The sequence below is a fragment of the Arachis stenosperma genome, chromosome 10, assembly GCF_014773155.1.
Source record: "Arachis stenosperma cultivar V10309 chromosome 10, arast.V10309.gnm1.PFL2, whole genome shotgun sequence".
Lineage (NCBI taxonomy): Eukaryota > Viridiplantae > Streptophyta > Magnoliopsida > Fabales > Fabaceae > Arachis > Arachis stenosperma.
In genome coordinates, this window is record NC_080386.1 from 38,867,170 (window position 1) to 38,939,258 (window position 72,089).

Consider the following 72,089-nt stretch of genomic DNA (forward strand, 5'->3'; position numbering starts at 1 on the left):
CCAGCGTTTAACGCTGGGATTTCTTGAGGTGACTTTGAACGCCGGTTTGGGCCATCAAATCTTGGGCAAAGTATGGACTATCATATATTGCTGGAAAGCCCAGGATGTCTACTTTCCAACGCCGTTGAGAGCGCGCCAATTGGGCTTCTGTAGCTCCAGAAAATCCGCTTCGAGTGCAGGGAGGTCAGAATCCAACAGCATCTGCAGTCCTTTTTGGTCTCTGGATCAGATTTTTGCTCAGGTCCCTCAATTTCAGCCAGAAAATACCTGAAATCACAGAAAAATACACAAACTCATAGTAAAGTCCAGAAAAGTGAATTTTAACTAAAAACTAATAAAAATATACTAAAAACTAACTAGATCATATCAAAAACATACTAAAAACAATGCCAAAAAGTATACAAATCATCCGCTCATCACAACACCAAACTTAAATTGTTGCTTGTCCCCAAGCAACTGAAAATCAAATAAGATAAAAGGAAGAGAATATGCAATGAATTCCAAAAACATCTGTGAAGATCAGTATTAATTAGATGAGCGGGGCTTTTAACTTTTTGCCTCTGAACAGTTTTGGCATCTCAATCTATCCCTTGAAATTCAGAATGGTTGGCTTCTTTAGGAACTTAGAATCCAGATAGTGTTAATGATTCTCCTAGTAAAGTATGATGATTCTTGAACATAGCTATTTATTGAGTCTTGGCTGTGGCCCAAAGCACTCTGTCTTTCCAGTATTACCACCGGATACATACATGCCACAGACACATAATTGGGTGAACCTTTTCAGATTGTGACTTAGCTTTGCTAAAGTCCCCAATTAGAGGTGTCCAGGGTTCTTAAGCACACTCTTATTTGCCTTGGATCACAACTCTTATTATTATTTTTTTCGTTTTCTTTTTTTTTTTCTTTTTGAATAGCAATGCTTTTTCTTGCTTCAAGAATCATTTTATTGATTTTTCAGATCCTCAATAACATGTCTCCTTTTTCATCATTCTTTCAAGAGCCAACATTCATGAACCACAAATTCAAAATACATATGCACTGTTTAAGCATACATTCAGAGAACAAAAATATTGCCACCACATCAAAATAATTAAACTATTATAAAATTCAAAATTCATGCAATTCTCCCTTTTTCAATTAAGCACGTTTTTATTCAAGAAAGGTGATGGATTCATAGGACATTCATAACTTTAAGGCATAGACACTAAGACACTAATGATCATAAGACACAAGCATGGATAACATAAAGCACTAAAATTCGAAAAACAAAGGAATAAAGAACAAGGAAATCAAGGAATGGGTCCACCTCAGTGATGGCGGCTCTTCCTTGCTTTTGAAGGTCCTATGGAGTGCTTGAGCTCCTCAATGTCTCTTCCTTGCCTTTGTTGCTCCTCTCTCATGATTCTTTGTTCTTCTCTAATTTCATGGAGGAGAATGGAGTGTTCTTGGTGCTCCACCCTTAGTTGTCCCATATTGGAACTCAACTCTCCTAGGGAGGTGTTTAGTTGCCCCCAATAGTCTTGTGGAGGAAAATTCATCCCTTGAGGAATCTCAGGGATCTCATGATGAGTGGGATCTCTTGTGTACTCCATCCTTTTCGTAGTGATGGGCTTGTCCTCATCAATGGTGATGTCTCCCTCTATGTCAACTCCCACTGAATAACAGAGGTGACAAATGAGGTGAGGAAAGGCTAACCTTGCCAAGGTAGAGGTCTTGTCCGCCACCCTATAGAGTTCTTGGGCTATAACCTCATGAACCTCTATTTCTTCTCCAATCATGATGCTATGGATCATGATAGCCCGGTCTATGGTAACTTCGGACCGGTTGCTAGTGGGAATGATTGAGCGTTGTATGAACTCTAACCATCCTCTAGCCACGGGTTTGACGTCATGCCTTCTCAATTGAACCGGCTTTCCTCTTGAATCTTGCTTCCATTGTGCGCCCTCTTCACATATGGTTGTGAGGACTTGGTCCAACCTTTGATCAAAGTTGACCCTTCTAGTGTAAGGGTGCTCATCTCCTTGCATCATAGGCAAGTTGAACGCCACCCTCACACTTTCCGGACTAAAATCCAAGTATTTCCCCCGAACCATAGTAAGATAATTCTTTGGATCCGGGTTCACACTTTGGTCATGGTTCTTGGTGATCCATGCATTGGCATAGAACTCTTGAACCATCAAGATTCCGACTTGTTGAATGGGGTTGGTAAGTACTTCCCAACCTCTTCTTCGGATCTCATGGTGGATCTCCGGATATTCACCCTTTTTGAGTGAAAAGGGGACTTCGGGGATCACCTTCTTCAAGGCCACAACTTCATAGAAGTGGTCTTGATGCACCCTTGAGAGGAATCTATCCATCTCCCATGACTCGGAGGTGGAAGCCTTTGCCTTCCCTTTCCTCTTTCTAGAGGTTTCTCCGGCCTTGGATGCCATAAATGGTTATGGAAAAACGAAAAAGTAACGCTTTCACCACACCAAACTTAAAATGTTTGCTCGTCCTCGAGCAAAAGAAGAAAGAAGGGAGTAGAAGAAGAAGAAATGAGGAAGAGGGAGATGGTGGTGGATTCGGCCAAGGAGGGTGAGAAGTGGTGTTTAGGTAGTGGGAAAATGAAGGGGTAAAGAGGGGTTTATATAGGAAAGAGGGGGATGAGGGTTCGGCCATTTGAGGGTGGGTTTGGGAGGGAAAGTGGTTTGAATTTGAAGGGTGAGGTTGGTGGGGTTTTATGAAGGATGGATGTGAGTGGTGAAGAGAAAGATGGGATTTGATAGGTGAGGGGTTTTTGGGGAAGAGGTGTTGAGGTGATTGGTGAATGGGGGAAGAAGAGAGAGAGTGATGGTAGGGTCCTGTGGGGTCCACAGATCCTGTAGTGTCAAGGAAAAGGCATCCTTGCACCAAATGGCATCAAAATCCACGTTTTGAGCCTTTTCTGGCGTTAAACGCCGGGCTGGTGCCCATTCCTGGCGTTTAACGCCAGGTTGTTGCCCTTTACTGGCGTTTAACGCCAGTCTGGTGCCCCTTTCTGGCGTTAAACGCCCAGAATGGTGCCAGACTGGGCGTTAAACGCCCAACAGCTAGTATTACTGGCGTTTGAACGCCAGTTTCTTCTTCTCCAGGGTGTGCTGTTTTTCTTCCTGTTTTTCATTTTGTTTTTGCTTTTTTCATTATTTTTGTGACTTCTTATGATCATCAACCTACAAAAAAGATAAAATAACAAAAGAAAATAATTAATTATAAAACATTGGGTTGCCTCCCAACAAGCGCTTCTTTACTGTCATTAGCTTGACAGAGGACTCTCATGGAGCCTCAGAGATGCTCAGAACCGTGTTGGAACTTCCCAACACCAAACTTAGAGTTTGATTGTGGCCTCCCAACACCAAACTTAGAGTCTGACTGTGGGGGCTCTGTTTGGCTCTGTTTTGAGAGAAGCTCTTCATGCTTCTTCTCCATGATGACAGAGGGATATCCTTGGGCCTTAAACACCAAGGATTCTTCATTCACTTGAATGATCAACTCTCCTCTATCAACATCAATCACAGCCTTTGCTGTGGCTAGGAAGGGTCTGCCAAGGATGATGGATTCATCCATGCACTTCCCAGTCTCTAGGACTATGAAATCAGTAGGAATGTAATGGTCTTCAACCTTAACCAGAACATCCTCTACAAGTCCATAGGCTTGTTTTCTTGAGTTGTCTGCCATCTCTAGTGAGATTTTTGCAGCTTGCACCTCAAAGATCCCTAATTTCTCCATTACAGAGAGGGGCATGAGGTTTACACTTGACCCCAAGTCACACAAGGCCCTCTTGAAGGTCATGGTGCCTATGGTACAAGGTATAGAAAACTTCCCAGGATCCTGCCTCTTTTGAGGCAATTGCTGCCTAGACAAGTTATCCAGTTCTTTGGTGAGCAAAGGGGGTTCATCCTCCCAAGTCTCATTTCCAAATAACCTGTCATTTAGCTTCATGATTGCTCCAAGGTATTTAGCAACTTGCTCTTCAATGACATACTCATCCTCTTCAGAGGAAGAATACTCATCAGAGCTCATGAAAGGCAGTAGTAAGTCCAAGGGAATCTCTATGGTCTCAGTTTGAGCCTCAGATTCCCAAGGTTCCTCATTGGGGAACTCATTGGAGACCAGTGGACGTCCAGTGAGGCCTTCCTCAGTGGCGTTCACTGCCTCTTCTTCCTCCCAGAATTCGGCCATATTTATGGCTTTGCACTCTCCTTTTGGATTTTCTTCAGTGTTACTTGGGAGAGTGCTTGGGGGAAGTTCAGTAATTTTCTTGCTCAGCTGACCCACTTGTCCTTCCAAATTCCTAATGGAGGATCTAGTTTCAGTCATGAAACTTTGAGTGGTTTTGATTAGATCAGAGACCATGGTTGCTAAGTCAGAGGTATTCTGCTTAGAGCTCTCTGTCTGTTGCTGAGAAGATGATGGAAAAGGCTTGCCATTGTTAAACCTGTTTCTTCCACCATTATTATTGAAACCTTGTTGAGGTCTCTCTTGATTCTTCCATGAGAAATTGGGGTGATTTCTCCATGAAGAATTGTAGGTGTTTCCATAGGGTTCTCCTAGGTAATTCACCTCTTCCATTGAAGGGTTCTCAGGATCATAGGCTTCTTCCTCAGATGAAGCATCCTTAGTACTGTTTGGTGCATTTTGCATTCCAGACAGACTTTGAGAAATCAGATTGACTTGTTGAGTCAATATTTTATTCTGAGCCAAAATGGCATTCAGAGTGTCAATTTCAAGAACTCCTTTCTTCTGGCTAGTCCCATTGTTCACAGGATTTCTTTCAGAAGTGTACATGAATTGGTTATTTGCAACCATTTCAATCAATTCTTGAGCTTCTGCAGGCGTCTTCTTCAGATGAAGAGATCCTCCAGCAGAGCTATCTAAAGACATCTTGGATAGTTCAGAGAGACCATCATAGAAAATACCTATGATGCTCCATTCAGAAAGCATGTCTGAAGGACATCTTCTGATTAATTGTTTGTATCTTTCCCAAGCTTCATAGAGGGATTCTCCATCCTTCTGTATGAAGGTTTGGACTTCCACTCTAAGCTTACTCCATCTTTGTGGTGGAAAGAACTTTGCCAAGAAGGCATTGACTAGCTTTTCCCAAGAGTCCAGGCTTTCTTTAGGTTGGGAGTCCAACCATATTCTAGCTCTGTCTCTCACAGCAAAAGGGAATAGCATCAGTCTATAGACCTCAGGGTTAACCCCATTAGTCTTGACTGTGTCACAGATTTGCAAGAATTCAGCTAAGAACTGATGAGGATCTTCCATTGGAAGTCCATGGAACTTGCAATTCTGTTGCATTAGAGAAACTAATTGAGGCTTAAGCTCAAAGTTTTTTGCTCCAATGGCAGGGATAGAGATGCTTCTCCCATAGAAATCAGGAGTAGGTGCAGTAAAGTCACCAAGCACCTTCCTTGCATTGTTGGCATTGTTGTTGTTTTCGGCTGCCATTTGTTCTTCTTCCTTGAAGAATTCGGTCAGGTGCTCTAAAGAGAGTTGTGTTTTGGCTTCTCTTAGCTTTCTCTTCAAGGTCCTTTCAGGTTCAGGATCAGCCTCAACAAGAATGCCTTTGTCTCTGCTCCTGCTCATATGAAAGAGAAGAGAAACAGAAAGTGTGGAATCCTCTATGTCACAGTATAGAGATTCCTTGAAATGTCAGAGGAAAAGAGAAATAGAAAGAAGAAGGAGAAGAAGAATTCGAACTTTAGTTAGATAAGGTTCGAATTGTGCATTCAGAAGGAGTGGTACTCCATAAATAGAAGGATGTGGGAAGGAGGGAAGAGAATTTTCGAAAATTCAATTAAAAGATTTTGAAAACATTTTGAAAATTTGATTGATAATTTTCGAAAATTAAAAGTGAAAAAGAAATCAAGTGATTTTTGAAAAAGATTTTGAAATTAGAAATTAAAAAGATTTGATTGAAAACTAATTTGAAAAAGATGTGGTTAAAAAAAGATTTAATTGAAAAGTTATGGTTTTAAAAAGATGTGATTGAGAAGATATGATTTGAAAACAATTTTAGAAGATATGATTTGAAAACATTTTGAAAAGATATGATTTTAAAAATTAATGACTTGCCTAACAAGAAAAGATATGATTGAAACATAAAACCGTTCTTAATAGAAAAGGCAAAAAATGTTCAATCAAATCATTAATTGTTAGTAAGTATCTTTGAAAAAGGAAAGAAATTGATTGTGAAAACATTTGATTGAAAAGATATGATTTGAAAAAGATTTGATTTTGAAAAGCTAAAAAAAATTGATTTGAAAACAAAATCTTCCCCCTAGCACCATCCTGGCGTTAAACGCCCAGAATGGTATACATTCTGGCGTTTAACGCCCAAAATGCTACCTCTTTGGGCGTTAAACGCCCAACCAGGTACCCTGGCTGGCGTTTAAACGCCAGTCTGCCTTCTTCACTGGGCATTTTTGAATGCTCAGCTTTTTCTGTATAATTCCTCCGCAGTATGTTCTGAATCTTCAATTCTTTGTATCATTGACTTGAAAAGACACAAATTAAAAATATTTTTGGATTTTTTAATAATCAAAATGCAAAAGGAATCAATTAACAATGCATGCAAGACACCAAACTTAGCAATTTGTATACTACTGACACTAACAATATGAGAATGCATATGAGACACACAAAATGCTTCAAGTCAATAGAATTCAAAGATTAGAACACAAAAGTCATCAAGAATTACTTGAGGATCCTTAAGACACATGAATGAATGCATGCAATTGACACCAAACTTAAGATGAGACACTAGACTTAAGCAGGAAACATCAAATATTTTTGGGTTTTTTATGATTTTGCAAATTTTTTTGTGTTTTTCGAAAATTAAGTGGGAAAAGGTATCAAAATTCTTAATGAGAATTCCAGGAATCAGTGCAATGCTAGTCTAAGACTCCGGTCCAGGAATTAGACATGGCTTCACAGCCAGCCAAGCTTTCAAGGAAAGCTTCGGTCCAAAACACTAGACATGACCAAAGGTCAGCCAAATCTTAGCAGATCACTGCTCCAAGAGCAAAATTGATGAGAATCAACAAGCTCTTGTGGTGATAAGTTGAAACCTCGGTCCAATCAGATTAGACATGGCTTCTCAGCCAGCCAGATTTCAACAAATCATCATGAAACTCTAGAATTCATCTTCAAGAATTTCGAAAAAAAAAATAATACCTAATCTAAGCAACAAGATGAACCGTCAGTTGTCCAGCCTAAACAATCCCGGGCAATAACACCAAAAACTTGATGTTGTTGCCGGATCTTGGCACTGATGTTACCAAAAGCTTGCTCAAAACTTGAACAATCCCCGGCAACGGCGCCAAAAACTTGGTGCGCGAAATTGTGAACAATACTTTTCACAACTCAAATAATCCCCGGTAATGGCTCCAAGAACTTGGTGGCTCAATACCGTGGCATTACACAACTTCGCACAACTAACCAGCAAGTGCACTGGGTCGTCCAAGTAATAAACCTTACGTGAGTAAGGGTCGATCCCACGGAGATTGTTAGCATTGAAGCAAGCTATGGTCATCTTGTAAATCTTAGTCAGGCAAACTCAAATATATATGATGATGAACGAAAATAACATAGAAGATAAGGATAGTGATACTTATGTATATCATTGGTGTAAGAGCTTCAGACAAGTGTATGAAGATGCCTTCCCTTCCGTCTCTCTGCTTTCCCACTGTCTTCATCCAATCCTTTCTTACTCATTTCCATGGCAAGCTCGTGTAAGGTTTCACTGTTGTCAGCAGCTACCTCCCATCCGCGCAGTGAAAGCTAATGCACACACTCTGTCACAGTGCTGCCAATCACCGGTTTGGTTCCCTCCCCTACCGGAATAGAATAACTCTTTTGCGTCTGTCACTAACGCCCAGTAGGTTACAGGTTTGAAGCACGTCACAGTCATTCAATCATTGAATCCTACTCAGAATACCACAGACAAGGTTAGACCTTCCGGATTCTCTTGAATGCTGCCATCAGTTCTTGCCTATACCACGAAGACTCTGATCTCACGGAATGGCTGGCTCGTTTGTCAGGCGAGCACTCGGTTGTCAGGCGATCAACCATGCATCATGCAATCAGAAATCCAAGAGATATTCACTAAGCCTCGAATGCTTGTAGAACAAGAATGGTTGTCAGTCACCTTGTTCATAGGTGAGAATGATGATGAGTGTCAATCATCACCTTCATCATGTTGAAGAACAAGTGATATCTTGGATAAAGAACAAGCGGAATTGAATGGAAGAACAATAGTAATTGCATTAATACTCGAGGTACAGTAGAGCTCCACACCTTAATCTATGGTGTGTAGAAACTCCACCGTTGAAAATACATAAGAACAAGGTCTAGGCATGGCCGAATGGCCAGCCTCCCAAATGATCTAAGAACTAGATGTCCAAAGATGATCAAGGATCAAAACAATCCAAAGATGATCAAAGGATCAAAAATAATCCAAAGATTTCTAATACAATAGTAAAAGGTCCTACTTATAAGAAACTAGTAGCCTAAGGTGTACAGAAATGAGTAAATGACATAAAAATCCTCTTCCGGGCCCACTTGGTGTGTGCTTGGGCTGAGCAATGAAGCAAATTTCGTGTAGAGACTCTTCTTGGAGTTAAACGCCAGCCTTGGTGCCAGTTTGGGCGTTTAACTCCCATTTGGGTGCCAGTTCCAGCGTTTAACGCTGGGATTTCTTGAGGTGACTTTGAACGCCGGTTTGGGCCATCAAATATTGGGCAAAGTATGGACTATCATATATTGCTGGAAAGCCCAGGATGTCTACTTTCCAACTCCGTTGAGAGCGCGCCAATTGGGCTTCTGTAGCTCCAGAAAATCCGCTTCGAGTGCAGGGAGGTCAGAATCCAACAGCATCTGCAGTCCTTTTTGGTCTCTGGATCAGATTTTTGCTCAGGTCCCTCAATTTCAGCCAGAAAATACCTGAAATCACAGAAAAACACACAAACTCATAGTAAAGTCCAGAAAAGTGAATTTTAACTAAAAACTAATAAAAATATACTAAAAACTAACTAGATCATATCAAAAACATACTAAAAACAATGCCAAAAAGTATACAAATCATCCGCTCATCAGCAAGTCACGCGAACGCGTACTCCACGCGGCCACGTCGCTTGCGCCGCACAGCTCAATCCTAATTTGCCAAATATCTTATCTTTTCTTCCCCCAATCCTAACTTTTTCCCTCCCTCCTTTCTTACTCACTTCTTTCCCTTCTCATTCTTCTTATCTTTCATTTTATTTATTTGTATATTCCATTCATTGCATTTTAATTTAGTGTATATTCTTCCTTCTTTTCTAAATTCATTATTTTTTCTTTGATGTTGAATTTTCTTATTTAACTGTTGTGTCTTTTCTGGTATTATTTTGGTACTCAATGACTTGCTTTACACTGTTGGGTAATATTGTTTAAGTCAATGCTAATATTTTATGATATTTGTATTAATTTTGCATTGACATGAATTTATATTATCTTGCACTCTCTTTTCCATTGTTGCAAATTTTGCACTTTTGCTTTGCCATGTACTTCTACTGTTTTCTCACTTGCATGTTGTAGCTACCATGTAATTGAGACCCTTATTATATGGCATTAACACCCATATTTTATTTATTTTCTATCTTTATTTTTGGGTTACTTTTCTTCTTTTCCCTCTTCTTTCAGGATGGCCACCACGAAGGGAGAGGAAAAGCTTCTTAATGGGAAGACAAACAAGTCCACCTGCACAATCTTTGGAGAAAGGCATCAGTTGGAGCAGCCCATCCACTTGTACATCTTAGCATGCACCAAGGACGGTGCAATCTTTAAGTGTGGGGAGGTCGATACCGATCTCCATGGGTTAGTACTTTCTTGTCTCAACACCAATGTTTAAATTTTCTTTGTAGCTAGTGGTGGACGAAATTGTGATCCTTATTCTTTAAGTTGCACTCCTTGTAAAATTATGGAATTTGAAATTGGCACGAGTGAACACAACTCCGTTCAACTAACCAGCAAGTGTACTGGGTCGTCCAAGTAATAAACCTTACGTGAGTAAGGGTCGATCCCACAGAGATTGTTGGTATGAAGCAAGCTATGGTCACCTTGTAAATCTCAGTTAGGCAGATTAAATTGGTTTATGGTTTCGAAAATAGAAATAAGAAAATAGAAGAAATAATAAAAGGTATAGAATACTTATGCAGATTCATTGGTGGGAATTTCAGATAAGCGAATGGAGATACTGTATGGCTCAAGAACGCCTACTTTCCTACTGCTTCAACTCAATCCTTCTTACTCCTTTCCATGGCAAGCTGTGTATAGGGGTTCACCGTTCGACGATGGCTACTTTAAATCCTCTCGGGAAAATGGTCCTCTGCGGCTGTCACTCGCATGGCTAATCGTCTGGAGGCATCACCTGGCCGAAGGCTACATCCCATCCTCGCAGTGAAAACTACGCTCACGCGCTCTGTTACAGCACGGCTAATCACTGGTTGGTTCCCGCGCCTACTGGAATAGAATCCCTTGATTCTTTTGCGTCTGTCACTAACGCCCAGCACTTGCGAGTCTGAAGCACGTCACAGTCATTCATTACCGAAATCCTACTCGGAATACCACAGACAAGGTTAGACTTTCCGGATTCCCAGGATCCTACTCGGAATACCACAGACAAGGTGAGACTTTCCGGGTCCTCATAAATGCCGCCATCTATCTAGCTTATACCACGAAGATTCTGTTGGGGAATCTAAGAGATACACATTCAAGCTCGGTTGCATGTAGAACGAAGGTGGTTGTCAATCACGCGCGTTCATAGGTGAGAATGATGATGAGCGTCACATAATCATCACATTCATCATGTTCTTGGGTGCGAATGAATATCTTGGAATAAGAATAAGATAGAATTGAATAAAAAGTAATAGTAATTGCATTGAAACTTGAGGTACAGCAGAGCTCCACACCCTTAATCTATGGTGTGCAGAAACTCCACCGTTGAAAATACATAAGTAAAAGGTTCAGGCATGGCCGAATGGCCAGCCCCTCCCATAACGTGATCAATAGCCTCTTAGGATGAAGAATAAAACAAAGCTGAGACCAAAGATGTCTAATACAATAGTTAAATGTTATATTTATAATAAACTAGCTCCTAGGGTTTACATGAGTAAGTAATTGATGCATAAATCCACTTCCGGGGCCCACTTGGTGTATGCTTGGGCTGAGATTGATCAATCCACGAGTTGAGGCTTCTCTTGGAGTTGAACTCCAAGTTATGACGTGTTTTGGGTGTTCAACTCCGGATCATGACGTTTTTCTGGCGTTTAACTCCAGACTGCAGTATGTACTTGGCGTTCAACGCCAAGTTACGTCGTCAATTTCCAAATAAAGTATGGACTATTATATATTGCTGGAAAGCTCTGGATGTCTACTTTCCAACGCCGTTGAGAGCGCGCCAATTGGAGTTCTGTAGCTCCAGAAAATCCATTTCGAGTGTAGGGAGGTCAGATTCCAACAGCATCAGCAGTCCTTTTGTCAGCCTTTTTCAGAGTTTTGCTCAAGTCCCTCAATTTCAGCCAGAAATTACCTGAAATCACAGAAAAACACACAAACTCATAGTAAAGTCCAGAAATGTGAATTTAACATAAAAACTAATGAAAACATCCCTAAAAGTAGCTTGAACTTACTAAAAACTATCTAAAAACAATGCCAAAAAGCGTATAAATTATCCGCTCATCAGCTAGTTGTTGCATTTGCATATTTATTTGATTTTGTGCATATTTTACCACTTGGTTGAAGAAATATTTTCTTATTCAAGAAATTTTTATAGTATTTCACTAATTTAAATTGAAAATTTTGTGTTAAACTTGTTTTGAAGTTGTATTTGGAATATGATTTTTGAGCCAAAGAACACACAATCTGTGAGATTTTGAGCTTATTTATATGGTTACATTATTTAACCATAAATTTTTACTCTTGTGCGTTTTCTTCTCTATAATTGTAATCTTTGCTTTGTTCCATTCTATATGTCCAATATTTAATATATTTACATGCTTGCATATGATTGAGGCCATTGTTTGATTTTAGCTCACTTATCCCAAATAAGCCTACCCCTTAAATCACCCTTGTCAGCCACTTTGAGCCTTTTAATCCCCATTTGTTCTGTATTTTACCACATCACTAGCCTTAAGCAGAAAAACAAAAGTAATATCCCAATTGAATCTTTGGTTAGCTTAAGATAGAGATTGTGCATCAACTAAGTGTGGGGAAAACTGTGGGAACATGGGTTAATAAGGGAATGTATCATGTCTCTAATCTATTTGAATATTGGGAATTTGGGAACCTACTCATGAAAAACCAAATAGAAAAATAATGGAGAATCCATGTGCATTGATAAGTTATGTTTGCTTTTATGATTCAAAAAAAAAAGAGAAAAAGAAAAAAAATTAATATATATAATATAAATAAATAAATAAGGGGACAAAATTACCCCAATGTTAAGTTAATGAAAAATCAATGCACATGTGATAAATTAAAAAGAAAAAGTTGATACATGAGTATGTGATGTAAAAGTGCGAATTTTGGGTAGCTAGGCATGAACTAGAGTTATATAGAGTATATGTATGTTAGATGGAAGCCTAGGATAATTAAAGATTCAATTTATAAAACTCACTTGGCCATACATATATCCTTACCTTTACCTCAACCCCATTACAACCTTGAAAAGACCTCATGATATTTGTATTGGTACATTAAATATTTGTTGATTGGTTAGATGAAGAACAAGGTTTAGAAAGCATGACTAGAGAAGAGTAGAGTGAATAACCCTATACACTTGAGAGATTAGAGTGATATACACTTCCAGTGAGGGTTCAATGCTTGATTCTATGTTCCCTACTTTCATTAACTATCTTCTTACAAGTTTACTTGATTTTTATTCTGTGATTTGAATTAGTGGAATTTGATTCATATTTGTCTTGGAGAACTTATTTATTTTTAACCAAGTAGGTAGAAACATTTTGCATGTAGTTGCATTCATATAGATAGGTTGCATTTCATACATCCTACCATTCCTCTTCATCTTTATAGTTTCTCTTGAGCTTAGCATGAGGACATGCTAATGTTTAAGTGTGGGGAGGTTGATAAACCACTATTTTATGGTTTATCTTGTGCTCAATTGAGTGGTTTTTATTAGCTTTTCACCCACTTATTCATACTATTTGCATGAGTTTACGTTTTCCTTCCGGATTTTGTGCTATGATTGAAAATATGCTTCTTTGGTCTTATATTTGTTAATATTAATCCTCTTTTATTACCATTAGATGCCGTGATATGTGTGTTAAGTGATTTCAGGGATTACAGGGCATGAATGGCTCAGAGGATGGAAAGGAAGCATGCAAAAGTGGAAGGAATACAAGAAGTTGAAGAAATTGTTAAGCTGTCCAGCCTGACCTCTTCGCACTCAAACGACCATAACTTGAGCTACAGAGGTCCAAATGAGATGGTTCTAGTTGCGTTGAAAAGCTAACGTCCGGGGCTTCACAACGATATATAATTTACCATAGCTGCCCTGACGCAAGGTGACACGAACGCGTGGATCACGCGGCCGCGTGACCTGGCAGGAACACAACCCACGCTAACGCGTGGACGACGCCTCCGCGTCACTCTTCCGCGACCTGTACGGACTAGAAAGCGCTGGGAGTGATTTTTGGGCTGTTTTTGACCCAGTTTTTAACCCAGAACATACAGATTAGAGGCTATAAAGTTTGGGAATGCATCCATTCATAATCATGCTCTCATAATTCACTTTTCATGTTTTAGATGTAGTTTTTAGAGAGAGAGGTTCTCTCCTCTCTCTTAAAATTTAGGTAGGATTTTTAGAAATTAGGATTTAGGACTTCTCTTAGTTTTAGGAGTGACTCTCGATCCCAGGTTCAATGTTCTTTTACTTTATATTTATCTCTTATTCTTAGATACTTTAATGCTTATATTAGTTATGTTGCCTATTTGGCTTATGCCACACTCATGATAATTTTCTTATTTAATGTTATTTGAGGTATTTCAGTTTAATATTGCCTTCTTTTATTTATGCCATTGATTATTTCCAATCTGAAGATATTTTCATTTCAGTAGAATTAATTTACTTTTCCCTTTTTGGTCTTGGTTAAGAAATCAGTAACTCAGGAGTTATCTTAGCTCAACATAATTGATAACTGTTATCTTTGCTAATTGAACTGAACTTCAATAATCCCAACCTTTTCTTAGGAAATAAATAGGATTCGAAGGTCAAATTAATTAGTCCCTTGACTTTTCTTTGCTTTAGCAAAGGTTAACTAAGTGAAATTAAGATTCAACTTTCATTATTATTGATAAGAATAACTAAGTCTGGACTTCCAATTTCTCATACCTTGCCAAAAGTTTGCTTTACAGTATTTATTTATTTTAACTGCCATTTAAATTATTTGCCACATTCATTCCTCATTCTTAAAACCCCCAATTCACAAACTCATAACCAATAATAAGAACATACCTCCCTGCAATTCCTTGAGAAGACGACCCGAGGTTTAAATACTCGGTTATCAATTTATTTAGGGGTTTGTTACTTGTGACAACTAAAACGTTTGCACGAAAGTATTTTTGTTGGTTTAGAAACTATATTTACAACGCGACTATTTTTATAAAATTCTTTACTAGCAAAAATCCTAACGTCAAGGAGCCAAGGAATTGAGATTCAGTTTTTTTATTATTTGTCGTAAAAAAGTATTTGCATGCAGTAAAACAGATAAACAAAGTTTAATGCTCCTGAAAACTAAACGTCTTTGAAACCCATGACACTCTCATTCACTACTTTTTCTCAAACAATCACACATTCACTACTACCTCATTAGTACTCAAGCATTTTAAAGTTCTAGCAAGACACGATTCAGCCCCTTATCAGTCCAGATTCATTCTATTTAATTAGCAATTCAGTTTGATATTTGCTTGCTCAATCCTTTAATCCTCGTGGGAACGATATTCTCTTACTGTGGTATTACTTGAACGATCTGGTGTACTTGCTAGTACCCGTGAGCTCTAATTTTTGCTCATCAGGCTCCTCCGTCTTTCCTAGTATAGTCATTATGAACATGTCCATAACACTTACAAGTAGTGCACCAAAGATTCAGACTCTCATATTTAATCTAGTATATGTGTCCATCCACTATAACATCAGAAATCACTGGCAATCCTAGATCTATATGGACACATGCTCTTGCATATTTCCCTCTTTCTGCTTCCTTGGTTACAACGTCCACTTTAATGGGGTTGCCAATGACTGGTGCAATTTTTCGCATGGATCTCTCTGTAAAGTACATGATATTGAGACCCGCAATGCGAATCCAGACTAGAGTTTAGCCAAAGGTCTCTTCACAGTGTCTAAAACTTTATGTTCATGGCTTAATCGTAAGATAGAAGCCATCAATCATCCATGACCTACCCAGTAACACCCTGTCTCTATCTTCTTTCAGATCACACTTCACAAAAAAATATCCATATCCAACATCAAAGATCTCGTATCCCCCTCGCAACTTCCAAATGAATTTAAGGCGGTGCACTATCGTCATGTAGCTAACATATTTTCCAAGCATCTTTCCCACTATAGAGTCCAAGTAGGATTGAGCGAGAGCCTTCCTACCCTCCTCTATGAAGGTGACACAAGGTGGAGCCAATTTCCCCTGTTTCCCGGTTACAATCACAAGCCTATCCCTATTCAACTCTTCCTCCATCATAAAAGGCTTCGGAAAAGATTCTCCCACCATCTTGCTTAATATGAGACCTTAGCCGAAGAGCACCTTGTTGCCTTATTGATGGTCTTTCGACGATTATTAATCTTTCCTTCGTTATCTGTGGTAACCTCTCCTTTCTCCTTCGGTCCAGAAATAGCCTTACCCTCCATTCCACTTCTGCCTCCAACATCTCTCTCTCTCTCTCTCTCTCTCTCTCTCTCTCTCTCTCTCTCTCTCTCTCTCTCTCTCTCTCTCTCTCTCTCTCTCTCTCTCTCTCTCTCTCTCTCTCTCTCTCTCATTATTTGTTAAAAATGTTTGACTAAGATGGATAATAATTTGTAAACAATAAGAAATAGAATTTAAAGTTATCATTAGTGAAACTTTTTAAATTTTTTATTTTAATAAATCTATGTAAATGGATTAAAATTTTAAGTTTTGCATTTTTTATAAAAGCTTTTTAATTGATAACTTTATTATATGTTTTTAGAGAACTTTTTTTGTGAATCTTTACAGAACAAATTAACTATTAAAGTATTAAGTAATCGGTTATGGATATAAATATAAGAATTATTCTCCACATCTAAGCAATTTTAACATCTAAGTTCATCCAAGTGATTTAAAATCACGTGCTTCTTTTCCTTGCTTCTCCTCTCACGTCTTCTTCTTCTTCTTCTTGTTTCAAATTTACGCATGTGTTCTTCTTCATCATTATTGTCATCACCAACAACACCACCACCTCATCCTCCTTCTTTTTTCAATTGAATTTCTTCTTCTCCTTCCTTTTTCTTCTCTTCCTCCATCATCATCATGATCATGATCATCATTGTTATCATTATCATCATCTTCTTCTTATACATATCGTCATTATCGTTACCATCATTATTATTATTTGCTGAATTTTTTCCATGTTGATGATGTTGTCTAACCCAAAATTGATTTTTGATGTATTTTTGTTCATGATTCAGTCTTGTTTGTGTGATTTTTTTGAACTGAGTTAATTTGTGTAGCAATTATTATGTAATTTCAGTTCATTTTTGGGTTAATTGTGTCGCAATCCATTATGTAATCTCAGTTCATTTCTAAGTTAATTGTGTCGCAATCATTATATAATTTCGGTTCATTTCTAAGTGAATTAAGGTGCATTTGAACTCATTGTCCTACAAATTCAAAACTCTTTCTCCTCTTTCTCCTCATCTTTTACTGCTTTTTCTTCTTTTTTTATCTTTTTCTTCTTCATCTTCACCTTCTTATTTTATTTTCTCAAAATTCTTTTTGATTTATTCTCTTGAGTGGAATAAAACTAAGAAAAAGAGAAGAAAATATCAAACAAAAAAGAAGAAAAAACATATTAGTGACATTGTCTGATCCAAAATTGATTTTGGATGTATTTTTGTTCATGATTCAGTCTTGTTTGTGTGCTTGTTTTCAAACTGAGTTTATCATTGCAATCATTATGGTAAATTTTGGTTCATTTCTGAGTTAATTGTGTCACAATTGTAATGTAATTTCAGTTCATTTATGAGTGAATTAAGGTGCGTTTGGACTCATTGTCCTGCACAATTCAAAACTCTTTCTCCTCTTCCTCCTCAACTTCTACTCTTTCTTCTTCTTCTTTTTCATCTTTTTCTTCTTCATCTTCTCCTTCTTATTTCATTTTCTCAAAATTCTTCTTGATTTACTCAAATTTAACACAATTTTTGAGTTCTGCAGATTCTTTCACATTGTTCTCTGCTTCTCTTTCTTTTGTGTTAATTGTGCCGTAATCATTATGTAATTTCAATTCATTTCTGAATTATGTAATTTCGGTTCATTTTTGAATTAATTGTGTCGCAATTGTAATGTAATTTTGGTTCATTTCTGAGTGAATTAAGGTGCATTTGGACTCGTTGTCTTGCGCAATTCAAAACTCTTTCTCCTCTTCCTCCTCTACTTCTACTGCTTCTTCTTTTTCATCTTTTTCTTTTTCATCTTCTCCTTATTTCATTTTCTCAAAATTCTTCTTGATTTACTCAAATTTACACAATTTTTTAGTTCTGCAGATTCTTTACCATTGTTCTCTACTTCTCTTTCTTTCTGAGTTAATTGTGTCGCAATCATTATATAATTTCAATCTATTTCTGAGTTAATTGTGTTGTAATCATTATATAATTTTGGTTTATTTCTGAGTGAATTAAACTGTATTTGGACTCATTGTCCTGCTCAATTCAAAACTCTTTCTCCTCACCTTCTACTGCAATAACAGCAGTAACAAAAAAATGACGATGAGGAGAAAATATGCGAAGAAGAAGGAGAAGAAGAAGGAGGAGGATGAGAAAGAGAAGAAGAAGGAGAAGGAAAAGGAGCAGGAGGAGACGGAGGAGGAGGAATGCGAAGAAGAAGACGATGACGACAATAATTTAAAGCCCCGTGAACGTAAATGACTTGGTTAGAAGAATGATATGTGCGCGTGTAATCATGCTCTTTTTAATGAGAGTGATTTTTGTTGGTGTTGGGTCTACTTGGTTAAACTTGAATGGCAATATTACTTGAATGTGTAGCAGACTGTAAATATAATTTTGTAATTGTAGAGTTAATTACATAAACAGAGTAGTGTTTGGTAGGGGTGTACATGGTCCGATCCGACTCGAAGACTCAGCTCAGTTCCGAACATTATAGTGGTTAGTTTGGTGTGATTTCACCGGGTATAAAGTCAGGTATGGGTCTCAAAAATAGACTCAGTTATTATTTAGGACCAGGTCTAGGTCAAGGCAAATCCGACTTCACCCGACCCATGTGCACCCAAAGAAAATTAAAAAAATGTATATATGTTTAAATTAATTCTAATATTCTGTTATATTAATTATAAGCTTATTGTTATATTTTTAATCACACTTGTTGAATTAGAAAATAGATAAAAGAAGTATCAAATTAGGATTTATAGACAAATTCAAATTCAAATATGGATATCAACTTCTCAGTTACAAGTTTCTTCTTTATAAATAAGTGCATCATAAATAAGTCTTTTTATAAATTATTGTTAAAGCTTTAAAGGTCTGGTTTTCACTCGATTTGAACCCGGTATAATTATGGTCCGAAAATATTTAGGTTTCATCGAGTTTATAACCAGGTGAGAGTCTAAAAAATAGACCTAATGTATATTTAGAATCGAAATTAAGTTAAGACAAACTCGATTTTACTCGACCGATGTACACTCCTAGTGTTTGGTTAAAAAAAAAAAGAAAATCCTGATTTATGCGGTAGTTTTTTATATATTTGTTTGCTGAAGTATTTAATGTTTTTAACGTTTAATTAATCCGAACATCTCTATAATCTTACCAAATTGTTAAATATATCTCTATACTTAAAAATGTCGTAGTCGAATCTTTATAATATTTTACAACTAGTCTCTATCGTTACAAGAAAAAAAATAAAAACAACGAAACATTTCTAGGTATATTCTTGTATGGATTTAACTGAACATTTATAAACAATAAGGAGTTGATTATAAATAAAAATAAATTACAATTGGATAAATTGAAAATACTTTTAAGATATTGTTCAATTAATATTGTAAAAAAAATGAGAAAACGTTTTTCTATAATCTTTATTTTTTTATAATATTGATTGAATAATATATTAAAGATAATATATTTAATTTTATATTTTTTAAATGAATATGTTATTGTTTGTTATAAATTTACATAACATAATTATAAAACATTTGTCCCCAACTTTATTACTATTAAAAATGATTGTATTCTCTTATATTTTTTTAAAAGGACAACGAATGAACAATCAAAGCTTCTTTAATAAAAAAAATAAAAAATACTTTCATATATGTAATTTTTAGTTAAGTCCTTATTAGTCCTTGTATATATATATATATATATATATATATATATATATATATATATATATATATATATATTTTTGTTACTTTTTTTAACTATAAATTCCTAATAATTATAATTTTTTATAAAAGATAAGAAATCTAAGGGATAAGTACGATTTTGGTCTCTAACGTTGAGGGTCAGAATCGAAATCATCCCTCTTCTAATTTTCGATTTAGAATCGTCCTTAACGTTTTTCTTCGTATTAAAATCGTTTTTTTTTTTTACAAGAATACCCTCACCACTACCAACATAATTACCTCTTCACCACCACCACCACCAACTGCCACTCCACCATCATTATCAGCATCATCATCATCATCAACAACACCCACTGCCACTCCACCACCACCAACACCACCACCAACGCCACTGCAGTCCCCCTCCCCCCTTTCCCCCTCCCCCTCCCCCTCCCCCCCACCTAGCTTCCCCACCTGTCCCCTCCCCCTCCCCGTATTCCCTTCTCCCACCCCCAATAAATCAACAAGCAGAAACAATAATATTCCACAACAAATCAACAAATCAACAAGTAGAAAATAATAAATCAACAAATCAGCAACAATAATATTCCACAACAAAAGAAGAAGAAATCCAGAAATTCACAGAATTCACAGAAGAAGAAGAAGAAGAAGAAACGGGCGGCGGTGCAGCGGCGGGAAGAATAAGCGGCGGGCGGCGGAGCGGCGGCGGGAAGAAGAAGAAGAAATGGGCAGCGGTGCGGTGGCAGGAAGAAGAAGAAGCAGCGGGCGGCGGTGCGGTGGCGGTGCGACGGCATAGCGTCTCCCTTCTCTCCCCCCTCCACCCTCCCCCACCCCCTTTCTCGGCCCCCCTCTTCCCTTTCTTTCTTTCTCTCCCCAATTTCCACCCACCCCGCTTCTTTGATCCCTTTCTTTCGTTTTTTTATTTTATATTTATTTTATTTTAAAATTTTATTTTATTTATTAAAATAGGGGTAGTTTAGGAATTAAATTAAAAATTTTATTTAAAAGGACGATTTTAATACGAAAAAAAATGTTAAGGACGATTTTAAATCCAAAATTACAAGAGGGATGATTTCGATTCTGACCCTCAACGTTAGGGACCAAAACAATACTTATCCTAACTATAAAATTTTAAAATTTATTAAAATTAGAAAAATAACTATACATTTTTTTCAGTGATTCTAGCAAATAATCAAAATATATATATACAGTATATTGAATTTTAATGAAGTAAAGTAGCACAGGATAGAGGAGATTTTATATATATATATATATATATATATATATATATATATATATATATATTTAACTACGAAAGATTTATGAAAAAAAAATAATATTATATCCATAAAAGATAGATTTCAGTTGACAAAATTAATCAAACCTAAAAAACTATTTAAATTTTTTAAATTATCCATTTTTTACCAAATCCAATTTTATAACTTCTCTTCCTCTTCTTCTTTCACCATTGCACTCACCTTCAACTTGACAAGTCTAGCTTTATTGTCCTCCATCAACTCACCCACCATCCCTCCCACCTTCATCGCCTCCATCTTCTACTCCAGCAACTCTCTCATTATCTGGTTCGTCGCCAACGCCATCCTCATCGACTCTAGAGCCTCCCTCCGCTTCCTATCCTCCACCACTCATCGCGGCGACAGAGTTTATCGGTTCAGGTACAGCTGCGCAATCACTTCGAATGACTTTCCTGAAGGAGCTCTACAATGGACAGTGATTTAGTTTGTTGATTCTGAGCGCAAAGAATTTGCGGACCTTAAAACTTTTCTGGTGCTTTAGTGATTGGGTCATGCTATTCCAAATCATCGCGGAGCACTCCACAGGCAACAACGATGCTCCTAGCATTGTAGAAATTCAACTCGAGATGCTTTAGATTAGTGATGTTGGCTTACAAGCAATTTCTAATTGTTTGAATTTGGAGATTTTGCACCTTGTTAAAATCCATAAGTGCACCGATGTAGAGTTAATTTCTGTTTTTGAGATATAGAAGCTTAATATAGATGGTTGGAAGGCTAATCAAATTGGTAATTGATAATGATGGCTTAATTGGTGTTGCTAATAGTTGTCCTAATTTGTAGAAATTGGTGCTTATTGGTGTTAACCCCACAAAATTAAGTTTAGAGATGTTGGCTTCAAATTGCTTGAATTTAGAGAGGTTGGCTTTGTGTGGGAGTGATAAAATTGGTGACCCTGAGATATCTTGCATTGCTGTGAATTTTGAGATTTTGAGGAGATGGAGGCATGGAAGGAGGATAGGAAGTGGATGGAGGCTTTGGAGTGGATGGTGGTGGCGTTGGCAGTGAACCAAATATGAGGGAGTTCCCGAAATAGTAGATGAATTCTATGAAGGAGGGAGGGGTGGTAGGTGAGTTGATGGAGGACGATAAAGCTAGGCTTGTCAAGTTGAAGGTGAGTGCGGTAGTGGAAAAGGAAGAGAAAAAGAAAGAGAAGTTGTGAAATTGGATTTGGTAAAAAAAATGGGTAATTTAGAAATTGTGAATAGTTTTTAAGTTTTGCTTAGTTTTGTTAAGTGAAATCTATCTTTCATGGATAGAGCATTAGTTTTGTTTTTTCAGAGATAGAGTTATCAACGATTAAATATTTCATGGTTAGAAATGATTATTGACTATATATATATAACTAGGGGTGGCAAATGGGTCTAAACCCGCCGGACTGGCTCGTCTAACCCGGAAAAAAAGACGGGCCGGGTTGAAAATTTGGAACCGCCAAAGAACAAAAGTTTGTCTAATCCGCATCGCTTAAACCGCGGGTTTTGGCAGGCTTTGGCGGAGCGGGGCGGGCTTCCCTGCCAAGCTTAGTTTTTTTTTTTGCAAGAGGGTATTTTTGTAATTTTTTAGCCAAAACTCAACTTCCCTCAACCCAACTTACAAGAGTATGAAGATGAAAATTGAGTGTTTTGGATTATGTTTATGTTGTTTTGGATTATGTTTATTTTTCTTTGGAGACAATATTTATAATTATGTTTTGGATGAAAACTGGGTTTATAATTATGTTTATTAAATATTTATAGTTACAAATAATTTAATGTTTGTGAATATAAAAAATATAATTTTTTATGCCTTTAGAAATTATAAATTTATTAACATGGTTGTGAAATTATATATATTATTTAGTAGTTAATAGTAAAAAAAAGAGGAGCTTTGGCGGGCTTAGCCCGCTAGCCTGCAATTAGGTGAAACAGGGTGGGATTCTAGGACCGCCTCACTAGGTGGAGCGGGGCGAGCTTCCCCGCTATATTTCCATCCCGTTTGTAAAACATTAGATGATTAATATTTTTGAGTAAACTGACAATTAGGTTTCTGAGAATTTTGCGTTTAAACAATTTAGTCCCCAAAAAAATGACAATTACATCCTTCAGAAAAGAAAATGTGGACACGTTATAACCTTTTGTTAGTTCCTAATGTAAAGACTAACGGCTCTTTTGATGTGCATTGTTAACGTGAATGAGGTGTCCATTAAATGTCACATGGGATTTACTAAAAATGATGAGGACAAATTGGTCCTTCAATGTTATTTGATTTTAACATGTCCTAAACTCTAACTGTGGAGAATCTCCAATTATTCATCCTAAAACTCTGCTACATAATCCTAATACAGCACATAATAAATAGCACTGGAAGCACAAGAAGCACGAGTTGCCAAAGAAAAAGGAATGAAGGGAGCGGTTGAAATTATAGGAGCAACTTAACATACAAAAGAAAGTTTAGCAATAAAATTGCTCTCAGGTGTAACTGTCAGCTATATGTAACAACATACAAGTCTGGAATAGTAGAGAATCCAAATAGTTGTTCTTAAAGTACCCAAATTATAGGATAATTGCTAATTCAATTTATGTTTTGAGTTTAGAGTATTCCATTGAATTGAAATTCATATATGTCATTCATGGTAATTTTTTTTCTTATTACAGGATAATTTGCTAATATCAGGACTCTCTTCATTAGCAACTTTCTTTCCTTTTGAAGAATGGTTACTGTCTGTAGTCTTTTTCTTTTTCTTCTCTCTTGCATGATCCTCTTTGATATCAGTGTCTAATTCTCCAAAACCAGTAGATGGGGGCTTGTACAGCCCATCTTCAATGCTCTCGTAACAATCATCATCAGTGTTATCATTAGAAATAGAAAGATTATCAGCTTCATCACAGTCTATAGCATCTTTACCACTAAAAATATGATGCTCAAAATATATATAGAACTCCTCACACTCCTTATTTTGCATTTTGTGCTTCCTTAAAGCATTGATCTCTGAGTTTTCAAAAATAGGATGTAAACCGGCTTCTAAATTAATAGCATTCAGATCAAACTACATCATTACTTTGTAAGCATCGTATCCCAAGTTTTTGAACAATTCCTTCAAGTCATAGAAGTTGATAAGGTCCATATCCATCTTTGGAAATCTCTCAACTAATCCATCTCGGTAACTCAACTCTTTCTGTTTGTTTCTCACAAATTTTCTCCTATGGTTGAACATACGAACAACAAATTCCTCTATCTGCTAAGTAGAAACACAATTATTGTTTGAATATATTGGGACAATAGTTAACTAAAGAATCAAGAACATGTTTGTATTTTTTTTTATTGTGACACAAATAATACCAAAGGTAATACTAGTCTTTATGCTAATCACTACTTTCAGTAATCATAAACAAATAAGCAGAAGCCCCAAAAAAATACAAGAAATGCATAAAAAATAATGTGACAAAATGTGTCATACTCAATAAAATAAGTTGAAAACTATGTTTTGCAGAATATTGAATGATTTGTTTAAAACATTGGAAACACTATGAAAGAAACAGACAGAGATACAATAGTTGACAAAAATATCAACATTTTTTACCTAAGTAGAGAATGTTTCCACTAATACAGATTTTCTTGACGATGTCTTCTTCCTTGCTGGTACGTTGAAGGAAGAATCGTTATTTTTATTATTGCACTGAGCCAAAATTCTTTTACTTCAACTTCTCCTTTAGGATTAATGGATAAAAACAAAGGATAACAGGAGAGATTAAGAGCCAAAATGAAACAAAAATAAAAAGGGGAATGCTAGGGGGACAATAACTTTATTGAACAATATGAACAACCACCAATCAAATAAAAACACACTACACCTCCAAATTAACCTTCTAAATTTTAATATTAAAATAATCATCCGTACACTAGTAAAATGAACATCCGATATATCTATTGTTTACATTGTTTAATATTTACATTGTTCACCTATACTTTTCCAAATAAAAAAAAGGAAAATTTGGAAACGACATCGTCCAACGGAAAATGTGGCAGAAGATGTGGCAAAAACAAACACGACAATTCACGTAACAGAAGTGGGAGATTTAATTGTCACTTTTTTTTTAAGGCTAAATTGTTCAAATGCAAAATCTTGAACGACCTAATTATTATTTGATGCACATTTTTTTATTTTCTATTTAAACTAATGCTATCCAACTTTTGACCTTTTTACCCTAAAAAAATTAATCTTTTTTTCTCATTTATATTCCACCCATAAAAAACTAAACCCTCGTCAAAAAAAATTCGTATCCAATTCCTCGGGATGGAATATGAAAAAAAACAAAAAAACAAAAAAACAAAACAAAAGTAAGATAGATAATCTCAATCCGCTAATAACCATCTTATGGATGGAAGATAAATACACGAACACACATCATATATTTTTACCTTCCATTGAATCTAGGGAAGACTTTCATTAAGCTAATCAGTACATGGAATAATTATTATACAGCTAGAACTTTCAAATATACACTTAACTAATCAGCATAGTGAATTAAGGATTACATATATATGCCTTAAATTAAAAACTTATACCCCATCACCCGCTTAAAATCTTCAAGGCATGGAGCAGCTACTTGACCAAGTTTTTTTTCTTTTAATACTTTTAACTATATATTATATATTATAGCTACCATGATTCCACCTAGACTGACTTAGGGAGCATAGCAATTTACAACCTCCTTTAGGCTGCTTAGCTGACCAAATTTATGACTGAAATTGGGCGGCCTCCTTCTCGAATTTCGGCGGCAAAGTGGTGGTCTTGATGGGAGCCCAGATATCTGCACCATTGCTCTCAGCAACTCCAATTGTTAGTGAGACAGGAACAAGACATAACCCTCTGCTCCTCAGGCTGCATGGCTCCAGACCCTAAAGAAGAAATCACAAATTCTGTTATAACCATATTTGAGATGCCGGAATCGTTCGTTGTATGTGTGACTGACCAAGTGTTCCTGTTATGCTTACCGGATCCTTGGTTGCCGCCGAACTCTCGAGGTACGGGGCACTAAGAAGCTGTTTAAAAGGAAGAAAATTTATTTGCATAAGATCACAATTCACAAGTCATGTTCCGAGTTTGCAACGGAAATTGTGTCCGAAATGTCACTAGATATGACATGCAATGGTCACAGATTCACTGAATGAAAAATATCTTTGCTGAATGCTGAAACATGTTTTTGAAGTATGTGATCAAGAAATTTACATCAGAAACAGAAACTTCACAACTTAATTTAGGTCTTAATAATGTATGGCATGCATGTAGGTTGTGCATGAAATAATTGCCAATATACTATGAAGATAATAATTTCAGAACAATTTAGAAAGAATGTCCAAACCTTAACTTGTTTATGAAGGAAACGTATGTATTGCATTGCTTCCTCTAAGACAGAAGATGTATCTGTCTGCAGTGAAAATTATGGATACCTTTAGACTCGTAGAAACTTAGAACAATTGAATTTGTTGAAAACTTTAACAGGCATAATAATAATATCGAATAACTGAAAAAAAGTACTATTGCATTACTATTATTATTATTATTCTTGCATTACAAGGCAAATAAATAAGCATAATAAGCCTCATAAATATGCTACATAAAACATCAATGAAGCTTCAAACATGTATACCTTGCCATATGGTGAAACAAGCTGCTGCAATGCAACAATTCGTTCACTAAGCTTCTCCTTCCTCTCCTATTCACAGAAACAATAGGAAACATAAAAAGGAAGTTCGGTAACAACGACAAAAACCATAGATATATCACTATAAACATCAAGGAATGAAATTGTTCAATGCATTTCTAATTTTCATACACTATGACCATTGTGGCTTCCCATTGAAAACTTCAAAATGTAAATTAGAGCTTCGATATTGTAAAGAGCAACAGAGAATAATACAATGATGCCAAGAGCTAAGAATAATAAAAGGATTAAAAAGAGAGAAAGAAAGAAACCTTTGTGGTGATTGATAAATCATTCGCCTTTTGCCTTTTAGATTCAATAGAAGTATAACTGCTTTGGTCAACAGAACATGGGCTCCTTTTGTGTCCCATCATCTTTCTAACATCTACCCCCTCTTCTCTCTGGTGGCATAATAATAATAATAATAATTTTGTATCAGAATCAATCACCATTGAAGAAATTGAAGACAAAAATTAAGTTTAAAAGGAACTATCAAATGCACATTGAGTTGCCCTGAAATATGTACAACACTACTTTTGGTTAGAAACAACTATGCAATTCTACTTGAACTCATAAATTAAGGAAATGATTTAAAAAAAATTAATAAATCAATATTAGTAATCCATGTCAATTGGTAGTATTGAAAGGATTAATTGCAATTCAGCCCCACACATTTCCACCATGAGCATGTTTTTACTCATAAATTTAAAAATATATGCAAAGTAATTCACTAAATCTTTCCAAATGTGCAAATCAACCATGTTAACATATTTTTTCATCAATTGTTAACAAAAATAACATATATTTAATCAAATCTAGGATTTCAAAGTTTCACATATAGAAAAACACATGGGCCAATTAGACATAACCTAAGCTCAAGGGAACACTTATTTTAGCTAAAATATACATGTAGAAAAATTCAAAAATTATCTTGCACATTCAAAAGAGATGAAAGTGGAAAAAGCATGAAGTGCATATCATGACTTTAAAAAGAAACAGAGCCAAATTAATGCCATAACATAATGGAAGTTTATCATTTTCCACCAATGGAGGGAACAAAATTCCCTACCATAGTTTATTTAAAAGGTTTTATTCAAATCCAGCATAGCATGCATGCAACAATAATAATAATAATAAGATCAAAGTCTCATATCTACAAATATATCATAAAAACATGCAATGTTTTTTTGGTCAGAATAACCCTCATTCCTCCCACTTTTCAAAGACAAACAATGTCATAATCGGTGCCCCCTTTTTCTTTTTCTTTCTTTTCTTTTCTTTCCGTTTCTTTTCAATAATAATAATAATAAAGCATTCATTAAATAGTTGATAAACTTGGAAACATTAGCAGGCAACAGCTACACCATACCCAAAAAATCAAAGTGGCCCCCATTGTCATGATGCTATAGAGAGTACTATAAGGCAACATAGAACAGCCAAAGAAAAAATGAAGCAGCCATGCATTCAATTCAAACCACACATGAAAAAACTCTTTTGAAAAGGGCCAAAGGGTCATCACACATCACCCAATTCACGATCACAAACATTGATCCACATAATTCAACGGCTCAGAAAACTACTCACAGCTTGCAATGAAGTTTGTCAAAGATCATAATAATTAATAATTGTAGTCACCAAACCAAAAAAGTTTATTATTATTGTTTATTTATATTTTAATTTTTTTTTAACTTTGTGTTGTTGCCAAGAAGAAGCTCAAATGTCAAAAACAATATGTGGTGGACCCACCATTTGTGATCTTTGACAAAAGAACTTTTTTATTTTTTGTTTTTTGATATTCTTGACAAAAGAACATTTGTGAATACTATTTTCCACTGTCACACACGTATACATTGCACAGACACATTACACAAATTAATGTGAACAAGTGAATCTAATGTTTGCGTATAAAATCATCCCAACTACTTTGTTTACTAATGTTAAAAGGATACTATATCTTCAATTGACACATGAGCAATTAAAATAAATCACACAATAAGACAAGGAGTATTCCAGAGAGAGAAAGCTCAGAGTTTGCGTTTAGCTTTTGGTGTTTGGGGGTGCAAAAATTTAAAAATAAAATAAATAAATAAATATAAAACCCAACCACTCATTTATTGCATGTGTACTTAGGAAAGAGAACAATTCTGATCATACATTCTTGAGTGATTCAAGTAGCTAGAACGATGAGTATTTAGATTTTAGAACCTTAAAAACAAAACACTCCAACATTGATTTTTGAACATAAAAATTTCTCAATATTTCCTAGAACAATAATGAGAAGCCCCACTTATTAACATGGTCTTTATCATGAAACAAAAGATAACAATAAAAATGCAAAAACAAAATAATAATAATAATAATAATATAAAATAATTTTATATTTGAAATGAAATTAAGAGCACGAGCTTACTGGAAACATAGAATCAGCATTGCAGAAGGAGCTGGCTATCATCTATGTATGTATGACTTTGAAAGAAAGAGCTTTCAGCAGAAAAATGGTTGCTTAAGAAGCCCAAAAAAAAAAAAAGAACAAAGCCTTTGATTCTGTTTCTTTTGTGAGTGATATGGCTCCAAATGCTTTGGTGGGTATCTTTAAAAGCTTGTAAAGCTTCAAACTTTAAGCAGTGTCCGTGATCAGTACTTCATTTCTAAGACTTTTGCACAAAAATTCCAAAAGCTAGAACAGAGAAAAAAAAATGTCACAGTTACTATGTCTCTATGTCTTCTAGCATAGGGGTAATATGGTAATAACAAAAAAAAGTAACAAAGTTAGCAACACTATGCTAAGAGCAGCTCTTAAATGGAAGAAAAGAAGAGAGTGATTACTGATTAGAAGAATAAGAAGACACAAAGAGTGTGTTGAAAGAAATGGAGTAAGGAAGAAGAGGAAGAGAGTAAGAACATGTCAAAGCGTGTGTCTTTATAAAGCTAAAATTGAAAGAAAATAAAATACTGATAAATAGTTACGTAAGATTATTATATTTTATATTGTCATAAATATACTTGTGACAGCTAATATCCAACCATGAGAGATAATACGTTTTTGTTTTTCGTTTTTTTTTTCCTTTGTTGAATTTTTTTTTCTGGGCTAGAATTCAGCACTTGTTATCTGCTTGAAAATACTCTTTGTAGGTTTTTGAATTTTTTATTTTTAATATTGGAGTGGTAGCGGTGTTTTTCGTAAATGTGGATTGTTGGGATGTTTTACTCAAATGTGGGATCGTTTAACTAGAGAAGCAGAAATCGGTGCGACCAATTTCTGAGAGGTACACAAATCGGTGCCACCGATTTCTGGGAGACACAAATCGGTGCCACCGATTTCTGGGAGGTATACAAATCGGTGCCACCGATTTCTGGGAGGTACACAAATCGGTGCCAGGGATTTGTGTTAAAAAAAAATTAAAAAATTTTAAGTACAGAAATCGGACCCAGCGATTTGTGTACTCCTACAATTTTGAAAAACACCAAAAATTACCATGTTAAAGTATATCACCACTTTTTTTTCCATAACAAAAAAAATTAGCCGTTTTTTTTTTGGGACTTTACTCTGTAGTAGTTTGTATGTATATCATTAACTTGTGTCTCTTACAAAATGCTTTTATTAAAATTAAAATTATTTATACTAAAAATATTCACAAGTTCTTTTTTATTATAAATACTTTATAAAAAACAAATGCTAATATTCTTAAAGTAAAGTAAGAAGTCTAATACTTTTTAGAAAATAATTTGTTATTAAGACAATAAATAACGTATTAAATTATAGGTTTTTAATCTTTTTGTTTTTTTAATATATATAGCTCATTTAAAAAATTTATCAAAAGACTATTAACTTAATTAGCAAGATGTTCATTTAAATACTAACCATTTATACAAAATAAAATAAAACAAAAGATTAAGATTTGTTTATAGAACTATTTAAAAATGAACCTTGTAAAAATATTAAAATTTTCATATTTTTTAATAAAATTCATTTAAATATCTTAACAATATTTCTTAAAACTCTAAAACATAACTATTAATTTTGGAACTTTTTTAGGACAATTATTCAAAACATTAAATTAAATTTTTTATAGAGAATATAAAATTTTGATATTAATTCTGTCTTTGTGGCTGCAAAGGAGAGTTTTTTCCTTAAAAATTTCACAAACATTATTTTCTCGAAACAAGATTAAATTAACATTGTCCACATCAGAAATCCCTCCCATTTCTGAGAAGACAAATATTTGTGACATAAACACGAGTATTCATTTATGAAACCCACTGTTATAACATAGTTTAACCTATGTGGAGTGGGGCATGCTCTAAATCTTTATGAAACCCACTGTTATAACATAGCTCATTAATATGTATATAAATAAAATGAAATAAAAGACATTCTTGTATAAGAAACTCTTATTGTATAGATTAATTTTGGTTATTAAACAATGTTGAGAGAAGAAAAAAAGAGAGAAAAAATTTTAGACAAAAGAAAAAATAGATGAAAAATATGGTGAAAAAAAAAAGGAATTTCTCATCAAATAAAGCAAATTCAATAAAAGAAAACATTATTTGTTTGTCAAAAGAGTATATGGAAATTTTTATGTGAAAAATGTGAATTTAACATTGTTTTCTTTTCTTTTAAATTTGAGGGAGAAGTTAGATGTATATACCTACAAATTATTTTTCAATGAATTAATTATTGAAGCCCTCACTTTTGGTTTGAAAGAGACACAGGTTTTCTACTTTTCTTTTTATAATAATATTATTGTAAGGATAATAAGTTGTCCTAATCATGATGAGTAATATTGGAATGTGTACGTTTGTTTCGTTCATAGTCTAACAAAAAAATCGTGCCCATTTGTCCATTTAGTCATTTAGACAAATTCATATGATCATAATATTTACAAAAAGATATTTAAAGTAACATCATAGAATTAAACAGGCTAATTTTTTTTTTTTATAGAAGTAAAAGTAGTGTATATTTTAATATTATAATTTTTGGTATTTTTTAAAACTGTGAAAAGTACATAAATTGGAAGGTCCGATTTTTATCAAATTTTTTAATTTTTTTAAACACAATTCGGACGGTCCGATTTGTGTATTTCTAAAAATCGGACGATCTAATTTCTATACTTCTAATAAATCGGACGGTACAATTTTTACTTCTCTAATTAAACAGTACCACATTTGCGAATAACACCCCAATAATCCATATTTTAAAAAAATACTACTACCATTCCAATATTAAAAATAAAAAGTTCAATTACAATGAGTCTTGTTATACATTCAAATATTTTTGACAATTAAAACTAATTAAATTAATTTAAATCTAATTAAAACTAATTTTATTAATGAAAACGTGTTTACACGCTCCAACTTTCTAGCCTCTTTACGTTATTTTTTACATTTTTCTTTTCGTTTTTTTTTCCGTGTTCTTTTTAGCATTCTTTCTTCTTTTTCACATATTTCTTTCACATTATCATTCTCTTATTGTTGTTATTATTATTGCGTTTTCTTTTTCTTTTCCTCCTTCCCTTCTTAGTAATTATACAGCATTATGTATTTTTTTATTTGACTTTTTTCTTATTTTTATTCTTGTTAAAAGAATAAACAAAAAGAATCATGAGAAAGTAAAATAAAAAGAAGATGAATAGAAAAAGAAAAAAAAGATGATAATGATGGAGAAGAAGAAGGAGGAGAAGGGGTTTTGAATTATGCAAAATTTATCAGAAAATAACACCAAAATTTTTAATTACATAGAAATTTCTCAATTTTCATATCAAAATTTTTTAACCGTGATACAAATTCTTGTTAAGACGGTGAAATAAGAATTATGAGCAACATATTGACGATTTTTCTAGATTTAAAATTTACATGCATGTGTTTTTGTGATTGATTGTGTCTTGTTTATGTGCTTGTTCTAAACTGAGTTTGTTTGTGTATCATCATCATTAAGTAATTTCGGTGCATTTTAGATTTAAATAAGGTGCACTTGGTCCGTGTTTATTCTGAACTGAGTTTATTTGTGTGTCGTCATTATTAAGTAATTTTGGTGCATTCTAAATTTAAATAGGCTGCACTTAGTCTCATTGACTTGGATTTGGTGTATTAGTTCACAAAAGATAGTTATAGTACTTCTAGTGATATTTAAGCCATATTGATCATTTTTTTGGATTTAAAATTTATATGCATGTCTTTTTATGAATGATTGAATCTAGTTTGTGCACTTATTTTAAACTGAGTTTGCTGTATGTCGTCATTATTAAGTAATTTCGATGTATTTTAAATTTAAATATGGTGCACATGGTCTGTGCTTGTTTTGAATTGAGTTTGTTTGTGTATCGTCATTACTAAATAATTTTGGTACATTTTGAAATTAAATAAGATGCACTTGATCTCATTGACTTGGATTCGGTGTAATTAGTTCGTGCAAGATAATTGTATTACTTCTAATATCATTTAAGCAATATTGATAACTTTTCTAGAATTAAAATTTATATGCATGTATTTTTGTGGATTATTGAATCTAGTTTGTATGCTTGTCTTGAATTGAATTTTCTTGTATGTTATTATCATTAAGTAAGATCGGTGCATTCTGAAATAAGGTGAATTTGGTTTGTATTTATTTTAAACTGAGTTTGTTTGTGTATCATCATTATTAAGTAATTTCAGTGCATTCTAGATTTGAACTGACGATGATGAAAATAACAAAACGATGATGATAATAATGATGATGACGATGATGATGATGATGGAAGAAGAGGAGAAAGAAAAAAAGAAGATCGAAAAAATTCAAATGAGAAAAGAAAAAGGAGGAGGAGATGGAGGTAGTGGTGTGGTAGTGGTGACAACGATGAAAACGAAAGAGAAACATAAAAAAAGGAGGAGAAGGAGGTGATGATGATGGTATGATGACGACGATGACAATAATAAAAAAGAAAGATGAATAAAAAGAAGGAGAAAAAATAGCAGTAATATATGTAAAAAAAAGAGCATTTGAAAAAAAAGAATATATGCGTGAAATATAAAATACGTTGACAACTTAATTGAAATTGATTAACTATTTTATTTAGTTGTAGAGTATTTTTGTAACACTCTAATTAGCCTAAGTCTAACCTCGCATCGTAAAGCAAAGGTTAATTAAAGGTTATGACAGTTTTAAGGTTATACATATATTATATAGAAGGAGATAATAATATCTAGAAGTCTGATGAAAGGTATAGCTCAAAATATGGATTTTTAAAAGCGTAAAACGTACTAACGAAGCTACTTACTTAAAGCATAATAAAACAAGTATAGGATAATAAAACATCATAATATAATATAGTATAATATCATAAGAAGCTAGCCACGACTCGTGGAGTTTAGACCGGCTAGCCAGATACAGACCATATATGAAACAAGACAGTAAAAATAGCTTATACAAATTTTGTTCTCTCAAACACAAGCCTCTAGGCAAAACAAAATACAGAAGTGAGAGACATATTCAAAATACATCAAAGACTCAAAAGAAATATCTGAATCCTCCGCTTCTGTCACCAACCAGACAACTCACCGAGGTGGGTTGCGACCTGCATCTAAAAAACACAACAAAAATATGGTATGAGAACCAAAGGTTCTTAGTATGGTAACAACATAGTTATCAGAACCGACCCGGCAATCGACCTGATCAGGTCACTGGGTCACTGGGTCACTGGTTCAACCGGTAGGTCATAGGTTCAACTGATTGACCCGGTCATAATTAATTAATTATATAAAATTTAATTTTTTATATCAAATTAATTTATTTTCTAATTCATTAATTAATTAGTATCTATTACATTATTTAAATATAGGTTAAAAAATATTAATATTAATAGATGTTATATAATTTTCAATAACAAAAATATGTTATTGATTAATAAAAATTTTTTGCGTATTTTTTTAATTTAAAGATATTTAACAAAGTTTAATTTTTATTTTAATAATTATATATAATTAAACAATAATTCTTTTTAAAAAAGTAAGTATAAAATAAAAAATAAAATAAATTAATATGCAAGTGATTAATTAGAATATGTCTAATAATTAATAATATATTTATTAAAACACACCATATAACACCAAAAGAGGACCCGCCCCAGTGGTTGCAAGGGCTTTTTTGCAACTTGAATTGACATATCTCTATGGAGATGTTGCCCTTCGGATCATGGTGTGGGAGCCCCCGACATATAGTGCTCGGATCACTATCTAGGGTTTTGCGCCTGTACGCTCTGATGATCCGAAGGGATGCAAGCGAGATCTATTGCCTCCGACCTCACATCTGAGTGCAAGCGGGACGAACCACCGCCCTTATGCCACCGCCGCTACCTCGACAGGCGGGATCCAACCTCGGCCCCTACCGAGCGCATAGCGTCTCATAATTTAAATAAAAAGTAGTACAGTGGTTTTCAAAACATTTTTAGCACAAGATGGATCCAACACTTCATTTAGAGTCTCCGACTCTTTTCAACTACTGTTCTTTCACATTTCATTTCCTTGCTTCCACATCTCGTTCATCAACCATTCATCACACATCATCAACCTCCCCAGTACAATAGAAACCTAGTACTCCGTTTGCTAACTCTTTTCAAATAATTGTGTCTAGAATCCTTAAACCATTTTCCATGTTTGAGCACCAAAAAATATGTCCAAAAGTCTTAAAAAGGTGTTATAGAAGCTTACAACCTCATCGGAAAGGTGAAATAGTTGAAAACAAAGCAAAATGTGAGAAACAGGGCATGTGTGTCCGCATAGGGGTGTGCGTACGCACGCCCAAGAAATTTTTAAAATTGTGCATACGCACAGGTGTCAATACATAAAAGGGTCTGTTCACTCGCACAACTTGTGCCAGCACCCCCAACAGACTGGCCTCCCCAACGTGTGCGTTGATGAGCGGATAATTTGTACGCTTTTTGGCATTGTTTTTAGTATGTTTTTAGTATCTTTTAGTTAGTTTTTAGTATATTTTCAGTAGTTTTTAGTTAAAATTCACTTTTCTGGACTTTACTATGAGTTTGTGTATTTTTCTGTGATTTCAGGTATTTTCTGGCTGAAATTGAGGGACCTGAGCAAAAATCTGATCCAGAGACTGAAAAGGACTGCAGATGCTGTTGGATTCTGACCTCCCTGCACTCAAAGTGGATTTTCTGGAGCTACAGAAGCCCAATTGGCGCGCTCTCAACGGCGTTGGAAAGTAGACATCCTGGGCTTTCCAGCAATATATGATAGTTCATACTTTGCCCAAGATTTGATGGCCCAAACCGGCGTTCAAAGTCACCCTCAGAATTCCCAGCGTTAAACGCCGGAACTGGCACCTAAATGGGAGTTAAACGCCCAAACTGGCATAAAAACTGGCGTTTAACTCCAAGAAGAGTCTCTACACGAAAATGCTTCATTGCTCAGCCCAAGCACACACCAAGTGGGCCCGGAAGTGGATTTTTATGTCATTTACTCATCTTTGTACACCCTAGGCTACTAGTTCTCTATATATAGGACCTTTTACTATTGTATTTTTCATCTTTGGACATCTAGTTCTTAGATCAGATCTTGGTTCTTCTGGTTCCCTCTCTGGGGCCGAAACCAATGATCACTCTTGTTCTTATGTATTTTCAACGGTGGAGTTTCTACACACCATAGATTAAGGTGTGGAGCTCTGCTGTACCTCGAGTATTAATGCAATTACTATTGTTCTTCTATTCAATTCTACTTGTTCTTGTTCCAAGATATTACTTGTTCTTCAACTTGATGAATGTGATGATCCGTGACACTCATCATCATTCTCACTTATGAACAAAGTGACTGACAACCACTCTTGTTCTACAAGCATACGAGGCTCTAGTGAATATCTCTTGGATTCTTTAACCGGAATCTTCGTGGTATAGGCGAGAACTGATGGCGGCATTCAAGAGAATCCGGAAGGTCTAACCTTGTCTGTGGTATTCTGAGTAGGATTCAATGATTGAATGACTGTGACGTGCTTCAAACTCCTAGCAGGCGGGGCGTTAGTGACAGACGCAAAAGAATCGCTGGATTCTATTCCAGCCTGACCGAGAACCGACAGCTGATTAGCCATATGCTGTGACAGAGCATAGGAACATTTTCACTGAGAGGATGGGAGGTAGCCACTGACAACGGTGAAACCCTTGCATAAGCTTGCCATGGAAAGGAGTAAGAAGGATTGGATGAAGACAGTAGGAAAGCAGAGAGACGGAAGGGAAGGCATCTTCATATGCTTATCTGAAGCTCTCACCAATGATATACATAAGTATCTCTATCTTTATCTTTATGCTTTATTCGTTTATCACTATACCCATTTGAGTCTGCCTGACTGAGATTTACAAGGTGACCATAGCTTGCTTCATACCAACAATCTCCGTGGGATCGACCCTTACTCACGTAAGGTATTACTTGGACGACCCAGTGCACTTGCTGGTTAGTTGTGCAAAGTTGTGTAGTGATCACAATTTCGCGCACCAAGTTTTTGGCGCCGTTGCCGGGGATTGTTTGTGTATGGACAACTGACGGTTCATCTTGTTGCTTAGATTAGGTATTATTTTTCTTCAGAGTTCTTAAGAATGAATTCTAGTGTTTCAAGGTGATGTTCTTATCATCACCAAAGCTGATTGATCATCATCAATTTAGCTCTTGAATGCAATGACCTGCTGAAGCTTAGCTAGCTATGTCTAATTCCTTTAGACTAAAGCTTTAGACTAACATTGCATGATTCCTGGAATTCTCATTAAGAATTTTGATACCTTTATTTTCTTCTTCCACTTAATTTTCGAAAAATCCAAAAAAATTACAAAATCATAAAAACAAAAAAAAAATATTTCTTGTTTAAGTCTAGTGTCTCATTTTAAGTTTGGTGTCAATTGCATGTTTCTGTTCTTCTTGCATTTTTCAAATTTATGCATGCGTCTTCATTTATCTTCAAGTTGTTCTTGATGATTTCCTTGTTTTGATCTTTGAATTCTATTGACTTGAGTGTTTTGTTATTTCTTATGTGCATTCTCATTTTGTTAGTGTCAATAGTATACAAACTGCTAAGTTTGGTGTCTTGCATGCATTGTTATTTGATTTTAGTTGCATTTTGATTATTCCTCATTATTAAAAATCCAAAAATATTTTTAATTTGTGTCTTTTCAAGTCAATAATACAGAGAATTAAAGATTCAGAACATACTGCAGAGGAATTATACAGAAAAAGCTGGGCATTCAAAAATGCCCAGTGAAGAAGACAGACTGGCGTTTAAACGCCAGCCAGGGTACCTGGCTGGGCGTTTAACGCCCAAAAGGGTAGAGTTTTGGGCGTTAAACGCCAGAATGTGCACCATTCTGGGCGTTTAACGCCAGGATGGCACAAGGGGGAGGATTTTGTTTTCAAAATCAATTTTTTTCAAGTTTTCAAAGTTTTTCAAAATCAAATCTTTTTCAAATCAAATCTTTTCAATCAAATGTTTTCAAAATCAATTTCTTTCCTTTTTCAAAGACACTTACTAACAATTAATGATTTGATTGAACATTTTAAGTATGTTGCCTTTTCTATTGAGAAAGGTTTAATGTTTGAATCATATCTTTTCTTGTTAGGCAAGTCATTAATTTTTAAAATCAAATCTTTTTAAAATTATTTTCAAAATCATATCTTTTCAATCATATCTTCTTTAAAACCATAACTTTTCAATCATATCTCTTTAATCACATCTTTTTCAAAATAGTTTTCAAATCATATCTTGTTGATTTCTAATTTCAAAAATCTTTTTCAAAAATTACTTGATTTCTTTCTCACTCTTGATTTTCGAAAATTAATTAATTTTTTTAAATGTTTTCAAAATATTTCACTTGATTTTCGAAAATTTCTTCCTCTCTTCTCACATCCTTCTATTTATGGACTAACACTATTCCTTAATGCAAAATTCGAACTCCATCTTCTTTGATAAGTTTGAATTTTCTACCTCTGTCTTCCATTTTTCTTTTCCTCTGACACCTCAAGGAATCTCTATACTGTGACATAGAGGATTCCATATTCTCTTGTTCTCTTCTCTTTCATATGAGCAGGAGCAGAGACAAAGGCATTCTTGTTGAAGCTGACCCTGAACCTGAAAGGACCTTGAAGCGAAAGCTAAGAGAAGCTAAGGCACAACTCTCTGTAGAGGACCTAACCGAATTCTTCAAAGAAGAAAAACACATGGCAGCCGAAAACAACAACAATGCCAACAATGCAAGGAAGGTGCTGGGTGACTTTACTGCACCTACTCCCGACTTCTATGGGAGAAGCATCTCTATCCCTGCCATTGGAGCAAACAACTTTGAGCTTAAGCCTCAATTAGTTTCTCTAATGCAACAGAATTGCAAGTTCCATGGACTTCCATTGGAAGATCCTCATCAGTTCTTAGCTGAATTCTTGCAAATATGTGACACTGTCAAGACTAATGGGGTTGACCCTGAGGTCTACAGATTTATGCTATTCCCTTTTGCTGTAAGAGACAGAGCTAGGACATGGTTGGACTCACAACCTAAAGAAAGCCTGGACTCTTAGGAAAAGCTAGTCAATGCCTTCTTGGCAAAGTTCTTTCCACCTCAAAAATTGAGTAAGCTTAGAGTGGAAGTCCAAACCTTCAGACAGAAGGATGGAGAATCCCTCTATGAAGCTTGGGAAAGATACAAACAATTGATCAGAAAATGTCCTTCTGACATGCTTTCTGAATGGAGTATCATAGGTATTTTCTATGATGGTCTCTCTGAACTATCCAAGATGTCTTTGGATAGCTCTGCTGGAGGATCTCTTCACCTGAAGAAGACGCCTACAGAAGCTCAAGAACTAATTGAAATGGTTGCAAATAACCAATTCATGTACACTTCTGAAAGGAATCCTGTGAACAATGGGACAAGTCAGAAGAAAGGAGTTCTTGAGATTGATGCTCTGAATGCCATACTGGCTCAGAACAAGATATTGACTCAACAAGTCAATTTGATTTCTCAAAGTCTGTCTGGAATGCAAAATGCACCAAGCAGTACTAAAGATGCTTCATCTGAAGAAGAAGCTTATGATCCTGAGAACCCTTTAATGGAAGAGGTAAATTACTTAGGAGAACCCTATGGAAACACCTATAATTCTTCATGGAGAAATCACCCAAATTTCTCATGGAAGAATCAAGAGAGACCTCAACAAGGTTTCAACAACAATAATGGTGGAAGAAACAGGTTTAGCAATGGCAAGCCTTTTCCATCATCTTCTCAGCAACAGACAGAGAATTCTAAGCAGAACCCCTCTGACTTAGCAACCATGGTCTCTGATCTAATCAAAACCACTCAAAGTTTCATGACTAAAACAAGGTCCTCCATTAGGAATTTGGAGGCACAAGTGGGACAGCTGAGTAAGAAAATTACTGAACTCCCTCCAAGAACTCTTCCAAGCAATACAGAAGAAAATCCAAAAGGAGAGTGCAAGGCCATAAACATGGCCGAATTTGGAGAGGAAGGAGAGGAAGTGAACGCCACTGAGGAAAACCTCAATGGGCGTGCACTGACCTCCACTGAGTTCCCCAATGAGGAACCATGGGAATCTGAGGCTCAAAATGAGACCATAGAGATTCCATTAGACTTACTTCTGCCTTTCATGAGCTCTGATGAGTATTCTTCCTCTGAAGAGGATGAGTATGTCACTGAAGAGCAAGTTGCTAAATATCTTGGAGCAATCATGAAGCTAAATGACAAGTTATTTAGAAATGAGACTTGGGAGAATGAACCTCCTTTGCTCACCAAAGAACTGGATGACTTGTCTAGGCAGAAATTACCTCAAAAGAGACAAGATCCTGGGAAGTTTTCAATACCTTGTACCATAGGCACCATGACCTTCAAGAAGGCTCTATGTGACTTAGGGTCAAGTGTAAACCTCATGCCTCTCTCTGTAATGGAGAAGCTAGGGATCTTTGAGGTGCAAGCTGCAAGAATCTCGTTAGAGATGGCAGACAACTCAAGAAAACAAGCTCATGGACTTGTAGAGGATGTTTTGGTGAAGATTGAGGACCATTACATCCCTACTGATTTCATAGTCCTAGAGACTGGGAAGTGCATGGATGAATCCATCATCCTTGGCAGACCCTTCCTAGCCACAGCAAAGGCTGTGATTGATGTTGATGGAGGTGAACTGATCATTCAAGTGAATGAAGAATCCTTTGTGTTTAAGGCTCAAGGATATCCCTCTGTCACCATGGAGAAGGAGCATGAAGAGCTTCTCTCAAATCAGAGTCAAACAGAGCCCCCACAGTCAAACTCTAAGTTTGGTGTTGGGAGGCCACAACCAAACTCTAAGTTTGGTGTTGAACCCCCACATTCAAACTCTAAGTTTGATGTTGGGAGGTTTCAACATTGCTCTGAGTATCTGTGAGGCTCCATGAGAGCCCTCTGTCAAGCTACTGACATTAAAGAAGCACTTGTTGGGAGGCAACCCAATGTTATATTTTATCTATTTCTCTTTGCTATTTTATGTTTTTTTGTAGGTTGATGATCATAAGAAGTCACAAAATCAATTGAAAAAGCAAAAACAGAATGAAAAACAGGAAGAAAAACAGCACACCCTGGAGGAAGAACTCACTGGCGTTTAAACGCCAGTGAGGCTAGCAGTTGGGCGTTTGACGCCCAGTCTGGCACCATTCTGGGCGTTTAACGCCAGAAAGGGGCACCAGACTGGCGTTAAACGCCAGGAAAGGGCAAGAACCTGGCGTTAAACGCCAGAAAGGGGCACCAGCCCGGCGTTTAACGCCAGGATTGGCTCAAAACACGTTTTTGCATGCCATTTGGTGCAGGGATGACTTTTCCTTGACACCTAAGGATCCGTGGACCTCACAGGATCCCCACCAACCCCACCACCCTCTCTCTTCTTCACCAAAAACCCCCCACCTATCAAATCCCACCATCATCTTCACTCCTTCATTTTCACACACCCTAAACACTACTTCTTCCCCTTTTGGCCGAACCACAAAGCCATCTCCCTCTCCTCCATTTCTTCTTCTTCTACTCTCTTCTTTCTTCTTTTGCTCGAGGACGAGCAAACCTTTTAAGTTTGGTGTGGTAAAAGCATTGCTTTTTGTTTTTCCATAACCATTTATGGCATCCAAAGCCGGTTCAACTGAGAAGGCATGACCTCAAGCCCATCACTAAGAAAAGGATGGAGCAAACAAGAGACCCCTCTCATCAAGAGATCCCTGAGATGCCTCAAGGGATGCACTTTCCTCCACAAGACTATTGGGAGCAACTAAACACCTCCCAAAGAGAATTGAGTTCCAACATGGGACAACTAAGGGTGGAGCACCAAGAACACTCCATTCTCCTCCATGAAATTAGAGAAGATCAAAGAATCATGAGAGAGGAGCAACAAAGACAAGGAAGAGACATTGAGGAGCTCAAGCTCTCCATAAGGCCTTCAAGAGGAAGAACAAGCCGCCATCACTGAGGTGGACCCGTTCTTTAATCTCCTTGTTCTTTATTTGCTTGTTTTTCGAATTTTCATGCTTGTGTTTATCTATGTTTGTGTCTTATGATCATTAGTGTCTTAGTGTCTATGCCTTAAAGCTATGAATATGAATCCATCACCTTTCTTAAATGAAAACTGTTTTTATTACAAAAGAACAAGAAGTACAGGATTTCAAATTCATCTTTAAAACTAGCTTAATTAGTTTGATATGGTGGCAACACTTTTGTTCTCTGAATGTATGCTTGAACAGTGCATATGTCTTTTGAATTTGTTGTTCATGAATGTTAAAAATTGTTGGCTCTTGAAAGAATGATGAAAAAGGAGACATGTTACTGAGGATCTGAAAAATCATAAAAATGATTCTTGAAGCAAGAAAAAGCAGTGAATACAAAAAAAAAAAGAAGAGAAAGAGAAAAACGAAAAAGAAAAAAAAAGGGGAGAAAGAAAAAGAAAAAGAAAGAAAAAGAAAGAAATAAAGTTGTGATCCAAGGCAAAAAGAGTGTGCTTAAGAACCCTGGACACCTCTAATTGGGGACTCTAGCAAAGCTGAGTCACAATCTGAAAAGGTTCACCCAATTATGTGTCTGTGGCATGTATGTATCCGGTGGTAATACTGGAAAACAGAGTGCTTTGGGCCACGGCCAAGACTCAACAAGTAGCTGTGTTCAAGAATCATCATACTTAACTAGGAGAATCAATAACACTATCTGGATTCTGAGTTCCTAAAGAAGCCAATCATTCTGAATTTCAAAGGATAGAGTGAGATGCCAAAACTGTTCGGAGGCAAAAAGCTACTAGTCCCGCTCATCTAATTTGGAGCTAAATTTCATTGATAATTTGGAGCCTATAGTATATTCTCTTCTTTTTATCTTATTTGATTTTCAGTTGCTTGAGGACAAGCAACAATTTAAGTTTGGTGTTGTGATGAGCGGATAATTTGTACGCTTTTTGGCATTGTTTTTAGTATGTTTTTAGTATCTTTTAGTTAGTTTTTAGTATATTTTCAGTAGTTTTTAGTTAAAATTCACTTTTCTGGACTTTACTATGAGTTTTTGTGTTTTTCTGTGATTTCAGGTATTTTCTGGCTGAAATTGAGGGACCTGAGCAAAAATCTGATCTAGAGACTGAAAAGGACTGCAGATGCTATTGGATTCTGACCTCCCTGCACTCAAAGTGGATTTTCTGGAGCTACAGAAGCCCAATTGGCGCGCTCTCAACGGTGTTGGAAAGTAGACATCCTGGGCTTTCCAGCAATATATGATAGTCCATACTTTGCCCAAGATTTGATGGCCCAAACCGGCGTTCAAAGTCACCCTCAGAATTCCCAGCGTTAAACGCCGGAACTGGCACCTAAATGGGAGTTAAACGCCCAAACTGGCATAAAAACTGGCGTTTAACTCCAAGAAGAGTCTCTACACGAAAATGCTTCATTGCTCAGCCCAAGCACACACCAAGTGGGCCCGGAAGTGGATTTTTATGTCATTTACTCATCTCTGTACACCCTAGGCTACTAGTTCTCTATATATAGGACCTTTTACTATTGTATTTTTCATCTTTGGACATCTAGTTCTTAGATCAGATCTTGGTTCTTCTGGTTCCCTCTCTGGGGCCGAAACCAATGATCACTCTTGTTCTTATGTATTTTCAACGGTGGAGTTTCTACACACCATAGATTAAGGTGTGGAGCTCTGCTGTACCTCGAGTATTAATGCAATTACTATTGTTCTTCTATTCAATTCTGCTTGTTCTTGTTCCAAGATATCACTTGTTCTTCAACTTGATGAATGTGATGATCCGTGACACTCATCATCATTCTCACTTATGAACAAAGTGACTGACAACCACTCTTGTTCTACAAGCATACGAGGCTCTAGTGAATATCTCTTGGATTCTTTAACCGGAATCTTCGTGGTATAGGCGAGAACTGATGGCGGCATTCAAGAGAATCCGGAAGGTCTAACCTTGTCTGTGGTATTCTGAGTAGGATTCAATGATTGAATGACTGTGACGTGCTTCAAACTCCTAGCAGGCGGGGCGTTAGTGACAGACGCAAAAGAATCGCTGGATTCTATTCCGGCCTGACCGAGAACCGACAGCTGATTAGCCATATGCTGTGACAGAGCATAGGAACATTTTCACTGAGAGGATGGGAGGTAGCCACTGACAACGGTGAAACCCTTGCATAAGCTTGCCATGGAAAGGAGTAAGAAGGATTGGATGAAGACAGTAGGAAAGCAGAGAGACGGAAGGGAAGGCATCTTCATACGCTTATCTGAAGCTCTCACCAATGATATACATAAGTATCTCTATCTTTATCTTTATGCTTTATTCGTTTATCACTATACCCATTTGAGTCTGCCTGACTGAGATTTACAAGGTGACCATAGCTTGCTTCATACCAACAATCTCCGTGGGATCGACCCTTACTCACGTAAGGTATTACTTGGACGACCCAGTGCACTTGCTGGTTAGTTGTGCAAAGTTGTGTAGTGATCACAATTTCGCGCACCATGCGTGCACATAGGTCTGTGCGTACGCACAGGTTGCAATTTTCCATTGGTGTGCGTACGCACAAGTTGTGCCAGTGCTGCAAGTAGACTGCCTGTCTCTGCGTGTACAGACACACAGGTCTGTGCGTGCGCACAGGTCACAATTTTTGCAGAGTGTGCGTGCGCACATACCAGAAAACTCAAAATTCTATAACTTTGCAAAATTTCAAAATTTCAACACCAACTTTGAATGATCATAACGTCCTCTACAAAATTCTAAATTTCTCAAACTTTATATCGATTTAAAGGTTTTTCAAAGATCTTTAATTCTAAACAAATCTTAACCAATTTTGAAAATCGAGGCAAAAGTTATGATCTGACAAAGTTTACCAAAAAATTAACTTTTACCCTAAACCACAATTTTTACAATTCTTTTCTAAAACAAAACCAAAATCAAACCAAACCATTCCAAACTCCAATTTTCATCAAAATCAACCCTCTATGTCATAATACACCAACAATACCCCATTTTCCTTCACACTTCACCAATGTCTAGCTTAAGATCCACAACTTATCCACTAGCTCTTCTTTCTTGATACTCCTCCAAGCAATTGTTAAAGACTTCCGACTCAAAGCGTCTGCTACCACATTCACCTTTCCAGGGTGATAACTCATTTTAAAATCGTAGTCCTTAAGCAACTCCATCCATCTTCTCTAACGCATATTAAAATCTTCCGAATCAAAGATGTCCTTGAGACTTTTATGATCCTAAAAGGACGCTAAACCTCACTTCATACAAGTAGTGCTTGACAAACCCCGTTTGGACGGTTTATCTTGTATTGATTTTAAGAGATTTTATCACCTTTTACCCACATTTATTCAATGAAATAGCATGGTTTTGTGATTGTCTCCTTATCTGTGCTTAGATGTGAAAACATGCTTTTTAGGCCTTTAATTTGATGATTTTTATCTCCCTTTGATTCCACTAGATGCCTTGATATGTTTGCTAGTGATTTCAGATTGAAAAGGCTAGGAATAGATCAAAGGAGTGAAGAGGGAAAGCATGCAAAGTGGAGAAATCATGAAAAGTCAAAGAAGTTGAACTCGTCCATGGATGCGCACGCGCACCTGGCGCTTGCGCGCACCTGCGAATCACCCCATGGACGCGTACGCGTGCTGTGCGCGTACGCGTCGGTGCTGATATATGATTTTTTAATGAATTCGCAACCAACGAATTCTGAAGGGTTGTGGGGCCCAAGCCCAACCAACTTTGGCGCCAAAGATGCTATTTAAAGCTAAGGATTGAAGAGAAAAGGGGATTCCAACTTATTAGTTCACACACACTCATTAGGAGTAGTTAGAGTTAGTTTCTAGAGAGAGAAGCTCTCACTTCTCTCTAGAATTAGGATTAGGGTTAGGATTAGCTCTTAGATCTAGGTTTTAATCCTTGTTTTCTTCCACTTCTACCTTTCAATTCTTTGTTGTTACATTCATCTTCCTCTATTCTTTTGTTGTAATTTCCTTTATGTTGTTCTTATACTTTGTGGTAGATCTACTTTTGTTTCTTCTACTCTCTTTCAATTCAATCAAGGTAATTCATAATAATTGTGTTCATTTGATTTGTTGTTGTTTAATTCCTTGTAATTGAGTAGTGTAGATTTACTTTTCTTGCAATTTTACTATGCTTTCCTTTTATGCCTTCCAAGTGTTTGATGAAATGCTTGGTTGGATTTTAGAGTAGGATTTTATACTCTTGGCTTGGAAAGGTAACTTAGGACCTCTTGAGTTACTAATGTCCAAGTAATTGATGATTGGGATCCATTGACTCTAGTTCTCACTAATTGAATTAGTGGAGAGTTAGGACTTATGGACTAGGATTGATATAGCTCATTTGACTTTCCTTTACTACTAGTTAGAGGATGATTTAATGAGATTAATCCTTGCCAATTCTCATATTGTGGTTAGTGATTAGGATAGAGATCCTTGACCACCAACCCTTGCCAAGACCTTTTTAGCCTTTTATAGTTGTTAGTTTATTTTCATTGCCATTTACTTTCATGCTTCTTGTCCAAAACCCCAAAACAACTCAAACCAATAACAAGACACTTTATTGTAATTTCTAGGGAGAACGACCCGAGGTTTGAATACTTCGGTTATTAATTTTAGGGGGTTTGTTACTTGTGACAAACAATCTTTTGTATGAAAGGATTATTGTTGGTTTAGAGACTATACTTGCAACGAGAATTCATTTGTGAAATTCTATACCATCAAAAATCTAATCATCATGCTTCCAAATCGTTAGCGCCAACACAAACGCTGCTAATTCCAAGTCATGAGTTGGGTAGTCCACCTCATGCGGTCTCAGCTGATGCCATGCGTAAGCCACCACATTCTTGTGTTGCATCAACACGCAATCTAAACCCTTTAGAGAAGCATTACAGTATACTTTGGACAGTTCATGCAGTTCCAACAAGATTAAAACAGGTGCTAACGTTAACTTCTGCTTCAACGTTTGAAAATTCTCTTCACACTCTGGCGTCCAAAAAGGCACTTCTTTCCTTATCAACTTCGCCATCGGTAGTGCAATCCAGGAAAATCCTTCAATGAATCTCCGGTAATACATGGCTAAACCCAAGAAGCTTCTGACTTCCGTCACTGTTTTTCAGTCTTTCCCATTCCATCACCGTTTCCACCTTAGAAGGATCTACGATTATTCCTCCTTTGCTCACCACGTGACCTAAGAACTTCACTTCCTCCTCCCAGAACTCACATGTCGACAACTTGGTGTACAACTTCTACTGCGTCACTCTAATTATCGTCATTAAGAATCCGAAAGTTTTCCTTAAACCAAATACCGATTTCGTAATATTTGTCAAAATCTTTAAAACAGCCTCAATCTAAATGAGTCCATTGTTGAAACCTTATCAAAAGAGTCAAAAACCGTTTAATTGTAAATTAAACATGTTAAAGCATGATTTGTCTAAATTCATCGAAACCTTTAAATCAAAACCTTTCCATTCGAATTCCTTTTGTTAAATTAAAATTAACAACCCAAAATCACAAGTGAACAAAATCTTAGGACTCACTTTTTTCCTTCTAAATTGTCTCATTTGATCAAAATTTCAAATCTTAGTTTGAAAACCAAATCATTCAAAACAGTTCATTCTAGACTAGGTCACTGTTGAATTTTCTAAAAGAAGTCAAAATAGTTTACTCGGAAGTTGCCTACTTCCAATCATGATTTTCTTAAATTAAAACTTTTCAAATTAAATCCCTTTCGACAAAAGAAATTGGAAACAAATTTTCACATTTAAACAAAGTTAGAGAACTCACTGTTTGTTTAAACCTTATCTCTTAAATCAAGAGTTCTGACTAGCTTTAAAAATGAATTATTTAAGCCAAAGTCCCAAACCAGAGTAGAAATCATTTTAAATCTTAAAACCGCAAATTCATAGTTAAAAACCGCAAAAGCGTCAGTCGGTACTTCCGTTGCCACTAGTGCTGAACCGCATCCATCACCTAGCGGGGAGCCGCCAAGACTTCCAGTCATACTTGTAAACCATTCTGGCATGTCCACTCTGATCGTTCGTCACCACAAGTCCGAAATCCTCGGCTACCGCCACTAGAATCCTCCTTTCCCATGGTTTACTCCCAGCAAAACCCTAAGCTCTTGTGACCCTAACGATGACTTTGCAAAAGATATAACCAAGCAATCTTTAGGTCTAGGCAATATAACACTCAAAGCATACGCTTATCTCTCATCGGAGGATCCAAACCCATCGCATCACGTGCATCCAAAGTACGCACATGGCCTGACTGTTGATTCTGATCCTTATCTCGGTTCCTCCCGCGGCGACAAAACTTAGATATATGTCCAGGTTTCCCACAATTATAGCATTGACCATTTTCTTTCACCTGATGAAACTGAGCATTGTTGCCCCTTCTGAAGTTCCCTTGACCTTGTAGATACTGGGGAGTATGTCCATCTTTCTTGAAGTTCTGTCCCCTTGGTCCGAGGTGATCATCGAGTTCCCTTCTAGAATTTTCTCCATGAGTGTTCCTTGACGGGGCTACTGTCCTTGCATTTTCTTCAACAAACCTCGCCGTGTCTACTAATTCCGAAAATCTCCTCATCATCAGTGGAGCCACAGCACGCCTGATATCCTCTCTCAACCCTACTTCGTATCCGATGTATTTCCATTCCTCATAAGACTTAGGAGTACCCTGACTTATCCTCGAGAACCTACAGAGTCCCTCAAACTTGCTGGTGTATTCTGCTATAGTCATGGACCCTTGCTTCAGCTGTAAGAGCTCCAATTCTCTAGCCTCCCTTAATGACTTATGAAAGTATTTCCTGTAGAAAGCTTCCCCGAATAACGCCCAGGTAATGTTCACGTTCTGTTGGTGTCGCAGTCGGCGCTCTCCTTGCCACCATTGTTGAGCTTCTCCCACTAGTTGATAAGTCGCATATTCCACGAACTTGTCATACGGTACATGTTGAGTTAGCAATGCACGCTCCACAGCCTGTACCCAGTCGTCTGCTTCAGTATGGTTTGTCGAACCATTGAAAACCAGCGGGCCAGCTTTCCAAAAAGCAGCTAGAGTCCTCGGGACACCACTCAAGCTATCCTCAGCACCTTCTCCATTTTCGTTCCCGCTTCCGGCTGGTTGGATTGACCTCCGCACAACTTGCAGAGTCGCAGTAGTATTCGCTTCCATGGTGTTCGCCAGGTTCTCCATCACCGCCATGAACCTGGCATGGTTATCAGCCGGTTGCTTATTCCTACTCTCTCGTGAACGTGCTCGAGCTCGTCCGTGAGTGGCCATTGGGTTTCCTGTCTACACCAAATAATTGATATCGAGGTGATCAGTCCCAATATCAAAAGCCTAGTGTTTCAATTATCCCAAACTGGCACTCACAAACAAGCATGCTATGAAATATCAAGTAGATAACCTAATAGCATCAAAGAAAAGACACACATAGTATGCAATGAAGCACAATCGGTCCATTCCTCAGGCTCATGAGGATGAACCGCTCTGATACCACTAAATGTAACACCCTAATTAGTCTAAGCCTTACCTCACGTCGTAAAGCAAAGGTTAATCAAAGGTTACGACAGTTCTAAGGTTATACAAATATTATATAGAAGGAGATAATAATATCTAGAAGCCTGATGAAAGGTATAGCTCAAAATATGAGCTTGGGAAGATTGAGGTGATTAGGGTTTTCTTCTTCCTCTCCTCCCTTTCTCAACTCAACAGCGCCCCCTCCTCCAAATGAGGGTGGAATGAGCTGAAAACCTCATTTAATGAGGGTTATATATATTGGACTTGGACCCACTTGGGCCCGGTCCAACCTGCTAAGTGTTTTTGATCTGTTTGGTCCACTTTGGGCCAAAACCTTTAACATTAACGCCCGGTTTTCCATCTCTAATATTTTTCTAAGGTTTTTGACTGTTTTTGCTTTTTCTCGTGTGGTACCGGACAGACTTAAACCGGTTCAACCAATTCAACTACCGGTTCACGGTTTTTCACAATTTTTCGCAGAAAACACGTTTTCGAAATCATATTTAAATCCCCAAATTCTCATCCTAACTTTTCGAAATTTAATTTGGGTATTTAAATAATTTTATCCGTGAAAATCCAGTTCTTACAATTTCTCGTTAAGTATTTACATGAAAATCTTTACACTATGTACCAACATGAATAATTACTAAGATCATATTTCATTTGATTTATGAAAGTTATAAGTTTTTTTCCCTAAAGTTATAAGCTTCTAATTGAATGTCCTTGAAAATTTAATATAAGTACGAATTCTCAATCGTCTATATATTTAATGTTAAATAAAATCCATTGCACTGTTTATTTATAACAACAATTTAAAATAACATTTAAATAAACTACTTTACATATCACATTTCTGTTAAATTCCACCTAGTTTTAAAATCTTAATTTTCATTTAATTAGTGTTATTAAAAATGATTATTATATTAAAATAAACTACTATTTTTATGTATGAATATTTAGAATTCTGATAAAATTATCTATAAAAAAAGAAAACTTAGGTTGTACTAATAAAAAATAAATTTTACTTAACAAAAATATTTAGACATCAAATTTTTATTAATTCTATTAAAATTTAACATTAAATTTTTAAAATAGGTTTCTTTTATTATCTTCAACCTATAAAAATTCTCATATTTACTAACACAGTACAGAAAAAACAATGAAACATCTTTTATTATTTTCAACCTATTTCTTTTTCATTATTTTTACCTCAATCAAATATCAAGTCACAAAAATTTAAACTTATAATGTTAATTCAACCCATAATAAAAACTGACAAATAAAAAGTATAATCATTCTTATAATTTATTGAAGCAAAGAAAAAAAAAAAGATAACAAAAACAACAACATGAAATCAAAATTCACATAATACTAAGGGTGTGTTTAGAAGGCACTTATGTCATCCTCATTATTACCACATTATAAAGAAATAATCCTACCACAACCATAAGAGCAAGTCTAATGGGCAGTATATTGAGGTCCTGCTTCTGACACATGAGAGACGGGACCATTGGAGAAAAGAAGAAATGAGTTATTGCACAAATCTCAAGATGAGTGAGTCCCTCTAAACAGAGACTCAAATTAACTAATAATATAAAATCTAAAATAATTAAATAATTATATTAAATAATTAAATAATAATTAAGTTAATAATAATTATAATAAATAATTATATTAAATAATTATATTTTTATTTAATTAATAATTTATATTAATTATTTAAATAATAATTAATTAAATAATTAAATTATAATTAATTTATTAGTAATTTTAATAATTAATTAGAGTTTAATTAAACACATATGTTAATTTTATAATACTTGTAAAGCTTAATTATGTTTTTTTTATATCAAGTAATTTTACAAATTAGTGTAATTCTGAATTATATATTGTGTATTATTGTTATATATGAATTTATTTAATATTAATATCTTTTAATAGTGAATTATTTTTAAATTTATAAATTTAAATAATATTATTAAAAAACTGAATTACATTAATTTTAAATATTTTAATTAATTAATTAAGTGAGACCATAATAGAAACTAAAGTTAGTTCATTTTAATGGAGAAGAGAGAGATGTTTTGAATTCCTATTTACTGTTTATGACGCAAAAACTAATGTGGAGTTATTTTTTATGATAGGTGGGCCATAAATAAGGACTGAGATGAGTTCCCTATTAAAGATGGTCTAATCTCTATCTCCATCATCCTTCTCAATATTCTTCTGACATTCTATTTTTTGTATTTACCTTTTGGTACTATCACAATGAGCTCGTTATCTACAAACACAACCTTAATCTTGTTAAGCTTTGTCATGATGAATTTCATTGTCTTCTATTTTCTATCTCCTTTTTTTTACGTCTAAATTTTTTGATTTTTTTGTTATTTAGATTTTTTCTTTAAATTTTCAAAGGATATGAGATCTAACTTTTTCTTTTAAACTAATCCTATCCTACTCCATCTTCAAAAATCTTAAATTTGATATGTTCATTCATAAAGTAAGAAAATAAAATAAAAATATTATAAAAATACATAAAAAAAGAGGAGAAGAACTTTTGAAAGGTTTCCATTCTTAATTTTCATTGTCATTGATGAATATATTTTTGATATCGTGGTAATCGTTATGTTGCAATACCGATAAGGCTAAGTAAAAAAATACGATAACGGGTGGTTGTTACTATGGGTTTAGGGATTTGAGCATAAGTACTATTATCGGACAAGAAGAAAACACTGTATTGAACACTAAAAAAAGGTCAAGATGTTAAAAAAGAATTTTTTTTCTCTCAACTATATTTTGATTTTGATGATGAGGAGATAGATAGAAAGATAGTTTGAGACAGGAGTGTAAGCGAGTACAAGTAATCCGATTAAATCCAACCTAACCCGATTATATTAGGTATTATACCCGACAGATAATCGAGTCTAATTGAAAAAGTTTGATTATACCTGACATTAATTAGTTCGGGTACAGATTTGAGTTTGTAGAACTCGAATCGATCTGATAATTCAGTTATTTAATATATTATATTAAAAAGATAAAAAATATAATATTTGTTTAACTTTTACTAACCCTAACTTTGCTTTAGTCATACTACTTTCCATTTCTCTCTTTAACATATTTTTTTTTCTAATTTTACGTAAATTTTTTTCTTTTTTTTTTCCGTTGTTTTTCTCTTTTTTTTTTAACTTTTTTTTACAAATTTAATTTTAATTGGTTACTTGATTACCCAAACCAAACCAATTCAATTCGAATTTAATTAGTTTATGTGCAATCACAAAGATACAGACTAATTTGATAAAACTTTAACCAATCAAATTTAATTAGTTCGATTATTAAATTCACCAGAACCTAACCCAACTCAATTCGATTACACTCCTAGTTTGAAAATAGTTGATAAATAATAAGATTTTAAAATTTGTTAGTGTTAACGGTTATTAGTGAATTTTTTAGTCTGGAAATGGTGTTAAGGAAAATGAAGAGGCAAAAGTTAAAGATGATAAAAGAAGGATATTTTGGAAATTCAATGTTAAATTTTAACAAAGTCAACGAAAATTTAATATTTGGTAATTCTTGTCAATTCAAAACTCATTTTTCATAGATACAATTTTAATTTTATTTTTTGTGAGTAATTTTATTAACATTTTAAATATTCGTGAATATTGAGTAGAAATAATAGTCTATTCTATATTAGAGCCAAAACTTTATATTACAATTCAATAAGTGTTTTTAATATTGTATTCATCCATTATATATTAACAAAGTCATAATTCGACTTTATTTGTGTTAATATCATCATTCATTTCAAGCTTGTAACTGATAATTGTAATTACACTTATCAATCTAATACTTATATAGAGCACTTTTTACCTCTTTCAAAAAATGGAGAATTCTATTAAATTATAGCATTGTTATGGAGATGCTAACATAAATTCTTTGCAAGATTAACTCCTGCAAATAAGAAAAATGGGCTTTTAGTAAAAAATGATTCAATGAAATAGTGGTAGAGGTACATGTAAATGACTCTAACAATCAAGTAAAGGTCCAAAAGGTGAGTGTTAGCATTAGATTGCATACTTAGGACAAATTGTGAAAAGTGAGTGATGAGTCAAAAACTTGAAATGGCCGAATATTAGCAAGTGTATCAAATCACTCCAAGTAATACTATGATGGGTGGATATCGTTCTCACGAGAATTAAAGGACTGAGTAAGAAATTTTAATTAATTTTTTAATTAGATCAATCAAACATTTACAAAAAGAAGAATGTGAATTTTGAAATAATAAAGAACAGTGAAGGAGTGTGTTTGACGTGAATGAATACTTATGAAGTTAAAGAAAGAAATAGTAAATAAGAATTTTAAAGGCTTTAGAGATGTTTAATTTTTAGAAAAGAAAATCCTCGTGTTTATTTACTTTGATTCATGCAAGATACTTTCACGACAAATCATATAGAATCAAATTTTAATTTTTTGGTAATTCAATTATTTAATCACCAATTCCTTAGTCAATTAATTAAAAAAAAAGAGATTAAGCAAATTTCCGATTTAACATCGCACAACTTTCAAAATATTATTCCTAGTCAAGTTGAAAAATGATGAGAAAGAATTTCAAGTTAATTCTGATATTAAATTTTCCAAAGTAATAACAGAATCCAAGATAGAATTAGAATATTTATCAATACTTCTAACTATTATAAATAAAGAACGAGATTTAATCTTGAAAATATATCAATGCATAACTCAAAATAAAAGAAACAATCACATTACCAGTCCATGAAAATTCAAACAGAGCTCCTAACCCTTAATAAATGAGGTTTAGTTACTCATGATAAAGAAGAAAACTAAACTAATGAATAAGATGCTGGATGAATGATTATCTAGTGATGCGATATCTTCTGTAAACCATCGTTCACTTATTTATATCTTAAATCCTATCCTAAAATTTAAATTCAAAAACTAAATCTAATCTTATATATCTTTTGGAATGATAAGATAACTAAAACAATAATTCAAATCTAACTTAAAACAAAATCTTAACTTTTTGGAAGAAGTTAATGAACAATTAATCATTCAAATCTTGAATCTTCAGGCTGAATTAGAGCTTCCTTGGGGAGGATCATGGGCTTGGCGTTGGGCTTGAGTCATTGGCACTAGACTTCACTGTGTTTTTGGATCCCTGGGTGTGAAAATTCGTTTGAAGTTAGGCGCCGGTTTCGTGCGATGGGTGCCCATGTTGTGGTCTTCATTGATCGCTAGGGTGCCAGCCCTTGTAGCCTTGTCGAAGGCGTTGGGTGCCTAAATGGGCACTAGACTTCCTCGTAGGGAGCTAGACTTGGCTCCCTTGGGTGTTGAGTTTGAATTGCTAGAGCTGGACTTTAGATCCTTGAAGTCAGGCACTGGCTTATTTTTCTTTTCTTGGGAGTTCATTTTGTATTTATTTGTTTTCTTTTCTTTTTTTGATTACTTTCAAAATTAATCTTAAAAACACAATAATTCTAAAATAACTCCAACTATATAATTAGTTAAAAATAACTTCACTAAAAACATAAGAACTTTAAATAAAGCCTAAGAAAACTACTAAAAAAGATATATAAAAATCATTAAAGATATCTAGGCATCATAACACCAAACTTAAAATTTTACTTGTTCTCAAGTAAAAAAAAGATTAAACTGAGTTTTATCTTAGTGATAACAATCGAAGAGTTTGTGAATTTAAATCCAAGTTAAAGTAAAAAGTAGGATTTATGATAGTCCCTGTAATTACATGTGGACTTTTCTTGATGAATATTGCATAGTTAACAATTAAGAATATTCAAAAATTCTAATTCATATTATATTATGAGAATCTTTTTTTATAATTTATGACCTTAGAAGCAATTTACTTTTTAAAAAGACTTAACAATTTCTTTTATACGAGGAGAATACTTGAAATTTTCACTTAGTGTTTTGTCTAAAGGCAACTTTTTAATATAGATTTTTGATCAATAATCCCGAGCCAGATGGCTCAAGTTAACGGGTGATAAAGCACCCCTCGAATCTAATTAGCCAAGCCTCTCCTTAAGACAATCAACATCTGATAAACTACTATTTTATGATTTATTTTGTGCTCAATTCAGTAGATTTTACCCATTATTCTCACACTTATTCATTGAATTTGCAAGTTTTACATTTTCCTTCCTAATTTGATGCTATGATTAAAACATGCTTCTTTGGCCCTAAATTTGCTAATTTTAATCCTCTCTTATTACCATTCGATACTTTGATGTGTGTGTTAAGTGATTTCAGGGTTTATAGGGTAGGAACGGTTTAGAGGATAGAAAGGAAGCATGCAAAAGTGAAAGGAATACAAGAAGTTGAAGGAATTGCTAAGCTGTCAACCCTGACCTCTTCGCACTCAATCGATCATAACTTAAGCTACAGAGATCCAAATGAAGCGGTTTTAGTTGCGTTGGAAAGCTAACATCTGGGGCTTCAAAATGATATAAAATTTTTCATAGTTGCTTTGCTGTTAGGCAACGTGTACGCGTGCATGACGCGTACACATGACGGAGCCACGTGCTATACGTATCAGAAATCGCTGGGGGCAATTTCTGGACTATTTTTGGCCCAGTTTCAAGCTCAAAAATACTGATTAGAGGCTGCAGAGTGGAGCAGAAAGGGGAGAATTCAATCATTGTTCACTTTTGATAATTTTAGATTTTAGATGTAGTTTTCTAGAGAGAGAGGCTCTCTCCTCTCTCTAGGTTTTAGGGTTTTTAGCTTTATTTCTTCTCAATTTTAGAATTCTACCTTACTTCAATCTAGGTTTCTTCTAATTTAATTGTTCTAGTACTTTGGTTTATTTATTTCTCTTATTAAGTTATTTATTTCCCCAATTTGGTTTATGAATTCCCCATGTTAGATTCAATTTTCTTATTAATGCAAGTTAAGGTATTTTATGTTTTATGCTCTTTCCTTCATTTGTTTTCATTGATGTTGCAATTGGTCATTTAGATTTAATATTCTCTCATTAATTTTCTATGTTTTTATTTTATGCCTTCCAAGTGTTTGATGAAATGCTTGGGAGGATTTTAATTTAGACTTTTATGTTCTTGGCTTGGGATGGTAACTTAGGAACTCTTGAGTTACTAATGTCCAAGTAATTGATGATTGGAGCCATTAACTCTAGTTCTCACTAATTGAATTAGTGGAGAGCTAGGACTTGCGGACTTGGATTGATATAGCTCATTTGACTTTCCTTTACTAAGTTAGAGGATGATTTAATGGGATTGATCCTTGCAATTATCATGTTGTGGTTAGTGATAACGATAGAGATCCTTAACCACCAAACCTTGCCAAGACCTCTTTTTGTCATTTGATTTCCTTTGTAATTTGCTTTTCCTATTCTCTTATTCAAAACCCCAAAATATACAACTCATAACCAATAACAAGAATATTTTCCTGCAATTCCTTGAGAGACGACCCGAGGTTTGAATATTTCGGTTATTACTTTTAAGAGTTTTGTTACTTGTGACAACCAAATTTTTACATGAGAGGATTCTTTGTTGGTCTAGAAGCTATACTTGCAACGAGAATTTATTCTAAAATTCTAGACCACACAAAAGTCCGTTCATCAACATCACAAGCACATAATTAGAAAATCTTTTCATTCATCCAGACATAGGTGCCCAGAGTCTCTTTAGACTCTAAATGCTTCGTCTCAAGACAACTCTTAATATAGGTTTTCAATCAATAATCCCAAGCCAGTTAGCTCAAGTTATCAGGTGATGAGGTACGCCTCGGATTTACTTATCCAAGTCTCTCTTTGATACAAAGAGCACCACAGGCACATAACTGGGTTCTATTTATTGGTGCTTAGAGCCTTATTGCTCTTCTATTTTTTGATCTTCCCTTTTTATTTGTTTTATATAAGTACCACTGCTTCAACAGTTGGACGTTGGATTCTTATAATATTTCTCTAGAATTTTATTTTTGGAGATTCTCTCTCCTTCTCCGCAAGATTCATCCATATATCTTGGGTCCATTAATGTAATCACATACTTCTACGAATCACCCACTTTTATTTTAATCTCTTTTTTATTTTTTAATTCTTCTCATTCAAATACTCCCTTTTTACACAAGCAGTTTACTCGGAGGAACAAGCAAACAAGTTTTAAGCAACTAAAATAACTAAAGAAAACAGAAAACACAATGACAAAGAAAAAAAAAAGAAAAAGAAAAAGAAGAAAAAGAAAAAAATAACTAACCACCAGAAAAACAAAATTACCATATTTCACTTATCATCATCCTTGGTTTCCATCTCGACTTTCACCTCTGGGCTTCGAGGATGCCACATTCTTTGTCTTTCTCGTGCTTGCTGCCATTGCCTTTGAGCTTCCTCCTCCTTCCTATTGTATTCCCAGATTTTATCCATTTATTCGAGCGGTGGAACTTGTAGTGGGTGTGTCCAGTGGGCAGAAACATAGAATATTTCATTCTTTCAGTTATGTCCAACTGAAATTATTGAAATTCTCGATAAAATTATTGCACATCAATTTCTTGACGATTACTAGTTCCCGCTTTAAGCTCAAGTGTGGAAGGCGGAGGAGGCTGCTATTATGGCTCATCTCCTTGGGCTTCTCTATGGTACCTTCTTACTGATCTTTCTATTACTGCTACAAAGATTGACCTTGAAATTTTAATAGGGGTTCCTTTCTCAATGGACACTCCAGCAGCTTGAGAAAGATGGTGGATGATACCTGGGAATCTGAGTTTTGCTCTTGAATCTGCACTTGGAGCCATGGCTCGAATGTGTGTAGGGATGAGATTTTTCACTCTAACTTCTTTCCCAGTTATGATAGAGTAGTTTAGGATGGCTCTGTCTACCGTCACTTCAGAATGATTGGAGGTACAGACAATTGAGTGTTAGATAAAATTCAACCATCCTTTGGTGACAGGGATGAGGTTCGTCCTCTTTAATTGATTTCATTCTCCCTTAGCATCAAACTTCCATTGTGCCCACTTGACATAAATATTACGGAGCACCTTATACTCCCTTTTGGCATTCATCATCCTAACTTTATAATCATAATAATCAGAATTGGAGGAGCAACATAGAAGAGGAAGACAGAGAACCCTTCAGATGTTCCGAGGTCCAAAGTCAATAGGTTGACCTTGGACATAGCTCATGAAAGTGGACTCATCGGGTTTTTGGCTTTCTCCTTAAAGGTAATTCAAGAATTGGCATAAGATTTATGAACCACTGTGAGCCCCTTCCTTCTTGGTGGATTGGCCAAGATGCTCCATCACTTTCTTCAGGATAATTTGGATTGAATACCCAGATATTCATATAGTTTCAATTCGAACCTCACATCGAGAATGACTAATTTTTCTATCGTCCACATGCTATATTGGTCTTCATGTACCTTGGAATGGAACCAATTTGTGTCATATGACAGAGTGGCCGATTCCTTGATGGTGTGAATGGTGTGCATGTGTATAGAGAAAATACATCTGAAACAAAAGCTACATCTGAAACAAAAGTTAAATACTAATATTAAAAACCTTGAAAGTTGAAAAACTGATGCATAGAGGTAACATGTGATTGCATGCTTGCATGCATGTGAATTATGACAAAGGCGAATTGGAAAGAATAATTCATGCTCGATGTTTGCAAGAAGTGACTTAAAATAAGTTAGGCAAGACGACTTAAGATAAGTTAGGCAAGACAACTTAAGATAAGTTAAATTGTAAGTTTGGTGCATGTTTTGTGGTTTTAGTTAAATACCTTGTGTGTTGAGGATGGATGGTGGGTTGTGTAACTGAATTAAATGTTTAAATGGTTGGAATGTACAAGTATGCTAATGTTTAGTAGTTTTGATGGAATTATGGAGTTTGTTATAGAAATGTGTTAAAAATTATTGAGTGAATTGATGAGATTTTATGTATTGAGAATGAGTTGAGAAATGATGATTTTGTTGGTTGTTGATGTTGAAGTAATGTGAGGATAATGTTTTATGATGAAGTTGTGTGGTATGATCTTGGGTGTTTGGAGTGGAAGTCAATATAAGTGAGTAATTGTGTTGTATGGAAGTAATGGAAATGACATAGAATAGTTTTAAGCATGTTTGGTGTTGTTTTAAGATATGAAATCATTGGTTTTGAAAAAGAAGTTTGGAAAATAGAGGTTTTGAACTTTTGGGTAAAAATAGATTTTTAACAAACTTCGGCGATCCATAACATGAGACTCAGAATTTGGATTTGAATGAAATCTATTTAAAATTAAAGATCATTTCAAGAGCTTTAAAACGGTATAACGTTTGTGAAAATTAAAATTTTGTAGAAGAAGTTATAGACGTCGAAAATTTTGTACAAAAAGCTGATTTTTCCAAGTTATAGCAAAACCAAAATTTCTGGTTTGTGTGCACACGCACACTGTTGTGCGCATGCTCCGAGCAGGGGCCATGTTTTCATTTGTGCGTACGCACACTGGTGTGTGCATATACACACAGGGATATGCCTACTGCTGAGAGCATTCGTGCGCGTAGACTTGCGTACGAACACTAGGGTGCATACGCACACGTATAGACATGCTTACTGTTGGGTGCGTCCGCACCTCCTGGTGTGTACGCACCTCTATGAACAATTGCACATGTGTGCATACGTACACACTCTGTTTCTCAGCAATATTTATTTTCTGATTTGAACATGGTTTTAAACTTCTAAACCTCTATTTTCACTTTTTTTAACCCCTAGATCTTAGTGGTATACCTAGTAATGAGATGAAGCTAGGAAGAAAAGGTGGCTTGGAGGCAAAATAAGCTTGGAAAATGACAAATTATGTATGAAACGTGCAAAGATATGACATATATGTGATGCCATGACCATAATGAATGATTATTCGATAATTATGAATGAATTTAAAGGAGTAATAATGACGAATTTGAGAATGAATAGACATGATGATGGTATGGATGTGTTGGATGTGGGGAAGGCGGTAGAACGTTAATCCCTTGATTCTTTCCCCCGCATTCATTGTGATTGTATTTTGTGGGATGTGAAGAATGTGGTAGGACACTAATTCCTCAACCAGTATGGCACGACTTCACTAGGGGAAGGTGGTAGGGCACTAATCCTCCGATTTATTTTTCCCTGGTGTATGCCTCCAGGAGAAGGTAGTAAAGCACTAATCCCCCGATTTTATGCCTCCTGGAGATGCGTAGTCGAGAGACGGGATCTGGGTTAGCTACCAGGTGTGTCAGATTCTGGCAGTTAACCGACACGTGAGCTCACGGCCAGTAAGAAAGACATTCATCATATGCATTTGTATGATTATGTTTGATTGTGGATTAATTGGGCTTTCCTACGTGATTATTTTGCTTACTTGCTAAATTGTTACCTGCTGTATCTATATTCTACCTGTGCTTGTGTTGCCTGTTTGTTTGTCTGTAGTTCTACTGAAGTTTAGAGGATTGGAGGAAGGCATAGAATTGAGGGTTTTGATTAGAGTTTGGTTAAGTTTAAGAACCTTAGAGAACCACCTCATTTATGGTTTACTATTTCAAATCTTTAAGTTTTATAATCTAAGTATCGGAGCTCTAGGATTGTCTCTGGCTTCCCGGGACCTTATATCTTATGTATGTGGCACCTTTACCATGCTGAGAACCCACCAGTTCTCATTTCATATGGATATTTGTGTTTTTCATATGTAGGTCGAGAGACACCTCGCTAGGCATCTGGAGTTCTCTGTAGCGAAGTAGGCTTTTTGGGATTCTATTTTTGTTCTATTTTGATATATCTATATGTATAGACTCTCCTTATGTATATATGTTTCACTTTTGCACCTCACAGAGGTTTATGGAGAACTAGGTGTATATATATATGTTTATGTACCTTAGCTTTCTTTGTACGCAAGCAATCCTTATTCCTGAGCGTTGCGCTTTTAATTTTACGATTTTGCATTACTTATTCTTCAAGGCTCCTAGTATACTATGTTCTTTCAATTATTATACGTATATATATATATATATATTATTTTAGAGGTCGTAATATCACACTACCTCTGTTTTACGACTTAAGCGTAAAGCTCTGTGTGGTAGGGTGTTGTATTATGGTATGAGAGCAGTTCGTTCCTGTAGAGCCTGAGGGATGGACTGACTATACTTCTGGGCATACTCTGAGTGTTTATACATGCTAAATTAGGTTATCTAACTAATGTATATGGCATGAATGTCCATGAGCATCAGAGCATTGATGACCGGAAATCACTCCCCATATAAAATGAATCCATTCTTTGGCAAGCGCACCGAATTATCGTCAAGTAATAACCTACAGTCGAGTGGGGTTGAATCCACAAAGATTGATTGATTGAGCAACTTTAGTTAATGAGTGAATTTAGTTAAGCTAATCAATATAGAGAGTGTTGATTGCAAAAAATTAAATAGCAGAAATGTAAATGACTTAAAAGTAAAAGAAAGCAGTAAAGTGCAGAAAAGTAAATAGCACGAATGTAAAGAACTGAAACATAAATGACTGAATTGTAAATGAAAATGGGGAATAACAGAAATTTAAGAAAGCTATAAAGAATATGGAAGTAAGAATAAGGGGGAATTCATTGGGATTAGGAGATGTTGTTCTCTTTGGATTAAATCCAGCTCATCTTATCTTCAATCATGCAACTCATTGACCTCTTGGCAATCATGATTGATTGAACCCCAATCCCTTGGTGATTCAATCCCTCAAATCTTGATAATCAGCCAATTCCTTGGTCTAATTGCTCATGAAGAGAGATATGCTTAGTCCCTGATTATACCACACATCCTCATAGATCCAAATAGTGGGTGAATTTCATGTCACCATATTTAATCCCAAAACCCAGATCTACTTAAGTGTGGAAAGGGATTTCAAGCATGGTTTCATGTTTCCTTTTCCAAAGTTCCCATGAAACCCATTTTGCATTCAACCTCTTTCACAAGATAATTGAACACTAGCATTAAGAATGAATTTCCTTCTAGTAAATCAAAGAGAAGATGAAGAGAAGAAAAAATTCACTATCATTAATTCATCAAGTACAACAGAGCTCCCTTTCCAATGAAAAGGAGTTTAGCTACTCATATATTAGAGAAAAGTACAAGAGATGGAAGAGATGAAGTGAAGTAAAACTAAAACTTAACCAATCAAGCTAACTACTAGCCAATCCCTCTTTTCAATACTCTTAGGGGGGTATATATACTACTCTTCTTACTAGAATTAAGAAAATACAAAAGAGAAAAGAAAATTACAGCTGAAAGGAAAAGGAAAAACTCAAAAAGTGAACCATGTGCCTGGCTTGTGATTGGCGTTTGAGTGGCGTGCCACGCCTGGCTCTCAGCTTGGCTTGGCGCGCCATGCCTGGCTCCCCAAGTGGCACGCCTTCTTCATCATCTAACCTGGCGTGCCATACCTTCGAGCTTAAGTGGCATGCCCATCACCTCTCTTTTGCTTAGTTAGCCTGGCGTGCCATGCCTTCAAACTCAAGTGGCACGCCCAGGCTCTCCCCTTTGCTCCTCTTCCCTGGAATCTTAAACTAGCGTGACATGCTGAGGTCTAGCGTGCCACGCCCATAGTAAGCACTTCACCCTTTATCTCTGGCAAACAACACTAGTGTGCCACGCCCTTGATAAGGCCTCAACCTTCCTCTCTGGAAAACCATACTGGCGTGCCACTCCCACTAGGTGGCGTGCCACGCTCTTAATAAAGCTTCCTCATTCTTCTCTGGAAAATAACACTGGCGTGCCACGCCCTTGATAAGGCTTCATCATTCCTTTTTGGAAAATAATACTGGCGTGCCATGCCATTGATAAAGCTTGAATGAGTCCCCTGCTCCAGTGACTGGCGTTCCATGCCCAGCATTCAAGTGGCACGCCCATAGTTATCTTGTCTTGGCATGCCACGCCTTAAGTCTCAAGTGGCACACCCTGTCTTTTTCTTCCTTGGGTGCTAGAGTTGGCGTGCCACGCCTACGACATCAAGTGGCACGCCCAGTGTTGGTACTTAAGCTCTGCAAGCATTGGCGTGCTTTGCCTTCGAGTTCAAGTGGCACGCTCTTGTTGGTGTGAGCTCCTTCAAGCTTGGCGTGCCACGCCTAGAACCCAAGTGGCATGCCCAAGACATGAGTAGAGTTGGTGTGCCACGCCTTCGAGCCCAAGTGGCACGCCCTATGTTGAATCTTCTAGTCCCCTTTCTGGACCAATGAACTAGCGTGCCACGCCTTCGAACCCAAGTGGCACGCCCAATGTTGACTAGGGGGTTGGCGTGCCACGCCTAGCCTGGCGTGCCACGTCCCCTCTATGGTCTTCAAAAGTGCTCTCTGGAAAGTATAGTTGGCGTGCCACGCCCATATTAAAGCTCTAAGAATGCTCTTCTAGAAAGTATAATTGGCGTGCCACGCCTGGTCCTGGCGTGCCACGCCCATACTAAAGCTCCATGGATCCTCTTCTGGAATTGTCAACTGGCGTGCCATGCCCTATGCTAGCGTGCCACGCCCATACTATTTGGTGGTGTCTGTACCAGCTTTGCACGCCCAGCTTCGCACGCCTAGCTTCGCATGCCCAGCTTTTTTTTCTTGTTTCCTACTTCTTTTGTTGCTCCTTTCACCTGAAATTCAACACAAACTCATTTCAAAGTAATGCACCATATTTTTCACCATTAACTCATGAAATTGCATTGATTGAATGAGATTACACTTCTTTTATGGTCCTTTTAGATAAGAAAAAGAGGTAGATGATGAAGTCATCGCAACACCAAACTTAAGCTTTGCTTGTCTCCAAGAAAATCAATGTGAGTTATTCTTAGTTGATTGAGACTTGACCTTAAAGAGATTATATTCATAACTAAAGATGAGGGTTAAGTATCAACTCATGCATGAACCTTATTGTTTTCATATCATAATGAACTCCTAGTCCTTTGAGGATTCTTTTAAGCGCTTGCCTTAGGAGCCCCTTTCTATTGATTGTCACCTTGAAGTAGCAAGACTTGTTCTTATTTTCCTTTTGATTTTTCTTTTGTTATTTTTGATTGACCACGACTATAAGTGTTTTGTCTCAAGACGACCTTTTAGGTTAGGCTTTCAATTAGCACTCCAAAACCAGTTGGTTTTAGGGTACTAGGTGTTGAAACACCCCTAAGAATTTACTTGCCCAGGTCTCTCTTCTTGACACATCTTCACCACAAGAATCTACTAGGATCTTGGCTCTTTGAGCTATTTGTTTCTTTCTTTTTTTTTTCTAGTAGTTGATGCTCAGAGTCTTGGGTCTTTTACTTACTACTTCTTGGTTCTATGGATATTCAAGGGCCATCCTTAGCATCTACTTGTTATATTTCCTAAGTCTAGTTACTTCATTAAGACTTATTCACTTCCAAATATTCATTTATGGTCCCATACTTGGTTCCTCATTTCTTAGCCTTGAATCATCTCACTTGGTCTTAGTCTCTTTACTCTTGTTTTTGCACAAACTCATCATTGATTCTTATGAAAACAAACTACTTTTATTGATTGTAATGAAACTTAGACAAACATTTTCTTTCTCAAACATAAAGGACTCATAAAGAAACTTCTAAAACATAAGAAAACTAAACAATATCCAATTAAACTACCAAGCAGAAATTCAGAAATGAAATTCAAACATGGGACTCAACAACCTTGGATTCTTAGAGCAACTTCAATTCATAGGCCCTTTTCCCTTATCCTTTTTCTTTGAGGAGGAGTCATCACCATCCTTCTTGGTGGATCCTTCTTGTGCTTTGGTGTCCTTGGGCTTCCAAAAGCCTAGCCTTCTCATATAGGTTCTTTCATCCTCTTTGTGCTTGGCTAGTATCTCTTCTGGTCTAGGAGTCAGCTCCTCCATTCCTTGCATGAATGTTGGATAACCGGGGTTCAAGGTGGCTATAGTATTGCACAAGTGATTCAGTTTTGCTTGTGTGTTGAAATCATATTGCCTTCTTAATGTGGTCCTCACCTCATATAGATTCCTAAACTCATCAAGATTCCTCTGCTGTACTCGATTCTATTCCATGATTGTGTTGAGGCTGCCCTTTATCTTTTTCCAGTGGAATTGGCCTTGTTGCTCCTTCATGTACTCCATGCTCCTTTGGAGTTGCTGAATGCTCTCTTACATTTGGTCCCATTGCTTTTTCTGCTCTCTTAGTTGGCTTACACCCTCTCTCAAGTGGTGTATGTCTCCTTGCATTTGGTAGATATCTCCTTACATTTGCTCCCAGTTGAAACCTTCAAGAAATTGTGGATATGGTGGTGAAAGTGGTAGATATTGTGGTTGAACAAAGGCTTCCTCATGTTGTGGTGACTCTTGTGGTTCTTGAACATGAGCTCTCTGCCCTGTTGCCCTTTATTGTAGTGGGTTGATGGCCATTACTTTCTCCATCTTTTTGGCAGTGATAGGCTTGTCTTGATCCAATAGAGTTTAATCAATCACCTTCTCTACCCCAGCTTCATCACAAAGCCTTTGGATGATGATTAGGAAGGCCAATCTTGTGCTATCTTTGGTGCTTTTCGGCACCCTATGAATGTTGTTGGCAATCATCTCCCCAACGTTGACATTCTCCCCCTTCATGATGCTGTATATGAGCACAGCTCTCTCCAAAGTGACCTCCAAAATGTTGGAGGTGGGGTTAAGGGATCTCCTCACAAAATCTAGCCACCATCTAGCTTCGGGGCTGACGAACAGATTTTTGCTAGTAAAGAATTTTATAAAAAATATAATCGTGTTGTAAGTATAGCTTCTAAACCAACAGAAAATACTTTCGTACAAATGTTTGGTTGTCACAAGTAACAAACCCCTTTGGAATTGATAACCGAAGTATTTAAACCTCGGGTCGTCTTCTCAAGAAATTGTAGGGAAGTATGAATTATTATTGGTTATGCAAAGGTGTATTTCGGGGTTTTGAAAATGGTTTTGAACAAGAGAAATAATTGCAAGAATTAATAAATTAATAACTAATAAAACTCTTGGAAAGATATGAAAACTGGAAGTCCTATCCTAGTTATCCTTATCAATGGTGATGAGAATTATATTTTTGCTACCACTAAGTCAACCTCTAACTATGAAGGTCAGTTAAGTGGACAAATCAATTTAATACCTAAAGTCCAAGTCAACTCCTTACGGAAAGACTAGAGTTATAGGAATCTAAATTAATCAGCAAAGATAGTAATTATCAATCACGATGAGTTTGACAACTCAAGAGTTACCAATTAATCAACCAAAGCCAAAAGGAAAAAATATAAATTATTTATATAATAAATAGAAGAAAGCAATCATGAGTCTGAAATACCTCAAATTATATTAATTTAAGAAAATTCTAACATGAAAAGTTCATAAACAAATAAAAGAGAAAATAAATAAAAAGAACATTGAACCTGTGATGAAGAAGTAGAAATCCTAATCCTAATCCTAAATCCTAAGAGAGAGGAGAGAGGAGAGAATCTCTCTCTCTAAAAACTACATCTAAAACCTAAAATTGTGAGTAATGATTGAATGAATGATTCTGCCCCACTCCCAGCCTCTAATATGTGTTTTTTGGGCCGAGAACTGGGTTAAAATGCGGCCCAGAATCTGTGCCAACGACTTCTGTAATTCTGCAGATCGTGCACGTCATGCGGCCGCGTCGTCTACGCGTTCACGTCACTCAGCATTTTTTGTACCACGCGTGCGCGTCGTCCATGCATTCGCGTCGTTCGTGCAGCTTCCAATCAGCGTGGTCGCATCAGGCACGCGAGCGCGTCACTGTGATTTCTTCCATTTCGCGCGGTCGCGTGAGCCATGCGACCGCGTGACTTCTCCTGGTCATCTCCTCAATTTCTTGTGTTTCTTCCACTTTTGCACGCTTCTTCTTCATTCCTTACGCAATTCCTGCCCTTTGAAGTCTGAAACACTTAGCACACAGATCACAGCATCAAATGGTACGAAGGAAAATAAAAATATATAACTAAAAGGTCTTTAGAAAGTAAGTTTTCAATCATAGAATATTTTTAGGAAGGAATTGTAAATACATACAAATCATATGAATAAGTGGGTGAAGACTTGATAAAAACCACTCAATTAAGCACAAGATAAACCATAAAATAGTGGTTTATCAACCTCCCCACACTTAAACATTAGCATGTCCTCATGCTAAGCTCAAGAGAAGCTATAAGGGAGTGAAGAGGAATAATAGAATGTATGAAATGCAACCTATCTATATGAATGCAACTACATGCAAAGATGATTCTACCTACTTTGTTAAAAAGTAAATAAATCTTTCAAGAACAAATATGAACTGGATTTTGCTAATTCAAATCACAAAATACGATACAAATAACTTGCAAGAAGAAGATAGCTCATGAAAGCAGGGAACATAGAATTAATCGCTGAACCCTTACTGGTAGTGTATATCATTCTAACTCTCAAGTGTCTAGGGTTCAATTCTCTCAATTCTCTACTAATCTTTCTTTCTATAGCTTGCTCTTCATCTAACAATCAACAAAAATTTAATGCACCAATACACAAATCAAGAGGTCTTTTAAGGGTTGTAATGGGGTTAGGGTCAAGGTAGGATTGTATTTGGCCAAGTGGACTAAAATCTGAATCCTTAATTAACATAAACTTTCCACCTAACTTAAGACAATCCATTTAATTAAAATACAAAATCTAACTTCCCATTAACTGTGTTTTCCACATATTCATGCATCCTAAATTTGAGTTCAGTACATATGCATTGATACCAACACTTACTTTAGGGCATTTTGTCCCCTTTTATTATTTGCTTTTTTTTCTTTTCTTTTTCACTTTTTTATTATTATTTTTCTTTTATTCTTCTCAATGCATATGATTAAAGTATTGAATGCAATAATATGTGCTCAACTATTATTTTGCACATTTTCACTAAAATATACAACACCCAATTACTCAAACCAAATATTTTCAAATCCAACTTCTCCACACTTAAATCATGAGCACTTTTACTAGTCTAAGCTAACCAAGGATTCAAACTAAAGACATTATTGTTTTTCGCTTAGAGTTAGTAATGAGCTAAAGTAAAGAACAAATGGGTAAAATAGGCTCAAATTGGTTTGCAAAGGATAATGGAAGGGTAAGGCCATATGAGTATGTAAGCTTAGTGAAACAAGGCATCAATCATATAAGTGCATGCATACATCAAACAATGGAAATATAGAATTAAGCAAGATAAAGATTACAATTTTAGAGAGAATAACACACAAAAATAAAATATATTGGTTGATAAAATGCAACCAATCAAATAGGCTCAAAATCTTATTGGTTTTGTGTGTTCGAGCTCTAAACCATGTTCCAATATAATATTTCTTCAAACAAGTTTTTCAAAAAGTTTAATTCAAATTACTGAAATTCTATAAAAATTTTCTTGAAAAAGAAAATGTTACTTCAACCAAGTGGTAAAATATGCACAAAATCAAAAAAATATGCAATCAAACATGCAAATGCAACAACTAATTTAACAAAGAGAATTTAAACATTGGTGTTGAGAAGAGGATAACTAACCCATGGAGATCGGTATCGACCTCCCCACACTTAAAGATTGCACCATCCTCGGTGCATGCGAAGATGTGCAGGTGGACGGGCTGCTCCAACTGATGCCTTTTCTCTACAGATTGTGCAGATTGACTCGCATGTCTCCCCATTAAGAAGCTTTTCCTCTCCCTTCGTGGTGGCCATCCTGAAAGAAGAGGGAAAAGAAGAAAAAGTAACCCAAAAATAAAGATAAGAACATAAATAAAATATGGGTGTTAATGCCAAATAATAAAGGTCTCAATTACATGGTAGCTACAACATGCAAGTGAGAAAATAGTGGAACAAATGGCATATCAATAGTGCTAAAGTTGCAACAATGGGGAAGGGTAATGTAAGAAAGTGTAAGTGCATATCAATGCGAAAGGAATATCAGTATTATAAAAATTAGCATTGACTTAAGAATAATACCCAATCAGAATAAAACAAGTCATGAAGCACCAGAATAATTCAAGAAAAGATGCAATAGTTGAAAAAGAGAATTTTAACTCCAATGAAAAAGAAAAAGAAAGTAAGAAAGGAGGAAGAAAGAAGAAAAGATAGAAGAAATTAGGATTAGAAAAGAAAAGATAAGATAATTGGCGCTGGTATGGATAAGTTGTGCGTCGCATATGACGCGGACGCGTGGTGCACGCGATTGCGTGGGGTGTGATAAATTCAAGTGACGCAGACGTGTGGGGCACGCGGACACGTGACTCGATTTGTGCTAGTGGCGCAAGAGTAGCCTCGCGTACGCACAACTCTCTGTTTAAATGCATTTTTGCCAAAAATCTACGGTGACGCGTTCGCGTGGGTGACACGATCGCGTGAATGGCCATATTTCGAAAAACGACGCGAACGCATGGGGCACGCGTTCGCGTGGTAGGGCTTGTGCTTCTAGCACGATTCCAGCCCCATTTCATCATAAATTGCTGCCATACACCCTCTTTACGTCAATTTTTAGGGCACGCGTGGGTGACGCGGACGCATGGGAGGCATTTTTCCCACATGATGCGGATGCGTCGGGGACGCGGTCGAGTGGATCATTTTGTGCCAAAGGCACGCCTCCAGCCGCGCTTTCGCGTGACTCTCTGTTTCTTTTCTTCTCGTGTCCAAGGCACCTATGACGCGGACGCATCATCGACGCTGTCGCGTCGCGTGCTCCTTTTTTTTATAATGCAGTATGCAGAATGCAATGCTTAATATGAATGCTATGCATGATTCCAGGTTCAATGAAAACTCAAAAACAGACTAAAATTAAAACTGAAAAAGGAACGATCATACCATGGTGGGTTGTCTCCCACCTAGCACTTTTAGTTATAGTCCTTAAGTTGGACATTTGGCGAGCTCCTTGTTATGGTGGCTTATGCTTGTACTGATCCAGGAATCCCCACCAGTGTTTGGAATTCCCACAGCCTCCGGGATCCCAAACTAGGCACAAAAATCCTTCAAGTAAGTTAAAGCAAGTGACAAGGCCCCAAGAGTGTTGATTGCCAGAATGAATTCCGGAGTCCCAAACCTTGCTTTTGTACCTGTCTTCTTGTTGATCATTATGATTTCATTCGGCTAGCAAGCACTCTGAATTCTCACCAAAGCGGCCAAACAACATCCTAGACCCATTCAGTTGAGCTTTGCACCAACCCTTGTATTTAAACTCAAAGCTTCCAACCATAATGAACCTTGCAGGACAATTCTTACCACTGACCATCTTCCTCTTACTCTTAATGACACAAAGAGCTCCAAGTTGGCCATCCGTCTCCAGTAGCCCATATTCAAGTGGGATTAGAAAGCGAAGGGATATGAATTTTACCCACTTGAATGTTGTGAAGGATGATGGCAACTTAGGGGGAGGGGTTTCTAATGAACTTGCAAGCTTCATTCCTTTTTGTTCTTCTTTGACATCTTCCACCTCTTTGCAAGCTTCTTCAATTTTAACCTCTTCCTCTTGGTAGCTATCTTTTGATTCAATCTCTGCTTCATTGTTCACCAAGGGCATGGGAGGTTATGCTTCTTCTTCTTTCATCTCCATGTCAAGTCCAATGGGAGAGGATACAAATATAGATAAGAATTCATCGATGATCGAATCCATCTCTTGACTATCCCTTTCAAAGTCTTCAATTATGAGATGCCTTGGAGGTTGTACACCCTCCTCAACATCAATTGCAAACGTCTTAGAAAGAGGCTCTACGACTTGAGTTTCCCATGGAGGTTCTGCATCTCCTAAGTCTTCAACCACTTCTTCATCTTCAATGGCAGGCGTAGCTTCTTCCAATTGTTCCAATACAAAGCCGTGCTGCTCACTGTTCACTAGAGTTTCCAACTTCTCCTTCATGCCACATTCTTCAGTAGATATGATTTTGAAAAAGGATAAGATAAGATTTTTGAAAAAGATAAGATAAGATTTTGAAAAAGATATGATTTTTTTAAAAAAGATTTGAAATTTGAAATTTAATTTCGAAATAAGATAAGATAAAAATTTTAAAATAAAAATCTGAAATTTTTTTTGAAAAATATTTACAATAACCAATAATAAGAGACACATTTGCAGGGAGGTGTTCTTATTATTGGTTATGCAAAGGTATATTTTGGGGTTTTCAAAAGAGTTGAACAAGTAATGTAAAATAACAAGTCGTCAAAATAATAACTAATAAAGCTCCTGGCAAGGTATGAGAACTGGAAGTCCTATCCCAGTTATCCTTATCAATTGTGATGAGAATTGGATTTTTCTCCCACTAAGTCAACCTCTAACTATGAAGGTAAGTCAAGTGGATGAATTAATTTTGATTCCTCAGGTCCTAGTCTTTTCTTGGAAAAGGCTAGAGTTATTGGAACTCGAATTAATTCTTGAAGAATTCCAATTTTCAGTCAACAATGAGTTTGATAACTCAAGAGTCACCAATTAATCAACCAGAG

At 35.9% G+C, this 72,089-nt stretch overlaps 3 protein-coding genes and 2 non-coding genes across 6 annotated transcripts; 1 reads left to right on the forward strand and 4 right to left on the reverse strand.

Moving 5' to 3' along the window:
• Nucleotides 1-4,956: 4,956 nt before the first annotated feature.
• On the forward strand, nucleotides 4,957-5,064 carry LOC130958437 (small nucleolar RNA R71). Its single transcript, XR_009077559.1, has one exon. It is a non-coding gene; the product is annotated as a small nucleolar RNA R71 (small nucleolar RNA).
• Nucleotides 5,065-19,860: 14,796 nt separating this feature from the next.
• Nucleotides 19,861-20,411, reverse strand: LOC130956993 (glycine-rich cell wall structural protein 1-like). Its single transcript, XM_057883906.1, has 2 exons — nucleotides 20,273-20,411; nucleotides 19,861-20,096 (listed from the first exon to the last, which is right to left on the reverse strand). Exons 1-2 carry the CDS (start codon nucleotides 20,409-20,411, stop codon nucleotides 19,861-19,863), a joined length of 375 nt encoding a protein of 124 aa, XP_057739889.1.
• A 4,849-nt stretch (nucleotides 20,412-25,260) lies between these two features.
• On the reverse strand, nucleotides 25,261-29,523 carry LOC130956058 (transcription factor bHLH153). 2 transcript variants are annotated; one of them, XM_057883081.1, is made up of 6 exons: nucleotides 29,025-29,523; nucleotides 26,887-27,015; nucleotides 26,561-26,626; nucleotides 26,279-26,338; nucleotides 25,905-25,952; nucleotides 25,261-25,808 (listed from the first exon to the last, which is right to left on the reverse strand). In XM_057883081.1, exons 1-6 carry the CDS (start codon nucleotides 29,064-29,066, stop codon nucleotides 25,647-25,649), a joined length of 507 nt encoding a protein of 168 aa, XP_057739064.1. In that variant the 5' UTR covers nucleotides 29,067-29,523; the 3' UTR covers nucleotides 25,261-25,646. The 2 variants fall into 2 exon arrangements, with proteins under 2 accessions (XP_057739064.1, XP_057739063.1); XM_057883080.1 differs by having other exon boundaries at nucleotides 26,273-26,338; nucleotides 29,025-29,518.
• Nucleotides 29,524-39,202: 9,679 nt separating this feature from the next.
• LOC130959560 (small nucleolar RNA R71) lies at nucleotides 39,203-39,310 on the reverse strand. Its single transcript, XR_009078633.1, has one exon. It is a non-coding gene; the product is annotated as a small nucleolar RNA R71 (small nucleolar RNA).
• Nucleotides 39,311-48,312: 9,002 nt separating this feature from the next.
• On the reverse strand, nucleotides 48,313-49,401 carry LOC130956994 (uncharacterized). The gene has a single exon (XM_057883907.1). The coding sequence runs from the start codon at nucleotides 49,399-49,401 to the stop codon at nucleotides 48,313-48,315; it is 1,089 nt and encodes a 362-aa protein (XP_057739890.1).
• Nucleotides 49,402-72,089: the final 22,688 nt, after the last annotated feature.

Coding starts and splice junctions, on each gene's coding strand:
- LOC130956993 (XM_057883906.1), bottom strand. CDS start 20,411: ATGCCGTCGCACCGCCACCGCACCGCCGCCCGCTGCTTCTTCTTCTTC. Junction 20,097..20,272: donor CCGCCGCTGCACCGCCGCCC/GTTTCTTCTTCT, acceptor GGGTGGGAGAAG/GGAATACGGGGAGGGGGAGG.
- LOC130956058 (XM_057883080.1), bottom strand. CDS start 29,066: ATGATAGCCAGCTCCTTCTGCAATGCTGATTCTATGTTTCCA. Junction 27,016..29,024: donor ATGCTGATTCTATGTTTCCA/GTAAGCTCGTGC, acceptor TTATGCCACCAG/AGAGAAGAGGGGGTAGATGT. Junction 26,627..26,886: donor ATTTATCAATCACCACAAAG/GTTTCTTTCTTT, acceptor TTCTGTGAATAG/GAGAGGAAGGAGAAGCTTAG.
- LOC130956994 (XM_057883907.1), bottom strand. CDS start 49,401: ATGGCCACTCACGGACGAGCTCGAGCACGTTCACGAGAGAGTAGGAAT.